At 40.2% G+C, this 67,353-nt stretch overlaps 2 protein-coding genes across 9 annotated transcripts; both read left to right on the top strand.

The window, feature by feature from the left end:
* The first annotated feature begins 1,769 nt into the window (after positions 1-1,769).
* Positions 1,770-29,763, top strand: tbl1xr1b (tbl1x receptor 1b). Of its 8 annotated transcripts, none has more exons than XM_039602305.1 (16): positions 1,770-1,828; positions 3,965-4,031; positions 9,178-9,281; positions 9,455-9,600; positions 10,105-10,321; positions 13,361-13,493; positions 17,415-17,556; positions 17,933-17,996; positions 18,085-18,182; positions 18,937-18,997; positions 20,359-20,480; positions 21,877-21,951; positions 22,117-22,244; positions 23,522-23,687; positions 23,797-23,898; positions 27,318-29,763. In XM_039602305.1, exons 3-16 carry the CDS (start codon positions 9,224-9,226, stop codon positions 27,342-27,344), a joined length of 1,539 nt encoding a protein of 512 aa, XP_039458239.1. In that variant the 5' UTR covers positions 1,770-1,828; positions 3,965-4,031; positions 9,178-9,223; the 3' UTR covers positions 27,345-29,763. The 8 variants fall into 8 exon arrangements, with proteins under 8 accessions (XP_039458239.1, XP_039458241.1, XP_031595888.1 ...); XM_031740028.2 differs by lacking the exon at positions 1,770-1,828 and adding an exon at positions 1,855-2,011; XM_031740027.2 differs by lacking the exon at positions 1,770-1,828 and adding an exon at positions 2,246-2,436.
* Positions 29,764-52,005: 22,242 nt separating this feature from the next.
* b3gnt5b (UDP-GlcNAc:betaGal beta-1,3-N-acetylglucosaminyltransferase 5b) lies at positions 52,006-61,872 on the top strand. The gene is made up of 3 exons (XM_031740043.2): positions 52,006-52,102; positions 56,641-56,779; positions 58,549-61,872. The coding sequence occupies exon 3, from the start codon at positions 58,855-58,857 to the stop codon at positions 60,016-60,018; it is 1,164 nt and encodes a 387-aa protein (XP_031595903.1). The 5' UTR covers positions 52,006-52,102; positions 56,641-56,779; positions 58,549-58,854; the 3' UTR covers positions 60,019-61,872.
* The last annotated feature ends 5,481 nt before the right edge of the window (positions 61,873-67,353 follow it).

A 67,353-nucleotide genomic window follows, 5' to 3' on the forward strand; every position in this document is an offset into this window, starting at 1 on the left:
TGTTTTGTGAGATTTTGAAGTTTTGTGTTGTGGCCTTTTGTTTTTCCTCACGGAGCTCCATCTTGACTGGGGATGCATCAGCTCTGGGCTGATACTGTCCCTCCATCAGTTTTATTCTGCTTAGGTGTGAAGAAAATGGGTTTGAACCTGGAAGCTTATATTGTGAAGTGGCAGTGCTAACCACAACACCAACCACCACCCGGTACCTTGGGTGATGCTGATATTTGCATTTTTATTGCAGGGAAACAATACGTTTTCCTGCTTGTCCTCCCCTCAACACCGATCAGTCACGACAAATGCCTACCCCTTCTGCTGGAGCTTTCTTCCTGTTAATAGGGAGTTTTTCTTTTCCACTGTCACCAAGTGCTAGCTTGTAGATAGTCGTCTGACTCTTGAGGTTTTCTCTCCATTACCTTGCAAGATAAAGAAGCTTGAGGTGATAAACAAAAATGTATTTATTGTTTTTTTTTTTTTTACATTTTTCCTCCACATACCCAGTAACACAACACAATAATAAATAACACAACGATAAATATTGGCAACCAACATATCAATATCAGTCTATTTGGCCAATAGTGGCTCCTTAGCATAGTGGTTTGTATGATTGCTCTGACAAGCAAGCAACCCCTGGTTTGATCATGAGAGGACACACAAACCCCTTAGGGGTTGTGTCAGGAAGGGCACACAGTGTTAAAATCTACCAAATCAAATGTGCATCGCTTTCTGCTCTGGGGACCTCTTGTGAAGAAGAATGTAGGTGAAAATAGCTCCAGTCAATCTGGCCACTATCTGTTGCTATCAGTATTCAGTTGATATATAAGTGCATCTCTAATCTAATATCTTCTGCACTTAAAAGTCTTGTTACATGTTATCAACCCATACATACATGTGAATGCATGGCATAAGATATTAGAAAGGAATTTTCTAATGGACAAGACGAGCTCTGAGATTATTGAGTGGGAGGATCAAACTGCTCAGAGGTTGGGGAGTAAAAAAAAAAAAAAAAGCACTGCACTATCATACTTTATCTGCTACAGGCAAATCCATCTCTCAGCTACACAGCTAATAAGATACAAATGAATGCCCGTTTCACACGGCTTCCTTCTGATTACATGCAAATACTACACTACTGCTGTATTATCAGTGCTGATTTGGTTACAGATGATGCGGCAGCTTTGGCAGAACTCCATTTAGCTGTGACTAATGACCAGTCGCTGGTAATTACCCACACATTACTGTGTTGTGGCGGTCGGGTTATGAATACGTAAAGCGTGTGAGAATGAAAAGTGTTCCACTCAAACACCATTGTTAGTGGTAACCGGGAAATGCAGTGTAACAAAGGCCGTACTAAATACTGTGTAATAGACATCTCACCTGGTGTCGTCACCCCGGTGTGTAAGACTTAAATGGGAGCATTCGTTTGTGACATTCAAACAATTCACTTTGTGATACAGCACACATTAGATTGCATTATGAAGATGGATTTTTTAGCAGTGTTTTTTAAAGTCATTATAAATCTTAAATGATTACAGTACAGGGTGACTGTCATTGTCATCGTACACATGGGCGGAATTAGTATGATTATGGATTATGTGTGCAGCTAAAAAAAAAGCCCTCTGATAAATCTGTGTAAAACACAGATTGCAATGATGATGTAAGCTGTTGTTGACTTTCCCAGTCTGAATGACTGAGCAAAGGATAGGGGGTGGGGTGTCATTAATCCAGGGCTAGTGGTGACTCGCCAGGAGAAAATGGGGTGTAGTGGGGGATGGGCGAGGACACTGTTATGACTGGTGCTTGGCTGCAGGACAAACTCGCTGAGGCCTTGGTATGTTTTTTTTCCCTTCTAATTTCCCCCCATCTTATCCCTCGGTTTCAGTGTGGAAATGCGGCTCCATGTTGGCGTGAACGTATGAAACGGGCGAAGACATTATTTTTAATCACCCCCGAGGACCGTTTCAGCCTTTGCAAAACCCGGCGTGATTTTTGGTGGCTTTTTTGAGAGAAATAGGTTAGTTACCGCTCTGTGGTTGTGTTTCAATTACATGTGGACGGAATTAGAAAATACCCTGTTATTCTAACACGAATGAGCTTTTAGTTTTGTTTATTTAACGGAACACACGTGGGATATTTTTACATAATGGGCTCCCGTCATCACGGGTTAATCTTTATATTGAGCTTTAGTCCGCGGCGCTTTGAAATAACAGTTGTTACAGGAGCTCATTTTTGCATGTGGGGTCACTCCAATGTGTCTAATGTCTGAAGCCGTTACTGGCCTCTCAACGCCTGCCTTTAGCTTTAATATTATAACCTTACCGTAGTTCATATATGTGGGAAAACCACCATTCTTGCAGTCGGTTAAAGAGATGACACGGTCTGACTTGAACACGAGAGCTGTGGAAGATATCGCCAATTGAGAGGTTTTTGTCCAAGTAGGTAGGAGATTGTAGCTAACTTGTTAGCATAGCATGCTAGGTTAGCTAGTTAGCTTGTTGGAAGGCTCAGAGCGGCAGCGGGCTGACGACCTCACAGTATTCGTTTGAAATGCAGTTTCAGAGAAGCTAACTTTACTCTGTCGAAAATTGCGTTTTTTTTGTTTTTTTTTATATAAATAAAAAAAAAAAGTCACGGGTTAATAAAACTTTGAAATATTTGATTGGGAGATCCGGGTAAGTGTTTGTGAGGAGCATTAAATGAAGTGTAGACCGCCTTGCCTGGCTGGCATGTGTACTGACGGGTACGGCCGCCGCCGAGGCAAAACTAATGTTAACTCGCACGTTAGCCACAAGCTACCGTTTATTAGCTTTTATGAGTGCACAGTGCCACTAGACACTACGTTGAAATTACATCTAGACAACTGTGAATTATTTTTGGTGGAGAAGTTAAATGGAATGAAACGCAAGTAATTAGCCTTCATTTGACAATTATATCTGGAATGCTAAGGCCGGTAGCGCCCTTTCACACATTCGCATCTCCCCGTGACCCATGACATGTGGACAATTGTCAGCCTACCCTACCTACAAATACAGCAGAAACTATTTAAGTGTATTTTTTGCTACTCTGTTAACAGATGTGCTGATAGTAGAGAGTTTATTTTAAACAGGGTTGTCTTAAAGGCACTTGGGTGCAGTTTGAGTCATTTATGAGCACACACTGTGCTGGTAGTGACTTGTCACACACACCAAAGTTCAACTCATTCATTCACCGCTAGCTCCCTGCAGACTAACATGATGACAAATGTATTTAACTTGGCTCCAGTCAGACAGACGACCTTTCGCCTAAAATAGTAACCAAATAAAATCTGATTTGCCCAGTTGAAAGTACTAATATGCAAAATACCACATGAAGAAATGAGGTATTGTTGGTTAATATTCTAGGCAGCAGCCGCCTTTATTACAATGAATCAACAGTGAAACCTCTGTATTTCGTTTCCTTTTTACAGTACAAAGGCATGCTTCTCTTTTAGAGAAGTACTGCGGGGATTGGTGCCAGACATGGCACACATATCCATTTGGTGTATTCAGCTTTTTGCATTGCTGACCTAGATTCTCTCATTGTTTTGTGACACGCCCCTTCTTTCAGAGCATTTTACTCAGGTTGCCTTCTCATCCACTTGCTAACAAGCCGTTGCTAAAATGTTCCTTCTCAGTAGGGTAATTTGTCATGGCACTGATAGGGAAACTGTGTCCCGCGTGAATATTTGGCAGGGCCTGCCTGGTTCTCTGAAAGCTGGAGCAGATTATTTACCTCCACTACATGGGGAGAGTTGGGCTGGGGGTAAAATGAGTGCCACTCATGAGTCTGACTTTTCATATTAAACGTAAACTATATGAAAATATGTTTTGTTGACTGTTTTTTCTTTTAAGGAGTGATTTCACACCACGCAGCCTTTGTATGTTTAATGAACTGTAGTGTAGTTACTGATTTTGTAATGGGGTATTTGTCTGTATTTTTCTTCTCCTAGGGGCTGAAAGTTGTTTCCAAGGACTAAAGCGCTATGATGCGCCTCTGAGGATATCTCGATCACATGGGTAACACTATTTATTGTTGTCCCCCCCCCCCCCAAAAGCTATTGCTCGGTGTCTTTCTCTTGGCTGTGTTGAAAATTATATTGCTAATGCCTAGTGTTGGGACTCTTCGAAAGAGGAGCACAGTAGTCTTTTATCTGTGGTCTAACCAGAGGTCTAAAGTACGGAGCAGGATTTGGGCTTATTGCGGTAATTTCAGGTTTAACCCAGGGTTTGTCAGTATTACAAAGGTGGTTCACCTCTTGCAGGGTTACATCACCGATCAACTTATGCTGCAGATATAACCTGTTTACATTTGAGATAAGATATCGGCAGGTACAAAATCACTACATGCTGACCAATCAGTTCTCTGTAAAAACAAACAAAAAAAGTTTCACCGCTCATTGAAAATCCCTCTGAACTTGGTTTGTGGATAATATGTAGGGCTAGAGTTTTTTTTTTTTTTTTTTTTTTTAAATAATAATAATAATAATACATTTTATTTGAGGGTGCCTTTCAGAAACTCAAGGTCACCTTACAAAGAACAAAATTGAAATTAAAATTTTGCTAGTAAGTAAAATCAAATCAAAATGTTTTTCTTCTTCGTTTTTTTTTCTCCTTGTTGTTCGATTTGCCTTAATATGTGAAGCTGACACTTTCTCCAAGCCTACTTTTGAATTCTGTTTTTATAATTATTCTTTACTTGCTCTCAGACTGTTAAACAGCATCAGTGGTGTAGTTGAAAGAAAAAAATTGTCTTACACCTTAAACATGATTTAGTCGTTCTGATCATCCCATGTCCTGAAGGTGTAACACTGAGAAGTCCCTTAACTTTTACAATCAGTATTTTTTCCAGATTTTCTTCCTTACTTTAAATAAGCTGCACTTGAAGAGTTACATTTAGCAACTCTTTAGACCAAAGCACTTAAACTACACACACATTTATACAGTACTTTCAATACAGCAATTTGCCCCTTAAGAGCACTCCTGTAGCTGGGTTGTCTGCAACAGCTATGTTGCTTTCAGCCTGTATTATATATATATATGTTCATATTTAAATAATTTATAAATATTGCTTTGTAAAGTCAGTTGTTCTGCTACCAGTTGATCTGTCTGTGCGGTTGGTCACATGCTGCCAGTGTGGCCCCTTTCATGTGAACGTCCTCGTAGCTAGATTAGGAAACCCTGAGTTAACTTATTAAGATGCTAACCACCGTCATGCGACCTTGTAGCCTGATTTCTGATATTGGGTAAGTGATCCGAGATAAGGAAGAGATGTCCTGGGTATGTTGAACTTAGTACTTATGTAGTACAGGTCCTAGTAATGGGAATGTGAAAGAAAATGTTGATAATCCAGCATTAATAGATATCACCAGGAATGTCCTAGAATGCTTGGATTGCACATAACATTTTTTATGTCTATATCAGCTTTTTTCATTAGCTAAAGTCTTCACTGGGATGTAAATGCTTATATTTCTTCTTTCTTTTTTTTTTATCCATTCTATTCAATGCGTAATTACATCTCATTGAAAGTATAGTGGGATGGTGAAACAGTGGCATTTGGCTTTTTAACTAAAGTTGATGTTTGTTAATAATGTGAAATATTTATTTAGAGAATACTTCAATAAACCCTCCCGCTGCTTTTACAGAACACCATTGATACCATGTGTCATTATAGGTTTACAGTATGGGAGTGTCTTTGCAGGCTTTTTTTATTTGTACAGCTGACTCGTATGTTGTGTTTTTACACCTGTACAACTATTTTAAACATTTGATGGGTGGTCATTGAAACTTCATCAGCTTGGTCTGCTGAATGTCTAGTTTTAAAAGAATAACTGGGGCTGAAAGGAAAACCAAAGAAACTGGAGAGAGACCAACGTGGCATGTAGCATAAAATATATGAATAGTTTGTTAATGCCTTTAAATGTAAACCCGTTCTGCCAAACTATTATAAGAAGTTATTTTATGCTTTTAATCTCTAAATTCCTGCAGTTAATCAGGCTCGGTTTCATGTTAAGTCACATATTTAACTGCACACTTTATCTTTAGGAATATAATGTTTGATGTTAGTGAAGCTAATAAGAGAGTGAATTATCTGAAGATGAAATGCAGACTAAAGGGGACTCAAAGCTTCAAGCAGTGAAGTGGTAACCAGAGACAGTGGAATATCAATGACATCCAGCAATTTACGTGAAGGATCTAAGTCTTCTTGTAAACAAGAGGTGAGATATTGAGGGACCTGCAAGCAGTATCACTGATTGAAATTTCAGAGGGTGGTAAATACATTTGAGGTTTAATATCACAGCTCTATTCTCATTTGTACTGGTGTAGTGGTTAATATGTTTGCCTTCCATACAAAAGATCCCAGGTTCAAGACAAAGAGGGGACACAGTCTTGGCCTCAAGAGTTAAAAGTTAGTGGACTCCTAACTCTGAGTTAAGCTTGGAATCAGCTGTGGAAAGGCCCTTTAAATAAGGGGGCAGCTGGAAGTACCTTCTCTTTGTTGGTTCTTCCTTTTTGACCTCATGCTGTTCGGTCTGTTTTTCTATGTTTAAAATGGCTTTACTGTCTCCTCCACTTCTCATCAGGCCCTTGCATAATTAAGAGTGGAGGAGTGGGTTGTCAGCTTTTTTATTGAGGGACCCCTTCCCCCCAGTGTTATGTGTGACTGAACCTGCAAAGATAAATAAGCACTTTTGCAGGTGTAGTTACTTTGCGCCCTAATTTGAAAATCCACACAGCATCCAAAAATGTCCTTCTTTTTTCTCGCATTTGATAATAGCAATGAACATTAAGTTGTCCTAATGTTTTCTCCATAAGCTCTGCTGTTTTTGCTGCTGTTAGCTGTTGGTGGTGAAACTTTCTTTGATGTGGATCTAATGTTGTTGGACTCAGACAATGTCAATTGATCATTTTGAGTAGTGTTTCCCCAGGGGGATAGTGTGTGTGTGTTGTTTTTTGTTTTGTTTGTTTGTTTGTTTTGTTTTTAATTTAATTGTATTTAATTTATTGATTTACTTTTTAATGTTGAACCTTGAGTCTGACATGAGCTGGTATAATGTTAGCATGTAACCAGCTGTCCTTGTTGTTTTCCAGAGATGGGAAGGTCACATGTCTAATTTGCTTTGAATGTACAATTGTAACATGTTTTCTTGTGTTCGAGCCCTGACTTCAGTTTAGGAAATGAAGCTTGAGGTGAGAAGAAAGAGTATGAGGTGGAAATCAGGCAGGGGAGAGAGAGGAGTGATGGAGGAGATATGATGAAAATAAAAGAAGGTGAATCAACATGGCACCTTCCACAAACTGATGCCAATGTGTATTTTTCCTGTAGTAATTAATTAATTAATTAATTAATTAATTCTAAGTTAATGAGAATGCACCCAGTTTGTTAGAAAATTAATTACACACTCATCAGTGTATATTTATGAGTGCCATAATCTTTTTTTTTTTTTTTTTTTTTTCCATCAGATAATCTCTAATTACTTATTCTACCTTTAATCTTACTGTTGGAGCCCATGTGGCAGACGTACACCGGTCAGTTATTGTGACTTCATGTTGTGTTGGAAGCAATACATAAATGTTAAAAGGTCTAAACTATTAAGATTGCCGTGACAGTCTTTACAGAAGAGTGACCATGATTCATATTCAGACGAGAAGCCAGCATGTTCAGATGCTGTCAGATTAATCAAAAGAAATGTATGTCTGAAAGGGTTTTGGGTAGACAGCTGACTTATAATGCTTAAGCTTTGGGAGTTATGTCTCTGAGCTATTAAGCCGCTAATTAAAATTTCATAACAAGCTTGGAAGTTACCTAAGAGATACTCATTACTCTTTGCTCACCATTTAGACCTGACTTGCATTCAACCTTTATTTATGTTCGCTTTTAAAGACGTGGGTAGCCGCTGGAGTTTTCAAATGAACAATAGGTGTTGCTACTCAGACTGTACGCCACATTAGTTCCAAAATGGGAAGATGGGAAGGATTTAAAAACGGAAGCAAAGAAATTGGTGAAGTTATATTTCCACAAAGTCTCATGTTTTAAACTGTTGACACATCTCCTGTATAATCTGTGAATCACTGAGCTTCTATTGGTGGTAAAAACCGACACGATTGTACACTCAGGTTCTGCACCCAGCTGTGGAGGCACAACCTGGGTTACAATAATCAAAAGGTTGAAGTGACACCAAAACAGCGGCTGTCGCTAGCAGATGTGATGTCAATACATTTATTTGTGCCATAACCATCAAACAGAGATTTTAAGGTGAAGGCAGTGCTGTGACAGTAGTACACTGGTGGCAAGGGGTTCATATTTTATTGAAACGCGTTTTTAGGTGTCATTTTTTGTTTCCATCAGTGGAGCTTATGGGAGATTGGGATTTCTTTCAGGCTTTTTGCTAAGTTCTAGTCATACTGCTTCATTGTGAGAAAATGTATCCAGCAGGACTTTCTGACCACCTTGTTATGGATTGCTGAAGGGCTTGTACCAGATTCCAGCCCTTTTGGTTGAGTTGGTCTTGGATCTGAGCCTCGGGGATGTGGCAGGAGACATGTTGACTTTTTCAGCAGGCTGGCATGGTGGAAACAGTAGACGTTCTGTCCCTCGTCCAGTCCCCTTGTTTATTTCCACAGTCCCATTTAAACAGTGCAGGTTCTGCATGAACAAATATGGAGGACAGACACAAGTACTCGATGGATTATTGCCGAGATTTAAAGCCCATCTATTCCAGACGTTTCAGTCTAAAATACCCCGTCTGCCTCGTGAAGGCGGCTGGTAATTATTTCCTGTTGTAGGTTAATGAATGGAAACTGGTGCCCTGCCTAGAGCTAAGTGGTTACTGCATCCACAAATAAAGAGGAACAAGATGTCGTCATTTATCAAATGACATTTGCGATTGCCTACTTCTGTTTTTGAATATCCAAGATGTAGGTCAAGCAAGTTAATTTTTTTTAATGATTTCATTTAAGGATTCCTTTTCAGTGCCTGTATGACTCTTTTAAAACTGATTTAGTGCGCCAGAATACCAACTAATGTTTTTGCAGTCTATTTATGTTGTTGTTGATTTTAACACGTGAGTGATCGAGATGTCTACCACTAGAACTCGTTTGCATTTCACTTCTGCAGTGTCTAATACCACCGGCTTTTCATGAACTCTGTGCTTTACTTTTACAGGCTCCTATCCTGTGCTGACCCAATGGTTTAATCACCAGGACTAAAAATGAGCATAAGCAGTGATGAGGTTAATTTCCTGGTTTACAGATATCTGCAGGAGTCGGGTATGTCCAACAAATCAATATTTGATCAAACAGCTCTCCTTGCGGTTGTAGTAATCGCACTGTTAGTAGTTTAAATATTTTGTCATGAGTAACTTTTAATCTTGCAGCATTTGAGTCTGTGGAAATTAACTTTGAATTCATCCTACTTTCTGCATGATCCGTTCTTCCCGCAGGCTTCTCTCACTCTGCATTCACCTTTGGCATAGAGAGCCACATCAGTCAGTCTAACATCAATGGAGCCTTGGTGCCCCCTGCTGCCCTCATTTCCATCATTCAGAAAGGCTTGCAGTATGTGGAGGCTGAAGTCAGCATCAATGAGGTCAGGGTCTGTCTTTGCATTGCTTTCAACTGATTAGTTCACACTTGAAACATGCTGGAAAGAATAGGTGTAGTGTTTACTTATGTGTCAATTGCTCTGATAACAGTGTGACCACTTCACTTACAAATTCTTTTTGGAAATCATGAATGCCAGGCCACCTGGCTTGTTATGAACGCACTGTTAAAGAGCCAAAATTCATGTTGTTATGGAAGGGGAGAATCTTCAGCAATAGTGATGCTTTGCTTATTTCAGCAAGGCAATGCCAAACACATGCTGGCTGTGTCACAGCTGCTTGGCTCTGTTAAAAGAGCCTGGGTGCTAAACCGAGCAAGTAGTTCCACAGTCAGACCTGTTCCTCTTTATCACATTCAGTTTTTCAAAACCAAGAAGGCGACTGTCAACATGCTAATCTTCCGGCTTACTTTATAAAAAAAAAAAAATTCCCCCAATTATTCCAACTCTTTTGGTAATGGGGTGAAATAACACTGTACGTTCTCTGTGTAGGACGGCACCTTATTTGACGGGCGGCCAATCGAGTCCTTGTCTTTGATTGATGCCGTAATGCCAGATGTGGTCCAGACCAGGCAGCAGGCCTACAGAGACAAGCTGGCCCAGCAGCAAGCAGCAGCGGGCAGTGGCAGCAGCACGGGGCCACAGGGAAGCACCAAGAACGGAGAGGGCGCCGCCAACGGGGAGGAAAATGGATCCCACGCCTTAGCCAGTAAGTTTAGCTCATGGTTGTAAACAATCTGAATCAGCTTCTGAACTACCAGCTGTGTTTTCTCGTCTCAGGCAGGATGTTATTTTCAGCTAAATGCCTGATACACAGTTATAAAACAAAGTGGTGTTGACACATTTTTAAACATTAGTACACAAAACACTTAAATGATCTGCTTTCAGTGAGACAGCAGTACAACCTGAATTAATGTTACAATCAGGTTATGAGTCAAATTTTTTATTTTTGCTAATTTCACTAGAATGGCTTTATAATATTCTGAAAGACTGCATCTTGTATAAGTTAAAGCTAACCTCTTTTTTTTTTTTTTTTTTGGCATGATTTTGTCTGTTTAATATTTCCTGTGATGGCTGCGTCACAGTTTGAGGGTTTTGTGTAAAGTGTTTGTGGTTTGGTTGGTTTTGTCCTGACTGTGTTGTACAGTTGTGCTGTCTGTTGTTTTATCATAAGAGGAAATTTCCAGTCTGCTTGGTTTCCTCCGTTTTCCCAATGTGTTTTAAATATGATAACACATTGAGTATTTGATTCAGATTTAATAACTGCTCCTTATGGAACGATTCAAGTTCTCGAGGTTCAAAATGAAGTTGTCATTAGCCGACTCCTTGTGAGTCTATAACATGGGGTTGACTTGCTTGTATTTTGCAGATGACTGATTAGCTGCATCCAGAAAGTCCATCTTACAGTGCGTTCACACCGAACGTGATAGATGCGACCAAAAAGCGCCAGACGCCCCTAGCTGGTCGCGTGCACATTCGCAGCTCGACGCGCGTCCAAAGCGAACTGGTTGCGCTTTAAAATATGCAATTTTCACGTGCATGAAGCGCAAATGTGGGAGGAAGTAGTGCCAGACGCAGTAGCGGTTTTTGATACAGGCGACTCGGGCGTTTGCCCGGGGTGGCATCACGGGCATCGGCAAAAAAAACAAACAAAAAACATTTGCTCGTAATCATGCTGCCCCGATGTCATGCCAGCGCATATTGGGAATGGCATAGGCACCGATTGGTTTTCTATCGCCCATTTGCTGGGAGGCGTCCTCCGTTTGCGAGGTGCGCCTGCTGCTTAGTGGCACAGAGAGGAGAGGTGCGGGGCAACGGGGGATTCTCTGGCTGGCTGGAGCAGCATCTAATAACCAACTTGCAAAATAAAAACAAACCTACAAACACGAAAACACCAGACATTATGATACAGACTTATAATTTGCACCAATGTTTTTTTGAAATTCTATAAGTGAAAAGTGAGCACGAGAGCCCTCGGTGCGCCTGCGCGCTGCTGTGCTGAAGTCAAAGTAAACTTTATTGTCATCTCTGCTATATACAGTCCAGTATATAGAGAGACGAGACGACGAGGCTCCAGTTACAGCAATGCAAGTAAACAAACAATAAATATAAGAAGAGTAAGAAAATAAATATACACTTTAGGACTAGGGATAAAGGGATCATTAACAATTTAAAATTTATAATTTACAGTTTCATCATTTAAAGTCTCACACACAACTTCTCTAAAGAAGAGGGGGGCGGCTGCTTCGAGATGGAGCACATTTCATTCATAATGTTGTAAATCCAAGCCCATTATGTATTCTTGATTTGAATCCTGGGTTGTGCGAAATCCCAGAAGTAAACCCTAGATAAAGTGAATCTGTGAACTAAGGTGTAGGTCTGTTAGGTTATGTTGTGGTGTTCCTCGAGTTGGGGGATGGGTGTTAATACTGAAGTGCAAAATTAAAACCAATGGAATATTGACAAGAAAAGGTCAAAGCCATCAGGTCCTCAGTTCAGAAAAAAGAGAAAAGAAGAGGAGGAGAAACGAGCAAAAGATACCGGAAAGCAGATGTGTCATTGGATAATGGCAGGTCATGTATCCTGAAACAATCAGAATCAGAATACTTTATTTATCCCTAAGGAAATTATGGGGGTTACAGTTGGTCCAAGAAGAAATGGTAAAAATAGTAACAGTAACAGACTAAACTCCAAACATTGTTTCTGCCCTGGAGAGCCTGCTGCCTCATCAGAAAACTACTGATTGCTAGAATGAATGGCTTTGGCTGGACCTGCCCCTTTGAACTAGGTCAGAGCATCACGTCACCAGGCTCCTGATTGGTTGTCGCAGTGCGACTTGACGCTGGAGTTGAGATTTTTCCAACTCGAGCGGTAGACGCGATAAGCGCGAATACACAAACTGCAGCGTGTATTTTACTTCGCGCTTCAAACGTGTCAGTCGCGCTACTTGGTTGCACGAATCAGGCAGAAAAGCGTTTTCGCGACGCAAATCTGCTTCTGAAGTTTCGCGCGACCCCGAGTCGCGCTTCATCGCGCTCCTCCATTGACTTTACATGTAAACCTGAAGCTCTGGTTGCGTCTATCTCGTTCAGTGTGAACACACCGTTACATTTATTTTATAGTGTTTTACACCCGCAATAGTTCATGTGTGCTGGAGCTTTAGGACTTCCAGAACACAGATGACTTACAATTCATTATATTGCTTAAACACCTCCACACTGAGGATCCGGTTCCTTTTGTGTGAAAACAGTGGTGTTAACCATCTAACCTCAGTACCTCGTGCCTGCGGTCAAGCCACTTTTTATGAAATAAGTTGAACCGATGATGTACATGTGTGCTGCTGTGGGACTGGTGTGGTTTGTAGCTTAGCTAGTGTCAGATTGTCATCATGAACTATTTTGTACAACATGATGCAGTTTGCTAATCTGCTTGTTGAACGATGATGTTTAGTGAAAACTGGTTAATCCTTTTTAAATAATTCACCTTTGTAGCGGAAGAACAGGACTATACTTCTTTGCATTGAATGATAGGAAACTAGCATGTGCTTATATAAACATACCTTTTCGTTATCTTTTCTCATCATACATGTATTTGCATCTCTTCATCCCAGAAGTCAAATAGAGAAGTTCACTGTGTTATGTTGTTTTGCGCCCAACTTTTCCAGCTGCACTGCATTCGCTTTGCTTTCTGAAAAATAGCACAGTACTTAATGAATGCTAATGTTCTTGTTTCACGCTCCTTCCTGTAGATCACCACTCGGAGATGATGGAGGTAGACAGGGATGTGGAGATCCCCCAGAGTAAAGCCATGGTCTTGAGGGGCCACGAATCGGAGGTTTTTATCTGTGCCTGGAACCCAGTCAACGACCTCCTCGCCTCTGGGTCAGTATTACTGATGGAAACGTGGGATTGTTATGGGCGAGAGTTGGCCCAGCTAAGCGCTAGTTTCTTTGAAACATTCACACTATCACCTTTTCACCTTGTAATTCAAATAACCAAAATGATTTTTTACCCATCTTGTCTTTTTTTATATCAGTGGTAACTTAAGTATTTTTACCCAGAGTTCACTCTTGATGATTTATTATAAAGAGTCTAGATCTGTGAACCATAGTTGATAATTTTTAAATGTGATTATTAATTACATTTTCTTGGTTTATAAAAAGAATAACTTGTTTGGAATAGTCAGTGTGCTTTCATCACAGCTAAATGAATGTTACTCAGAGTAGTGTTTTCCTGGACATTTGCTGGTCCACTTCAGTGTAATCACCAGAGATAGGCAAAGTACGGGATTACTATTGCAAAAAAGTAATTAGATTACTGTTACTTTCCTGTTAGCACGCTGTGTTTTTGCATGACTAAACCGTGATCTAGTTTGTGAGAGTGTCTCATGACAATGACGTATGAGCGTGCGACGTCCGTGGCAGTAAGAGATGTGTGTAGATAAGGGGTCCACAACTCCAGGCCTCGAGGGCCGGTGTCCTGCAGGTTTTAGATCTCACCCTGGGTCTACACACCTGAATCGAATCATTAGGTCATTACCAGGCTTCTGGAGAAGTGCAAGACATGTTGAGGAGGTAATTTAGCCATTTGAATCAGCTATGTTGGATCATGGACACATCTAAAAACTGAAGGATACCGGCCCGCGAGGCCTGGAGTTGGGGACCCCTGGTGTAGCTCAATAAGGGATAATATGGAGTGCAGGAGAGGGTACGACCATGCAGCGTTTAAAGCTTGGAAGTACTGACATTACTCTGAGTTTGATTCCTTAAAAAGTGACAAAAACATTAGTCTGAGCAAGCACCTAGCACGCTGCCACGAGAATGTGAAATTCACATAGACACCCCCGCAGGGCTTGCAAAATCGCTAGCCCGACGTCCTGGGACTAGCGATTTTTCCAGTCGGGCTACCAAAATCTATCTCAGCCCTGCCCGTCAGGCTATCATAGGAAAGAAAAATATATGTCAATGCTTTTCCATTCTTTCGCAAATGTAGCTGGGTAATTATGTCATTGGCATCGATGAGCCACTGCCAATATGTGAAATCGAGTTTAAATTTGCGCTTCCTTTTTTTGGCTTTCACTTTCACTTTGCCATTGCGCAAACTGTGTATAGAGAGCGGCAGTATTGATGGTCGCAGATTAATTGCGCACCAATTCCTCTGACATCGTCTTATCACTCATTAGCTTACTATTCAAACGTGACAAGTGAAATTTCCCACAGCAAACTTAAACATGTGAGAGGTTGATTGCGCAGAGAATCGCTGACCGTTATGTGAGTGCGTGTGTAAAAGCAGATGGATTTACGCTGGAATTTTAGTTCTGCAGAGCCAAATAAGACAGGTCAGGGTGAAGAAGGGGCAGCCAAAGAAAAGCCGACCACAAAACGGAAAAGTTATGACAAATCAGACTATGAGGCAAAAAGAAAGCTCAGCTTTTTTGGTTTCATGGACAAAAGAATTTCTGTGGCTGGAATATGACAACATAAATACCATAATGTTCTGCCGGGTGTGTCGTGAGTTTCCCTCGATATCTGAGTCGACAAGCGCCTTTGTTACTGGGACCAGTAATTTTAAGAAAGACCCCATCAGATTCCATGAGAAATGCAAGAAATGCATTATTGCTCAGTCTGCAGTATCTTTCCCAGAACAAACACCAATTGCAAAAACATACTAAAAATAAACTAAGCACAAGAAGAAGTCCTGAAAAAGCTGTTTAGAACAGTGTACTATGTTCCAAAAGGTATACCATTGGCAAAATGTAGCCGTCTTTGCAAACTTCAAAAAGCAAATGTCCTAGATCTTGGTTCCACTTATCTCTTACCCGGGACTTAAGCGGAAATTTCAGATTCAGGATCTGACACAGACTGATTCATGTTCTACACAGTTCTTACAAGTTCATAGAAATTTCTGTTCAATTAGAACCAAGTATTTGAGTTGATGATTGTAATTTTTATACAATTGTTGTGATTGATGTTTTGTTTTCTTTACAATATTATACCTTAATGTATATTACTGTAAAGGAAACAAAACATCCATCAAAAAATTGTTGTCATGTTTTTTTTCGGGCTACTTAAATTTATTTTGGGCTACCAAAAACTGAAGAGTGCCTGCCCGAAGGGCTACCAGGGATTTTGAAATTTTGCGAGCCCTGCCCCGGATCCCCCCACTGACATGACCGTTGCGACACTGGGCAAACCTCCTCTCCTGCTAAACAGGTGAAAATAGACTTAAGAGTGACAGGACTTAGTGCTGCTGAATCTTTGACTTTATTTATTTTTTGCTGTGTTTTACTTGCTTCTATTTGAAAGAGTGAGTGTAAACACAAAAAATTATGTATTTTATATGCTGGAATATGAAAAAAATAGCTTTAAACAAATTTCTTCAAGTGAGAGAATGTTGCATATAATTTAATTTTTGCTCGATGCAATGTGCATAAAGTTAAAAGATTAAAACTCATAAAACAAGTTTTCAAAAGAGTTTTTCATTTGATTCAATTTTATATAATTGATTATGCAGAAGAAATAGAATTGGGCTGAAAGGTCTGTTGCTTTAGGTTGTTTTTAAAAAGTAACTAAGTAATTAATTACTTTTGAAAATAAGTAATCAGTAATTAGTAACTAATTACTATTTTCAGGTAACTTGACCAACACTGGTAATCACATAGAGGAATCTCTTTGATGATGGGTGGAGTATGTATTCAAGAACAAAACATGTTGCAAACGTGACACATTTTACAGAAACAAATGAAACGGACACAGCAGATTTCCTGACAGGTATTAAACCCTCACTGACAGATACAATGACAAGAATCATTTTTGGTGTGAAACACAAAGTTAGATTCTTCTCTCTTTGCTTCAAGTGTCAAACTCTGTGCACTTTATTGCCGTTTTACAGTCAGTCTATCTGTAGCAGGTGGCTTTTTTATGGCTTTAAAACCAGGCAGATAACCTCAAGAGTAAGCTTTGTTTCCATGCACCTGTTAGGTGAATTGGCCGTACATTAAACGCTGTATTTGCTTTACTCTTATTTAATTACTCAGACCAAAGTTTGTTAATCTCTTAGTCAGACAAACCCACTCATAAATCAGCTTTCTCCTGCGGTTACATCAGACATAAACTTCTCCACTCCTACGCTCCACTGTTTGTCAACATGGCTCAAGGGAAATGCCTGAATTTTTCAGCAGTTGAACAAGATGATAAAGAAGAATAATGCATGCAATCCACCAGGATGCACAACCGTTATGTGGACTAAAACAGGCTAAAAATAACGATCATCTGAAAGAAAGCTCTGTTCAGCAGGAATTAAAAGCTGTAACATGGCCAAATAAAGCAAATAACATTTTAAACCTTTTTTCCAAATTAAACCGTCGAGTCTTAATTTATAATAGTAGCCAGCCAGAGGTAAGTATTCAGCAGGCTGTTTGCTGTGTATTCAACAGTCTTGCTCCACAGTATGTGCATGCGTCTTAAAATAAAATGGAGGAAAAACAGCGATTACATCTGGAACAATCCTGTAATATAGGAGGGTCTGCGTAAAGGGCCAAGTATCCACATAAACCAACGTGAATGAGTTTTGTGCTTGTAAAATCTCTTTCTCCTTTTTCTTCAACAGATGATGTGAAAAGTTTTGATAGGGATTTTAAAAGATTTTGGATTTGATGATTTGGGTTCAGGTTCGATAAAATGCCTTTAAACCCCAACCCTACTCAGGAGCAGTGATGGTCAGTTTTATAACCTTATCAGTACCGATTTTAGAAGTCCAAGTCACGTGGGTGTGCCTAATGCAAGGTTGTTTTGACTCCTTCAGGTCCGGGGACTCGACAGCACGGATCTGGAACCTGAGCGAGAACAGCACAGGCGGATCCACCCAGCTGGTTCTGAGGCACTGCATTCGGGAAGGGGGCCAGGACGTACCCAGCAACAAAGACGTCACCTCACTAGACTGGAATGTGAGTGAAAGTGGGATTGTGTGAAGTTAAACTGTGGAACAAATACTAACATGATCATACTGAGTGCTCTGTGTTGGTCATCTAATCTTCGGGTGTGGGTTTATGCGCCTGTGTGCATGATAATAAACACAACTTTGTCAGGAGGCATTCCTTCTAACTATAGCCATGTATAAGGAGGCACTTGAGTGAGGGAAAAGGCCTTTTCCATAACCAAGCTGCAAACATTTTGTGCTCTTTTGTTCCTATTTGTTTTCGTGTTACCCTTTTTTGTAGTCAAAGTCGATGCACAACATTTAAAATGAGCCTCATTCATTTACTCATAAATTAGTCATAATAATTTGGCTGCACCTGATGACAACGCGCTTCTTTACTTCAGAGCGAGGGGACATTACTAGCAACCGGCTCATATGATGGCTTTGCTAGGATATGGACAAAAGACGGTAAGGCTCTTGGCATCTTTTGCATCATAGCATTTCAGGCGTTTGTCCCTGGTCTCTTTCCAAGTGGCATTTGGTTATTTTTTTTCAGGTAACTTGGCCAGTACTTTGGGTCAGCATAAAGGCCCTATATTTGCACTCAAGTGGAATAAGAAAGGAAACTTTATCCTTAGTGCTGGTGTGGATAAGGTAAGACACATTGCTTTTGTTTGTAATTTTTATTATTATTTATGAATATTCTGGGGGGTGGAAATTTTCGGTTCTTGTGGTTTGGATTCCTGATTTGACCAAAACAAACAATTTGAACATATGTCTTGGGTTCGATCGGTCATTACTCAAAATATTGTCCATTTTATAGAATAAAATTTAAAAGCAGATGATTTGTAATGATATTCTGCTATAAAGTGAATGTTAGAAATAAATTTCTCATAAATGATAATTTAATGACAATTATTTTCTATAATTTCCCCCTTTTTTGGAAAAGAAAGCAGTAGCATATTGATTCCATGCACGTCTGTGCAGATATTTTGGATTTGCCTCAGTATGTAACATAATGAGGTTGTTGCATGTCATAAATGTGAAGGGCAGCGTTTCATCTGAAAACAGAAAGCTATTTGTTCGTCCAGTCAGAATTATCAACACATGGTTCAACATTGCCACCTAGTGTACAGAAGTATATTGAAACCGTGTCTCCTTGGCATGCTTATGATTGACCAAGGGCTGGGATATTGTGATATAAAAATGGCGTTATGTTTGTGATGTAGTGGTGTAGTTTTGTATTATCTCTGCTTGTGCACATTATTCAGCCACAAAATGTGATCTCAAACATTTTGAAAAGATGGCAAGATATTAAAAAGACAGTGCTTTATTCTATGTAATGTTTTTGATTGCTTTTTATAAATGACACTAGTTCATCATAAATAACATCTCTATCTTCACACAGACAACAATTATTTGGGATGCACACACGGGAGAGGCGAAGCAACAGTTTCCTTTCCACTCAGGTGAGTGACAGGAGTCAGCTGGATTGTTCATGTGACGTTTCCTGGAGTGTTTCTGTTTTTAGGCATACGTTACCTTTAGTTGAACTGCAGTGTGAGAGCACAGTGAGACCTTAACTTATTTCTGTCTAGTTTTTCTGGACATCGTGATTGATCTTTGATCCTGTGATATTCAAGCTAGTTTATCTTAACACACAAGGTGTCATTTCAGTATGACTGACTGCTGCTTTGAATGAATAGACAAAGCATTTTTATTTGTTGATCTAATGATTAGGGATGGGTATCGAAAACCGGTTCTTGTTGAGAACCGGTTCCCACTGTTTCAATTCCTTGGAATTGTTTGCCATTTTTGCAAACGATTCCCTTATCGATTCCAGTCGCCCCGAATGACGTCACCACGTTGCGGAGAGTGCCTAGGTGGCTCAAACGCTAAAAAGTTTGGTTATACTTTACGAGAACGGATGGCAACGGGGCAACTTGCAATACTTGCAAAGTAGATATTTCATTTAAAGGAGGAAACACTACGAATATGCAAAAGCATTTGCTCACAAAATACGCGATAACCTTAAATGAGTGTCGTGTTTTTAATTCCGCTCCGGACTCGTGAATCTCAACCCAGCAGCAGCGGTAACGTTTGCACGTCCTCTCCCGTTAATACGGCAGGTAAATAATCAATTAACATCGCGATCTGCCTTATTGCAAAACCTGCCATTACTGTGCGCTGCATTTAGGTGACCATGATGAGAGAGACAGAGTTTGGCTGGCAGTACTCGCTGCAGTCTACCGGTAGCGTCTCCTTTCAAACCAGGATAGACGAATGTCACCGAGCAGTGACTAAGTTTGTGGTAAAAAACTTGCACCCATTTGCCACAGCAGATGCCTCCGATTTTCGGTAAGTGAATGTGTTTAATTGTAGGCAGGGACATTACTGGATATTCTTGTGTAATTGCTACAGAATAATTCATGTTATACTTTGTTATTGCTACAGAAGAATATTTATTTTATTATTTTACATTTACAATTTTTTTTCCTGGGGACCCTGTGACACCACTTTGAAGAGCCGTAGGCTGTGGATCTCTTAAGATCTCACTGTTGGGTTTGTAAGGCCATGTTACTCCTAAATTTCTATCTTGTTCAAAGAGAAGATATAAAACAAAGTTCTAAGCTAATCGACCTTAGTGTTCTCCTTTTTTAAAAAGAATCGATAAAGAATCGGAATCGTGAAAATCTTATCAATACCCATCCCTACTAATGATCGGGTCTAATGTGGAAGGAAGAAATCTGTACTGTGATTTGTTCTTTGTGATCTTCTCCGTCAACTTAGTGCTGCATCAGCCTTAAGCGGCATCTTTACCTCTCCACAGCGCCCGCTCTGGATGTCGACTGGCAAAGCAATAACACGTTTGCCTCGTGTAGCACAGACATGTGCATCCATGTGTGTAAGCTGGGCCAGGACAGACCTGTGAAGACCTTCCAGGGACACACGGTGAGAATAGAACACTCCCGTGTTAGCACTCCATCTCACAAGTAGGAAAATAGCTCTGCTGCTCAGATGCGCTGTGTTTGATCAGTGACGTGCGGTGACTTTTTTACAGAAAGACAAAGAGGGAAGGTTGTTGCCCAGAAACACAAACAAAACCATGTTCCTTCATTATTTAACAAGATAAACTGGATCAGATTAAAACATTTATGCTGTCTACACTCGTTCCTGGCTGATGACTTGTAAAATATTATTTGTATTTTCAAATTAATATCTGCTATACCAAAAGTATTTCCTATTAGCTGAAAATGACAAATGTTGGATGAAGTTTTCAAACCATTTCTTTAGGTAGAGAAGCAATAAAACACTGTATAATCTGCATAATTGCAAAAATGTGCATAGAGTATCAAAAATGAGTTCTGCAGAAAAATTTAGATAGGAAAATTGGAAAAAAAATTGGATTGGAAATTTATTTATTTTTTTAAAAAGAAGTGTACAAAAATGTTTTAATAGCAAAAAAATCAACAAAAAAAGTGTTGACCAGTACAATTACCTTTCAATATCTAAAATGTTAATGACAAATAAAGGTGGATTATTGGTTAAACTTATATTCAGTCAGACGTCATTGTCAACTTTTCTTGCTAATGTACTACAGCAGCTATTATCAACTTTTTCACTCTCCATCTTCTCTACATCACACATGATGGCCACAGTGATTAGCAAGAGGCAAGAGCCAGGTCCACACACTGGTCTGAATCGGTTGACAATAGCTGACTGCGACCACAAGATGGCAGTAAAGTAAAGAATGAATGCAAACTGGCCAGGAGCTTTGTGACAGCTGTCTGAGATGAGAGAGATCACTTTACCTTGGTTCAGTTTAATTTATGTCTATTTTTAGGTTTGACTATATTTAGGTGGAACATTACTGTGTTAGATGATATCAGGGTGGCACTCCCTCCTTTTGGTTTCTGATAAAAGTTATAGTGCTCATAAAGTGCATTCAGTCAATGGTAAAAATTTTTTACAATTATCATACCATTATGTGTCACTGCCATTATCATTTGTCTCTGTCATAAGCTGAGGAGCCTGATAGGCTGCTCATTAATTAATTAATTTCATAGAAAAATGGACTATGCAGCTCAGCATGACTGTTCTGCAAATTGTTATGGCAAATTTGTTTTAACCCTTGTCATTTTTTCCAGTTTGTAATTAAAAACGTAAGCTGGAGTAAATGAAACCCTAACTTTGGAAAAGATTTGTTAAAAGTCTTGATTTGAAAGAGATTTTTGTTTGGTGAAAAGCAAGAACCTCTGCGTGTTATCCTTGTGTAGTGTATTGTATTATCTGTGGTCGTGTGCACCAGTCAGACTTTTTGTTTACACTCACGTCTTTCTCACCCTAGAATGAAGTGAACGCCATAAAGTGGGATCCTACTGGCAGCTTGCTGGCCTCCTGCTCCGATGACATGACCCTAAAGGTCAGTTCACTCAACAAGATTAGGCCTAATGTAAAAGAACAAGCCGGGCCTTCATAGGAACACTGTATATTTTTTGAAGTGTCCCGAGTGTACATTACCAGTCAAATTAAATGTTTAATTTTTTTTCAAGGCTTTTAAGTGTTGCCTTGATTTTCTCTCACATAGATCTGGAGTATGAAGCAGGATTCATGTGTCCATGACCTCCAGGCCCACAGTAAAGAAATCTACACCATCAAGTGGAGCCCCACAGGCCCCGGGACCAACAATCCCAATGCCAGCCTCATGCTGGCCAGGTAAGAATAGAATGAAACATGTTCCTAACTTTTCATCTTTCTTCTCTCTATGTCATGTGTCAAAGGGTATTCCTATTTATAAGGGAATGTTAATGGTATGTAAGATACCCTTGATTTTAATTCTGAAGAATAACTGAGTAAGTAAAGAAATTACTTCTAGTTTTTTCTAGTTATAGTTTTACACAACTCGTAAACTTTTGTTCTGATCAGTGGCCCACATCTATCAGTGACTTCAGGATGTTCTGTTTTTAATATGTTTTACATGTGGCCTGTGCTCGACACAGATGTCTACATTTCTGGGGGAAATTGGGTCAAAAATTAATTAATTTTATTTCACCTTAACAAGCCCATTGTTGTATCCGTACAAAGAACTGTCAGTAGGTCAAGAAAATATTGGAACAAGGTCATGATTAATTTTTAATTTTATTTAAACTTTTAACATTGGTTTGTATTCATTTTTGTTACAAAGCTCTTCTTCTTTCTCTTGTTAAAAAGCAGCCATTTCTTTTACAGCAGGGGGGTTTTTGCCTCTCAGAGTCTCTGCTTAGTTCATCTTGAGCCAAGATGACAAAATAAAGACTTTGGTCAACAAAGGCATGTAAAATGCCCCTTCTTATGTCGTGATCATATTTAAACAACACATTTTAGCATATGAACCAGGAAGAAGATTTCTGTTGGTGGAACACCTTTAGAAAACAGTCACAGATATAAACAGATTGTTTATATTAAATGGTCTTTTTAATACTAACTTTTTGGGAGTTTTTCAGTTAAACTAACTATGACATGAGAATTAAATGCTTGTTTGTATGTTTTAAAGAAAATGCCTTGGAGCTTTTGAGATTTCCTGTATCTCTTCGAAAGAACACTCCAGATAAAAATGTTTGCTTTCAGTTGGATGTGACTCTTTAATCAGGATCTGGACATGGTTCACTACACAATGCAAATAAGAGTTGACTGTTGGCTTGCCAGGATTATTACTTCCTTGTATTTTCTCTGAAAAGTTATTGGTTTGTTATTGGTAACAGTGAGCAGCCTAAAAAAAAAAATTAAAAAAAAATCCTAATTTCCTCGTCTCAGATAACGCAGCTCTGCCATGTTTGCTTCCCATCAATTACGTCCCCTCTGACTGGATTTTTAGATTATTATTTTTTTAGGGCTGGGTTTCAGTTTCAGTTTTAAGTAGCAGTTGTGGCCATGACACAGTGTATTTTATATCTGGGACATGGCTCTTGACACATGACCCTTTGCATCCCTCTCTCTTTCCCCTCTCTCTGCAGTGCGTCGTTTGACTCAACAGTGCGTCTGTGGGACGTGGAGCGGGGCGTGTGCATCCACACACTGACCCGCCACCAGGAGCCCGTCTACAGCGTGGCCTTCAGCCCAGATGGCAGGCACCTGGCCAGCGGCTCCTTTGACAAGTGTGTCCATATCTGGAACACACAGGTCTGTGATGGTAGCTTCAAATTAAAAGCTGACCTGGTAATAAATGCTGAACCAAGATATTCTAAAGATGTTGCCTGATATTGATAAATCTGTGTGTGTGTCTCTCCAGACGGGTGCTTTAGTCCACAGCTACCGAGGGACAGGAGGGATCTTTGAAGTGTGCTGGAACGCCACAGGGGACAAAGTAGGAGCCAGCGCATCTGATGGATCGGTGAGTTTTTCTGCCTGAGAGCTTCGTCACTCCCAGTAGCATCCACCCATATGCGCTCTGGCCTGTGTCTGCAACTTTCACACCACCTTTCTGACCACAGAAATGTGTCAGCCCCATTTAATAAAAGTCTTACCAAGTTGACCTGATAAAATGGGCTGGGGTTCTACTACAAGTACGTCTGCTGCTAGTATTATAGTAGCAGAAGCATTTGATCATTTCTCTTGCTTAGAAACTTTCCTAAGCAAAGTTGACTGTTTGACTGTAGCCATGACCTGAGCTGATTATTCTTTGAGCTGTCAGCTAATAGCCTCTCGTAAATGGTGAATTCAGAACGTTCTTCATATTTGTTGGATTTATCAGCACTTTTGGCAGCCATGAATGGAGCACTTCAATCTAAAGGCTTTATTTTAAGTGCTCTATCAGGGAAAGATATATGGTCATTGTGGCATCAAATAGCCGTCTGTCTACAATTTACAGATGCTTCTTAACCAGACTCTAAAAAGTTTTTATCTGCATTTGAATGAAACTGGAGAAGTCCCACGAGCAGTTACAAGGAAGCGCACAGTTGCAAATACATTTTCTTCTGAGTCAATTGAAAAGGCGGAGTACATCTACTGTTGAATTTTCTAATTTCATTATAGGCTGATATTGATAGCATCCCTTCCATGACATAATCAGGATTCTTAATTGGCCTTAGAGTGCTGGCTTTTATATGAGCTAAAAGCTGTGTTATGTGCTAATGTTGTGTAGCTGTTGTGTATGAAGCAGAGCTCTGTTAGTAGTGTACCTGTTACCCAGGCACACTTTACTGTTTAAACAAGCCTTCTGTTGACCAATGCTTTTTACATTTTTACATTTTTAATTTACATTTAACCTCTATATTGTGTTTATTGTGCATTTTGCTATTTATCGTACTGTTTATTTTAATCTTTGTGTACAGCGCTTTGTGACTACCTGTCTATGAAAAGCGCTTAATAAATAAACCTTACTTACTTACTTACTTACCCAGGCACACTTTGCATTTCACCGCAAATGTTGTTCTCGTTGGTCTCGTTCTTTTCAAACATTATGTCTCTGCATTATGAAGTATTTGTCTGTTGCAAACTGACACAGCAGTGGGAATGGAAACGTTCAACTAGTAAGCACCTGCGTACCAACCAGTAGAAGGGAATGAGGAACAGTGCAGATATGTTTCCTGTTTTTTGGGGCACAAAAAAAAGGAAAGGAAATTTGAACTGTTTGGATTTTTGTATGATTTCAAAGTACCCCCCAAGTTGAAAGGCTCAACTTATGCATTCTATTGCTCATAACGGCACAAAGTTATACTGCTCTAGCAAGGTACTGTATAGCATCTTTATAACATGACATCCCAGACTGGACCTTTCAATACAGAGTATGTGTCCTTCATATGTGCCCATCTTGGCCTAGCCCACTCCTGAGAAACACACAAAAAATGTTCCTTTTCTATTTTGTAGTTAAATTAACAAAATCAAAATATATATATACATATCTAAATTCAGTTTATGTTTGCGTGAGCTTGAGCCAACAACACCAACAACAGGTGTTGTCCTCATGACATTTAACATTAGGTCTGTAACATGTTGTTGTTACCATTGCGGTGATGCTAAAGTTAGCTTCCTATATTTGTGTAATTGTGTCGGTTGCATCCTGTTTTCAGACTTGATCAACCTGTTCAAATGTAAGTTGTAAAAAGCTACTAAATGATCTCATTCAAGGCAATAGTAAACCAGCTCCAGTCCAAAAACGCAGATCTGACAGCGGTTTTTAAAACTGATTTTAAACTCCCGCCCTCATCTCCAGTAGCACAGATATTTGTCTCAGTTTTCAGCCAAAAATAGTAGAACGATGACACAAACTGCTGAGCGGCTCTTCCTGTGACTTTTAAACATTATTTTTAGGCTGAAACAAGATGTCATATTTGACTGCATGCTGAGGTGGCAACCCCTAACCCTACTCAAGTACATAAAAAAAAAAAAAAAAAAAAATGTGTAAAGTTTTTTCTTTTTAAAAGGGTGCTTCTAAAACTACTTTTATTGAATCATATTCATTTATGAGCTGCTGTAACATGAATCAAATCGTTGAATTGCCACCTGCAGTCAAGTTCTATAGAGTCTTGCTATAGACTCTAATTTTATTCAGGGGTGTTGCAGCAGTGACACATGGAAAAGTTTCAGGACACTGGCCCTCAAGGGCTGGAGTTCAACACCTGTGAATTAGACAGTTTTTAACTCTCAGTGATACCACAGTGTTTTGGACCTGAAGGAGACGGAGTTTTGGACCCAGATTACTGTGCGAAGCTCCTGACTATGATAGCCGTAAGCTCCGACAATCCATCAAGCGGTGCAGCTTTGTAGCTTACCTAAGTTGTGCAAAAACAATTTTTTTTTTACAGATTTTTGAGCGCCGTGTACCACATAAAACCGGTTCGAGGTCAGTAAGCACAACCAGAATTCATACATAAGGCGCACTGCCGATTTTTGAGAAAACTAAAGGATTTTAAGTGCACCTTATCGTGCGGAAATTTGTGTTCATCTGTCACCACAAACTGATTTAAAGTCTGACAAACAAAAGCAGTGAGGTCAAGCGAAGCAATACATGCCTCTTGAGTGTGAGGGATGTTTTTTTTTGTTTTGTTGAAACAAGCTGCAGCGCTGCTGATTTTTATCACTTTGGTTGGTTGTGCGCTCATGTGTGGACTTTTTTGCAAAGAGCATCAGACTTCAACTGCATTTTTGCTGTAGAGTTGTTTGAGCTGTGTGTGAAGAAGACTGCTATAAAGTGGTATGGAGGTTTCCAGACTGAGGAACTTGTTTGTTTGGGATGTTGATTCCATCTGTTTTAGAAAATGTCCTGGAAATGTATATTTGGGGAAATGATCCTGTAGATTTCAGATATAAGCCATCTCAGCTTTTCCCTGACCTACTTTTTCAGACTTATTAATTAAGGATATGACTGACTGAGTAGTGTCACGTGGAATGAGTTACTGCCATTGGTTTGTTTGCGTACATACACTGATTATAATAAAGACAAAGGAGAAAGAGGAGGTGCAGGTTAAAATAACCTTACCGTACATAGGAGAAAGAGTCGAATAGAAAGGGTCTTAAATTGGACTGTTGGTAACTTAAACTATGTTTATTATGCTGAAATGCCCACGAGTCTTCACACACTGCAGTGCGTTCAGTTTCCACAGTATCACATTTTATTGTTTTACTGGCTTGCTGAACACAGTTGTCTAAGCATGCCACAGGTAAGTATGGCCCTCTGGTCTTTTTGGGTTTTGATCGGAAAATATTCGTACCCCCTGAAGCATACGCACGGCTCCTGCTATGGCAGAAACTGAAACTCCTGGCACACGGGGTGACATTTTGTCTAACCACATATGCCTTCCTGTTTGACAGGTATGCGTACTAGACCTCAGAAAATGACACTCATCGGGGGAGCCATGGACCGACTACGAATGTGTACATAGCCAAAATGACTGTCCCTGCCTGTCCGCCACACTGCTGTAGTCCCACAGATGCCATGGCCTGCCGTTACAGCCAACTGGAGCACGCCCTCCATCAGACGTAGACCCAAGGACCACATCATGGCAACAAACAGTTTATATGCAAATGCATCAGATATACCAGGTCTGTATGGACATTAGTCTTTGAGATGCGGGATTTAAACATTTCTTTGTTATCACACAGTATAAACGTGTCACCACAAGCAAACCAAAACACCAGGATTCCTCTTGATTTCCTCTTTTTGTCCTTTGTATCCGACTTGTAAAGAATTTTGTTCTCTGGTGTGTGCATATTGCATATGTCAGCATTTAGTGTCCTGTGGACATCGTTGTGTTGAGTTTGGACTTTATTGATCTCTGTAAATTACATGTGAGATGGGAGAGAAGAGAGACGAGATGGGAGATGTTTTTTGTTTGTTTTTTTAAGAAAAAAAGATGTTTGTCTTTTAAAAAGTGGATGTTCAGAGACGTTCATTGGGAGATAAATTCATTTACTGCAGTCTTTGAGGTTCAAAAATGCAGATGTATAGTTTTGTCAACTCTATTTTTATCCAGTAGGTTCGTTCCATTTTTGTCATTAAAAAAACAAAACAAAAAAACAAAACGTAATATAAAGCAGTTAATCAAAGGTTGAACTGTCCTTTGCTTGCAACCTTTATCCTCAGAAATGGTTTTCAGGTTATCACAGTTCATCAGGTTATGTTGGTGCCCTGTAGAATTCAAAATCTCCTGGCTGAAAGATGATCTGTGTAGCTTTTAACACGGATGACATCAATGCTGTTAAAGAGTGGTCAGCTTCAGGTTTGCGTCTTTGAAACTCACCTCGTCCTTGATCTGTCGGCACAGCAATCACTTGGTGAGAGAGACGGGAAAACCAGCCCATTACTTCATCGGATTTGTAGAATTAATAGTCCTAATTGTGCTTGTTCTCAGTTAATATCTATTGTTTTTCATAATGCGGCTTTGTTGGTCTAATTGCTTCTTGTTGCCGGAAACAATTAGACCAAGATCATCTGGAGCATTGTTTCCTGCTGTTGTCAGGTAGTAGGTTCCCATCATTAACACACACACACACACACACACACACACACACACACACACACACACACACACACACACACACACACACACACACTCTCTCTTTGGAGACAGGCTGTGTTCAGGCCTATGCACGGTTAGACGGCGCTTTTGTGTGCAGTGTTCAGAGTTGGCATTTTGAGGCAAGTCTGTTGCTGAAAAGCAGACTCTCAGCATAGGACTTGTTGTAACATGGTATCTGCATATAATATATATAAATACATTTATGAATATATATCTATGCTACTACAGGGGATTTTTGTTGTGTGTGTATGCCACTCCTACGTTATGGGTGGATTTTAAAGTAACCTTTTCAAAACTCTTGAAATACAGTACGTGATGTTCTTGTGCATCACTGATAGTTGTGACCATGAGGAATGGTTTTTATTTATAAAATACCATTAAACAGTTATAGCTAAATTTAAAAGAAAAGGAAAAAACGGTAGACTTTTTGATTATTATTAGTTTTTTTAACCCTGCACTTTAGGTTCAAATGGAGAAACAGTCTCCGGCACATCTGATTTAAAAAGTCCCTGAGGATGGCCCAAATGATGTAGAACATGTTCAGTAGGAAAAATAAGGTTAGCAGTGTCTTGTCTGACTCGTAGGGCACTTCAACTTTGAAACAAACTAACTTCATGGCATTCCCGCTCTCATCTCGTAGCCATAACAGCACCTTCGGCTTGATATGTGCACACATGTCGCTGGATAATTCAGAGGTTTTGCTCAGCATGTTACGTGTCTTTTGTTTTTTCAAATACTGAAGCTGAAAACTGCTGAAGTTTGCTTTAATACAGTCAGCAGTACTTGGACTGAGTCACAAGGACACTATTTCAAATGATGTCTATGACGGTGGAATGGTATTTTATAAACGTTTGTTTTTAGACAATAAGCTTTTTACACTGCATTCAAGTGTGTTTGCAATTTTTTTTTTTTGTTCCTTCCAAAAGTACTAATTCTATCTTTGCTATGTTGGAGAGCCCTTGAAGGTTTTGTACTGATCAAAACTTTTGTAATTTTGATTTATTTGTAGCTATATACTCAAAAGAAACGACAACAAAAATAATCTGGATTTAATTGTTGATGTATTATAACACAACATGTAAATACTGATTTTAAGATTTGTTTTTTTTTTTCGTCTTTTCCCTTGTACTCTCTTTCTCTCTCACTCACATGGCTGCAGTCTGCAGCCTCCTGATCAGACTGTTGTAATATCACTCAGATCTCAAGGTCTAGAATAAAATCTATTTTGATAATATCAACGTCTTTGCTCTTTTGCTTGTTGATTTCCAGTGTCTGAGTCATTTTTCTTGTACTAATGGAATGAATGGGGGGTGTTTGTACACACGTAGAAGCATCATTATTTCATTTACAGTCAGTTTTTCTAAAGAACACTTGAATGGCTTGCTGTTTCCTGTAGCAAACAAAAATATTGTTTTCTAGACCAGCGTTGTGGCTCATGGAAATCAGATATCCAGTACCTTAAAATATTGTTTTCTTTTTTTTTTTTTTTTTTTTTTTTTTTTTTTGTCACTGAATGATTGATTTATTTTGAACATGACTAAAATAACAACAAAATACACTTTAAACAATAACGAGACAAAGAAAGAGTTGGTACAAACAGACTTAAAAGTAAACTCATTTGAGCCTACCTCAATATATAATATACATGTATAATTACATACAGTTATATAAGTCTACAAACAGATTTCACACATAAAAATCCTAATAATGATGAAGCTAAATATTGGGTTTAATTGTGCCTGTCTGTAGAACAAATGAAATGTTTTGAATAAAAAGGGGTCAACTCATATCTCAAATTAGGGGGGAGGGGGGAGGAAAAAACAAACAAAACCAACACCCCCCACAAAAAAAAAAGAACAATACACCTGCCCAGACCAATGTATATGAACTTGGAGCATATATGGGAGGAGGCCAAAACAAAATATTGTTTTCTAAGACCAATCAAAACCAATTTACAACATAGAAATGTCAAACATAACAAAACATGTTAATTTATGCTCTCAGTACTTGGCTGGAGCTCATGGGCATTGGCTGACCAGTGGGATGATAAGAACATGGTAAACCATATAGCCATTTTTGGCACTGTGGGCCAGTGCAAAGTCCGCTGGAAAAGGAAATCTCCATAAAAATTTATTAGTGTATTTCCTACAAGTGCTCTGAAATGGTGTTGACTTTGGACTTGATAAGATACAGAAGAAGAGTCGTGACCAGCACCAGCTGATCACACAGCACCCAAAATCACCTAAGACTGGAGAGACTTCCCACTGGACTTAATCTCCGCTATGACTCCAGACTTTAAGATCTGGATTTCCTTTTGACCACTGAGCAACAGTCCAGTTCTTTTAGTTTTTCTTACTTCAGGTAAGAAACTTCTGATACCTCTGTTTCAGGTGTGTGCGATGGTGACAGTTGTAACAACGTCTGTGCATGGTGGTTCTCTATGCACCAACACTGGCCTGAGTCTGCTCCTTGTTAAGCGCTCTCAAGTTACTGAGATTCCTCTCAGGGCAGTGGTTTTCCCTTCCAGTAAACATCGTGTTAATATGCTTCAGCACAGCTCTCTGAGAACAGTACAACAGAGAATTAGGGCCACATTTAGAAAGAAAAATATTGTTGATCATTTTGAGAACAAAGTCAAACTGTGCAGATTACAAATGTTGTTTTAAGATAAACCGCCATGTTTGTCATACCATCTACAAAATGGCTTGTTTAGGTGAGTAGGTGAAACAAATTGATCAGCCGTCTTGTGATACAACAACTCTGTATTGTACGAGGGTGCAACCATCGATATCCTTATATCTTTCATTTTACATAAATACACTCTCCCAAGTTTGTTTTTTTTCCCCCGTCTGATCAAACGCAGCTTTCTACACCATTTTTACTCAGTCCTTATACTTACCACAGAAATCATTCCTTCCTTTTAACTAAAAGTGATTCTGAAGTATGATTTCACTAACTCAGAGTATAGCAGCTGTTACCTCCACATTTCCACTTTATTCTCTAAATAATGAATTCTATTTGTTTTCTTAATGTGGGCCTAATACTCCTTTGTAGAACAGTCATAAGCAACTCTCACTTCACTTTGTTTCAGCATTTATGGGGTGGATTGAAAGTCAGCTCTTGTGAAGGTGAAGCAATATTCCGTTTTAGGCTACAGTAAAGGAAACAATGTGTATACAGAAAATCTTCAATAATCAGCTCTAAAAGAAAAAAAAAGAAAAAAGAAGAAAAAAAAAAGGAAACTGTGTATGTCTGCGGTGTAGACGAACGCAGTGACGTTTGTGGTGAGTTTATTTATTGCTATCATGGGTGTGGATGTCATGGTGAATTTTAATGATTTCTTCGAACTGTTCTTTTTTTCAGGCTGTACATTCTTGAAAAACAACAACTGGTCACACAAGTTTGAATTTTTTTGTTTTTCTTTAATTCACACGGGTTCATCAGCGCACACTGAAGCTAATATATATCATGTGTTTTAAATTAACAAGGCCTGTTAACCACTTGATAGTAATCAGTGATCGTTATTGACTAGAACAGGCATATTATTTTGGAAAGTATACTTTTACACATAAAGACGACCCCCGTACCCTTAATGATGAGTTTCGACGCCTCAGTATATATCTATAAAGATGTGGTTTCTGCCTACGCAGCTACCCTCAGGCTGCCACCCTCACCAACTTCGTTGGAAACTCAGTTATCTTGTTCTATGACAGGGGTAGGCAACCTTTCTGATGAAGAGTGCCATCTAAAATTTCCCAAGAAGTCAATGTGCCATATGATTGCATTAGCAATAAAGCTCTATATTAACAGTTACACACTATATAGAACAACTTTAGAGTTATATTTGTTCGCAGATGTTGGCAGCTATCAACAAATAGTTATCAGCTATTCTGAAACAAAGACACTTTTTATCCATAACAAGAACAGCAAATGAACTGAACAACAGAAAATGCAAATGCTATTTATGGTCTCCTCACAACAATGATAAGAAAAATAAACTGGGCCAATATGGCATGTTTGTTAATACAGGGATACACATGTTAATGTGATCTCTGGTCTCTCAGTCAGAGACACAGGTCTCCGAGCGTCCAGCGTTCAGACGTGTGAGAAAATCTGCTCACACAAATATGTAGAGCCAAATACTGTTAATAATGTCTCTGCAATGTTCTGAAGACAGTTAACCTTGTCAGGTAGTGATGTCCAGCAGGTGAAAATGCAAGCTCCATGAACACGCACAGCTACACTGTAAAATGTAATTCTAGATGTTTGTTATTATGTGTGCCTATGGAAAGAGGCACACATATTACTATTCGTCGGATTTATTATTATATTATTATTATTATTATTATTATTATTATTATTATTCTCCAGTTTCCGCCTGAAATTTTGCAGCGAATCTCGCCTCGCAGTTTTGAGACAAGCTTCATATATGTTACCTCATTTTGTGCGGCCGGATCTGGAATGGTGTGCTATGACTTTTGGTGTTTATGAATTTTATAGTTTTTTAAATATTAATATTTTAGTGAAAATTTTCCCGCGCCTCTGCCAAACAGTTTTGACATTAGGGTTACATATGTTAGATCATTTTGTGCGGCTGGAGCTGGACTATTATGTTATGACTTTTGGTGTTTATAACTTTTATAGTTTTTAAATATTAATATTTTAGTGCAAATTTAGGCCAATTCATCTTTTGGCGCCAAATAAACAGACTTCATTTGTGGTGTGTTGGCTCTCTCTAGTGGTATGCCGGGAGTGGTACAGCCTGTGTACCCTTATTTGGATTACCGTAATGATGACAATTTCAACGGTGCGCACAGCGTCGCTGCTTTCAGGAGCCCTTGGAATTTTTTAAGGTTGCGCAAATCATTCAAAAGTTACGGTAATGCTTGGTGGAAAACTCAATATCCCACAATTCATAGCACGCCTCTACAGAGTGAACAATGGCGGCCACCACTTCGTTTTATATGTCTTTTATTCGTGTTTCTAGGTCACAAAATAAGCTTTTAAGATATTTTCAGGCGAGAATGTAGGTGTGTAAACTTCAAATATCTGCTTGTTTTATCAAGACATCCCATATTTAGCGACAGTGCTCTGACTACGTCGGTCCTGCCTGACAGCTAGCCGGCTACCTAGCTGGCTACCTAGCTGGCTACCTAGCTGGCTACCTAGCTGGCTACCTAGCTAGCTGCCGCACTTGGCTGCAAATGGATAGCGAGGGGACTCTCTCTGTCGTTTCACCTCCCTGGTCTCTCGCAAATGCTCGCATAGAATCGGAGTTACAGCTGGATGTGGAAAAAATAACTGAGTTGTTTGGTGGTGGAGCTACAACAGAGGGCAGCTACCCACCGGTGTGTGACAGAAAGGACATGCCGCCAACGAGACATATGAGGCCGGGCAGGCGATTGCTAACGCGGTGGTCAATCATGGATCAGGAAAGCGAAGGCAGGAGCGTGAGGTGAACTGAATTTCAGGTAAGAAGTTATGAACTGCACTCTATTTGGGTCAGATATAAACCGAGTTTAGGTGTAGTTTATTTAGCAGCAGTTCTCTTATGTGTTGCTGATAGTCGGCTAGCTAGCTAGCGCCGCTAGCATAGTTAGCTCGCGCCGCTAGCAACCCTTCGTGAAAAAGCACCCAGGCTTGGCTTATATTGAGGCGGGTGAAACTCGTGTCAGCACCGGTCGCTCTCTATTTGGGTCAGATATAAACCGAGTTTAGGTGTAATTTATTTTCGTTGACCTTTACAATCGTAATGCCACGGGAGTTTATATACAGCTGTGTGCGTACTAAGTTACTGACGTTGGACTTTATTTTATTCATTAGGGTTAGTTCATAGAGTTGCCGTGCCGCATAAACGGAATCGTCCCACATTCAGAGAAAACATTATGATTTATTCTGTCGTTACGAAGCCTCCCCTGTCATTCTCTCGCGTGTTGAAACGTCAATCATGAAACTGATCAATGATCGGCTGTTCGCTCTTATTTATCGCGCTAAACAACAGCAGCACGTTTAAGCTTGATCAGCTGTTGTTAGAATTCTTTTGATTTTAATTTCTAGTATCAGCTGATGTTTGCTGGAGCATGAAGATGAAATCAGGAGATGTCCTTACTGAATCATCAGAGCTGAACTGGTGATGGAGAAACAGGTTTACACTTTAGGTGACATGAATGAGTTGAAGGGAAGTTATGAGTTGTTTCTGAGAGACAAAGACCAAGCTCCTTTTTGTGTAGCTGACAGCTGGTAACTGTGCAGGGGCAGCTAGGGCATTAACAGAGAAAGGTGGACACAAAGATATACTTTTCTTTCTTACTCTCATATAAAATATTTAGCTTTTATTAAATAGTTATCTGAATCTCACAACCAAAGTTTGTATAATAATACACAAGATTGGCTGTAGACCATTGTTCATAATTCAGAACACTGTCTAAAAATAACAAAAACAAAAGTGAATGCATGTGTGAAAAGTGGGCCATAATGTAATGCTTCAAAGCGTGTTCATGCAAACATTGTCGGGTCTGCCGTGGTACAATGGGACTTCTGCTCATGAACCTGTGTGCACAGCGCCTGCAAATCGGCGCTGTAATGAAGTAACTTCATCTTTACACAAAACTGTAAGCTGTCATCTGTGAAGCGTGAGCGGTGTTTGTTTTACCATAGTTCATGGTGGAGAATGGCTGCTCTTCTGAGTTTTGCTCTCTGTAGCCGTATGAATGGCAAACTACAGTGATTAGCAGCGGCATAGGCACACATAAAATTTCTTCTGAAATTTTCGCTTTCTAGTTATTATTATTATTCTCCAGTTTCCGCCTGAAATTTTGCAGCGAATCTCGCCTCGCAGTTTTGAGACAAGCTTCATATATGTTACCTCATTTTGTGCGGCCGGATCTGGAATGGTGTGCTATGACTTTTGGTGTTTATGAATTTTATAGTTTTTAAATATTAATATTTTAGTGAAAATTTTCCCGCTCCTCTGCCAAACAGTTTTGACATTAGGGTTACATATGTTAGATCATTTTGTGCGGCTGGAGCTGGACTATTATGTTATGACTTTTGGTGTTTATAACTTTTATAGTTTTTTAAATATTAATATTTTAGTGCAAATTTAGGCCAATTCATCTTTTGGCGCCAAATAAACAGACTTCATTTGTGGTGTCTTGGCTCTCTCTAGTGGTATGCCGGGAGTGGTACAGCCTGTGTACCCTTATTTGGATTACCGTAATGATGACAATTTCAACGGTGCGCACAGCGCGTCGCTGCTTTCAGGAGCCCTTGGAATTTTTAAGGTTGCGCAAATCATTCAAAAGTTACGGTAATGCTTGGTGGAAAACTCAATATCCCACAATTCATAGCACGCCTCTACAGAGTGAACAATGGCGGCCACCACTTCGTTTTATATGTCTTTTATTCGTGTTTCTAGGTCACAAAATAAGCTTTTAAGATATTTTCAGGCGAGAATGTAGGTGTGTAAACTTCAAATATCTGCTTGTTTTATCAAGACATCCCATATTTAGCGACAGTGCTCTGACTACGTTGGTCCTGCCTGACAGCTAGCCGGCTACCTAGCTGGCTACCTAGCTAGCTGCCGCACTTGGCTGCAAATGGATAGCGAGGGGACTCTCTCTGTCGTTTCACCTCCCTGGTCTCTCGCAAATGCTCGCACAGAATCGGAGTTACAGCTGGATGTGGAAAAAATAACTGAGTTGTTTGGTGGTGCTATAACGCGGAGCTACAACAGTGGGCAGCTATCCACCGGTCTATGACAGAAAGGACATGCCGCGACCGCCGATCGACCGGTGTTTGCTAACGCGGAGGTCAATCGTGGATCAGGGAAAGCGAAGGCAGGAGCGTGAGGTGAACTGAATTTCAGGTAAGAAGTTATGACCTGCACTCTATTTGGGTCAGATATAAACCGAGTTTAGGTGTAGTTTATTTAGCAGCAGTTCTCTTATGTGTTGCTGATAGCCGGCTAGCTAGCTAGTGCCGCTAGCATAGTTAGCTAGCACCGCTAGCGACCCTTCGTGAAAAAGCACCCAGGCTTGGCTTATATTGAGGCGGGTGAAACTCGTGTCAGCACCCGGTCGCTCGCCGACAGTATGTGTTTTAGCTGGACTTATTTTTCGCTTTATATGGACCGATGATTTATTTATTTATTCATTTTAGTAACGGTATAAACAGTGAAAGGTGGTGGATTGGCCAGATGTAAACTTCAAATATCTGCTCGTGTTACCAAGACATCCCATATTAGCTCTGATGTTTTCGGTGCCTGCAAAGAGCTAGACAGGTAGCTAGCTAACCCGAGCTGGCTGTCTTTTTGACTCAGGGTCATAGCTGGACTTATTTTTCGTTTTATGAGCCGATGAGGGTTTTTTTTTTTAGTAACGGTACAAACAGTGAAAGGCGGTGGATTGTCCAGATGCTGGTCGATGTGGAAAAAATAACTGAGTTGTTTGGTAGTCGCTGACGCGGAGCTACAACCGAGGGCAGCTATCCACCGGTGTGTGTCAGAAAGAACATGCGGGAACGAGGCGGCGAGGCGACCGCCGATCGACCGTGGTAGATCGTGGATCAGGGAAACCGAAGGCAGGAGAAGCAGGCGGCTGCCGGTCGGAGCGTGAGGTGAACTGAATTTCAGGTAAGAAGTTATGACCTGCACTCTATTTGGGTCAGATATAAACCGAGTTTAGGTGTAGTTTATTTTCGTTGTGCTGACTTTTTACAATCAGTTATAATAACTCGTACTGCGTGGTAGCTAGCACGATGGAGTTTCTATACAGCTGTGTGCGCGCTAAGTTATTGATGTTGAACTTTATGACAGCCTCCCTGTCATTCTCTCGCCTGTTCAAACTTCAGTCATGAAACTGATCAATGATCGGCTTTTCTCTCTTGTTTGTTTATCGCGCTAAACAACAGCAGCACGTTTAAGCTTGATCAGCTGTTGTTAGAATTCATTTGATTTTAATTTCTAGTATCAGCTGATGTTTGCTGGAGCCACAGCTGTAGAAGCGGCTGGTCGAAACCAGGAGATGACCTTACTGAATCATCAGAGCTGAACTGGTGATGGAGAAACAGGTTTACCTTTTTTTAGGTGACATGAATGAGTTGAAGGAAGTTATGAACTGTTTCTGAGAGAAATAAACACCAAGCTCCTTTTTTTATTTAGCTGACAGCTGGTAACTGTGCAGGGGCGGATCTAGCAAAGCTTTTGCCAGGGGCCAGGTAGGGCATTAACAGAGAAAGGTGGACACAAAGATATACTTTTCTTTCTTACTCTCATACAGGGAGTGCAGAATTATTAGGCAAGTTGTATTTTTGAGGAATAATTTTATTATTGAACAACAACCATGTTCTCAATGAACCCAAAAACACATTAATATCAAAGCTGAATGTTTTCGGAGTAGTTTTTAGTTTGTGTTTAGTTTTAGCTATTTTAGGGGATATCTGTGTGTGCAGGTGACTATTACTGTGCATAATTATTAGGCAACTTAACAAAAAAAAATATATACCCATTTCAATGATTTATTTTTACCAGTGAAACCAATATAACATCTCCACATTCACAAATATACATTTCTGACATTCAAAAACAAAACAAAACAAATCAGCGACCAATATAGCCACCTTTCTTTGCAAGGACGCCAAAAGCCTGCCATCCATGGATTCTGTCAGTGTTTTGATCTGTTCACCATCAACATTGCGTGCAGCAGCAACCACAGCCTCCCAGACACTGTTCAGAGAGGTGTACTGTTTTCCCTCCTTGTAAATCTCACATTTGATGATGGACCACAGGTTCTCAATGGGGTTCAGATCAGGTGAACAAGGAGGCCATGTCATTAGTTTTTCTTCTTTTAAACCCTTTCTTGCCAGCCACGCTGTGGAGTACTTGGACGCTGTGTGTGGAGCATTGTCCTGCATGAAAATCATGTTTTTCTTGAAGGATGCAGACTTCTTCCTGTACCACTGCTTGAAGAAGGTGTCTTCCAGAAACTGGCAGTAGGACTGGGAGTTGAGCTTGACTCCATCCTCAACCCGAAAAGGCCCCACAAGCTCATCTTTGATGATACCAGCCCAAACCAGTACTCCACCTCCACCTTGCTGGCGTCTGAGTCGGACTGGAGCTCTCTGCCCTTTACCAATCCAGCCACGGGCCCATCCATCTGGCCCATCAAGACTCACTCTCATTTCATCAGTCCATAAAACCTTAGAAAAATCAGTCTTGAGATATTTCTTGGCCCAGTCTTGACGTTTCAGCTTGTGTGTCTTGTTCAGTGGTGGTCGTCTTTCAGCCTTTCTTACCTTGGCCATGTCTCTGAGTATTGCACACCTTGTGCTTTTGGGCACTCCAGTGATGTTGCAGCTCTGAAATATGGCCAAACTGGTGGCAAGTGGCATCTTGGCAGCTGCACGCTTGACTTTTCTCAGTTCATGGGCAGTTATTTTGCGCCTTGGTTTTTCCACACGCTTCTTGCGACCCTGTTGACTATTTTGAATGAAACGCTTGATTGTTCGATGATCACGCTTCAGAAGCTTTGCGATTTTAAGACTGCTGCATGCCTCTGCAAGATATCTCACTATTTTTGACTTTTCTGAGCCTGTCAAGTCCTTCTTTTGACCCATTTTGCCAAAGGAAAGGAAGTTGCCTAATAATTATGCACACCTGATATAGGGTGTTGATGTCATTAGACCATACCCTTCTCATTACAGAGATGCACATCACCTAATATGCTTAATTGGTAGTAGGCTTTCGAGCCTATACAGCTTGGAGTAAGACAACATGCATGAAGGGGATGATGTGGACAAAATACTCATTTGCCTAATAATTCTGCACTCCTGTATAAAATATTTAGCTTTTATTAAATAGTTATCTGAATCTTACAACCAAAGTTTGTATAATAATACACAAGATTGGCTGTAGACCATTGTTCATCATTCAGAACACTGTGTAAAAATAACAAAAACAAAAAGTGAATGCAAAAGTGCATAAATATTTATTTTACGTGTTTGATATGTGTGGCGGGCGTGGTCTGCAGTGCCGCTGCAGGGGAGGTGGACCCACCTGAGGGGCATCTGCAATCACACCTCTCGGGCGTAGTCTGTGCTCTCTCGGCTGTTTTTGGGTGTGTGTCGGGCTGTGAGTTGAAAAGCTACAGCTGGCTGGGAGGGTACACCAACCATGTGTGAAAAGTGGTCCATAACGTACTGGTTCAAAGTGTGTTCGTGCAAACATTGTCGGGTCTGCCGTGGTACAGAGGGACTTCTGCTTATGAACCTGTGTGCACAGCGCCTGCAAATCGGGCTGTACAAAGTGACCTCATCTTTACCCAAAACTGTAAGCTGTCATCTGTGAGGCGCGAGCGGTGTTTGTTTTTACCATAATTCATGGTGGAAAATGGCTGCTCTTCTGAGTTTTGCTGTCTGTAGCCGTATGAATGGAAAACTACACAGATTAGCAGCGGCATAGGCACACATAAAATTTCTTCTGAAATTTTCGCTTTCTAGTTTCAACATATTATTCTATATCAGTTTGACGATAGATGACTGAAGTTGTTGTTATAACATAGAATTACAAGTTAAAAACGTCCCAATTACACCAAAAAAAGCTAACTTGAAAACTCATGTCCAGCTAAATCAGCAACTTATGTGAAGTTGACAATGTGGGTAAGTTGAGCACAGCAGGATTCAAAACTGCCTCACGTGACTGCTACCGAGGTGCATCATGGGGAATTGGCGGTTAACGACATGCTCACTTTACTTGGACGTTTTCTAATCGTCTTCTTTGGAATATGCTTTCAAGATGAGTAACATTGGTTATAACTATAAGGAAAGAGAGCTACAAAAGTTGGAACATGTTTTGAATTTATGGCATGATGTGTGTTTTTCTCTTTTACCGAAATGTTTGCTTTAGCTAATGTAACTTTAGCCGACAAGGTCCAGCTTGTGTGTCATGACCAAACTTGACCTAATAAACTGACACATGGCCTTTTTATGGGTTTAATTTGGCACTGACCAAATCACAAGTATTGTGCCGCTAGCTTTAAGGTTGTGCACTCACCCTGTTGCGATATTAGCAAGCTAACTCAGCTAATTAATAAAGCTTATTTCATATTGTCTCTGTACTTGTAAATTTCTTTCAAGTTCACAGGCTGTTGTATTTTGGTGGAAGTTCATTTTGGCAATATTTCAAATAACTGACTGGGTTCAAAAAGAACTTTTTGGCAGGACTCCGATGCTTGTTGTCATCTGTTTACCCCTATGTAATCACTTAAGTTGTTATTAACTGCTGCATGCTAAGCTGCAAGAGTGCACTGAGGACTGAGACAAAATATGGTCTACAAACCAGCATTATATTAGTTTTTATCAGATAGTCCTCCAGTGTGTTTATTTTTTTTGCTTTAATTCTATTGTGCAGTTATTTGTTACCCTGAAATGCTTTATGCTTAACAACAGCTCACTATTTTAACTTATTTTTGAACTCTTGTGACTAGTATGACTAGATTGTGTGAGTTTCCATACTAAAAGAGCTGTAGTGATAAAATAATTGGCATCAGAGACACTGATTTTTGGCATGGTATACTGCAGAAGTTTTTTTTTTTGCATAATTTACCTTTTAATTAAACTGCATTCTCTGTATTGTAACAAAACTAACATTGTTTATATGTCAGAAAATTAGCAAACATGAATAAATGGCGAAAACAATATAATTATAACATATATTTTTATTTGACTTATTTTAGGTCTGTGAAGCCAATAGGGCTGCCACAAACGATTATTTTGATAGTCGACTAGTCACCGATTATTTTTGCGATTAGTCGACTAATCAGATCATGCATCGATTGGACGTAAAACGTACAGCTTGAAAATATGTTAAACGTTTATTTTGTGACCCAGAAAGAATAATAAGAGTAATATTAAAACTAACTAGCTGCCGCCATTGTTGACAACTGCGCTGGGCCGCACTATGAATTCTGGGACACAGCTTCTTCTTCTTCGGGGTTTAACGGCAGCTGGCATCCTTTACATGCACTGCTGCCATCTTCTGTTTCAGTCCGTTATTACACTTTTAAATCCTACTACTTATTCCTGCGTCTTTTGTGATCTTACAAAGCTTCAAACGACGCGTCGACTATTAAATCAGTCGTCGACGATTTTGATAGTCGACGTAATCGTGACTAGTCGACTAATCGTGGCAGCTCTAGAAGCCAAACTTGATGCTGGGGATTTATTTTTGTCAGTGGAGTCAAATGGTAAGTTACAATTTGTGCATTTTGTCATACTGGAAACACCACAGATTATATTGTAACTTAATAGCTCTGTAGAACAAATGATATAAAGATTGTAGTGTCAGGGTACTTCTTAAGAAGTAATATGGCACTATTGATGATCACATGCAGGTGGCATAAACTAAATATTCAGACGTGCTACCAACAAATGATTCATTAACAAAAGCAATGGAGCAGACTGTTTACGTTCTTGTGGTTGTAATAACATCCATAACTGCAAGTTTGTCATTAATTTATTTTCACAGGTCTAGATGATCACATTTGACTTTGTCATTTAAATGAGGTGGACTTGCAAACTTTGCACTCTTTTGGGTAAATTGCTGTCCACTACATATACACAGAATGTGCACAGTATTTCAGATCTAAAAAGGGAGTATGTAATGGACTTGCTGGCTTTAATGTAAAAAGCCTGTTGTGTAACTTTAATGAGGCAGTTGGACTAAAACGGTATTGCTCATCAAGGTAAACATCTGAGGAATAAGGAAACTGTTACTTGTCCTTTTACTCAGTGTTCTTTTAATCACACGTTTACTAAAGTTTTACATCACATAAGTCATTTTCACAATTCTACTTTAAAAGATTTCGAGACAGAGCTTATTGTTCTCTGAACTTCCTTGTTCGCTGAACGGCAGGTAAAGTGCATCTTTTGTTTGTTTGCTTTTGTGTGTTTGTGTTTTCTCTAATGGGCCTCAGATGACTGTTTGCTTAAATTTGGGTCTCAAAGAATCTTTTTTTTTCTGCCTGTACTCTCCACCCCTCTTCTTCTATTGCTCAGGTTGAAGCAGAATTTGCCTGTCTTACATCTGTTGACCTGAAAGGGTTCCTTTTGCTGTGCTTGACCATTATGGAGAGGTTCGTGGAGCTGTACAAAATCAAGAGCGGCATAGGAGGGCTAACTAGGCTCATAAAATGCTTCGGTGATGATGTAAGTGTTCAACTGCGAAATGTTCTCCTTTGTTTAAGTTTTAGGTTATCCAGTTCAACTGATGAACTCATTGAAAGAAAGCTGATAAGTAAAGTCAGTCATCATATTTCACAACTGGACATTCAGTGTGGTAACTTTTACAGAATCTATGTATATTGGTGGTAGGTTGGATATCATATTCTACTTGAATGTCCTGATAAGCCTGATTCAAAATCTCCAATGGTAATCATATATTGATGGAATTATGCATCAAAAAGCTGTGAATTTGGAGCTGTCTACATGCTTTATAAACACTGTTTAAAAAGTGTTTTTGTTTTGTTTTTGACTTCTTTGACCAGAGCCCTACACAAAGGAAGAGGACAGAGGACCTCATTTTCTAAAGGAAGAGCCCTCACACACTTTCAAGACTGTGAAGGTTAGCATTGTTTCTTTTAGTAAATTTAATAATGACAGCACCACGTGGATTTTAAATTAAACATGTGGCATCTATGAAACAATAGATGCCACATGATAACATGTGTACTTTTTCCTCACCAAATGTATTATTACAAGATCTTTGACACTGGAGTTGGTCTGGGTTTCAGAGAAACTAACTGGCAAGCTAGCATTGATATTATTAGTGTCTTGTGTTTATTCATGTCTTCACCAGGGTCTTTGACATTTCGCTGCTGTACTGTTCACTTCAGCTTTACGTTTGATTTCTCACATTGTATATTGTAATGGCAGAGATATTAGGATATTTAAGGGGCTGCAGTGGCTGCTACAGCTGTGGGGGCAATACTTTGGTGAAATGTCCTGGACCCTGGAAAAGAGACTGTGTAGACTGGGTAAGCAATTAAAGGTTACTGGCCGAGAGTCATTGGGCAGCTGGGTAAAGGTGGATGTTGATATTCAGTGCCAATTATGCAACCTGTTCAGCCATGTCTATATGCTCTTTTTTCATGCTGTTAATATAGGGGGAAAAATAAACTTTAATCAATAAACTGATTAAAGAAGCATTGTCTATGGAGCCACAATCTGATCCTGTAGTGTAGCTGCAGTTTGCACATTTCATGTATTCTCAGCCAGATTTGGTTTAGAGCACAGCCAATATTTAGCATAAGTAGATTTAAATTCACACACTGGTGATGGCAAGCTACATTGTAGCCACAGCCGCCCTGGGGCGCACTGACAGAGGCGAGGCTGCCGGACACTGGCACCACCGGGCCCTCTGACCACCACCAGTAGGCAACAGGTGAAGTGTCTTGCCCAAGGACACAACGACTGAAGCTGTCGGAGCCGGGCTCGAACCGCAACCTTCCAATTATAAGACGAACTGTCAACTCTGAGTCACGATTCAGTCATCCACCCATGTGTGTGAATGACTGAATGTGTAAGCGCTTTGGAGTCCTTAGGGGACTAGTAAAGCGCTATACAAATACAGAGCCATTTACCATTTAAATTGAAAATTTTGTTTGAATTCTGCAATTGAAGACATGCTCAGTTATTTATGAACATGGTCTTTGTTTAAAGCAAGAAATGGATTTGTAACATGGGGTGCATATCTCATTCTGAAAAAAACTTTAACAACTAATAAGTGTTACCCAAAGCCAATCACCATCATCCAAAGCATCAGTATGGCTCTTCTTTGGAAAGACATGAATTGTTAAGCACAAGGGATATTGTGTAATTGTAATTGTGTAATTTTTTTTTTTTTTTTTTTTTGTCTTTGAACCCTTTTATAGCCGACAGGTATTGAAGACACGTTTTCTAAGAGGATGAAAGTTGGCATTGCGATGGTGAAAGAAGAAGACATCATCGATGTGTTGGTTGTCCTTGAGGCGGCAGTAATCCTGTCTAATCTGAGGAATGTCTCAAGTGCCATTTCCATGCTGATGGGCCTTCTTTTTGCCCTCAACATAGACTATCCAAAGGAACTTAAGGACATCTTTGAAGTCATTCAGAACATCCTAATGAACATTGGTGGAAGGCAGTGCATCTCACTAGTGCATGGTCTAAGAAACAGACTCTTGCAGAAAGCCATGCAGAACTGTAATTGTATGCTCACAGCATACAATTGCCTTAGTGTTAAGGACAGTTTTATTTTACTGTTTGTTTTTTTATTCTTGCAAGTTCTCATTCTCACTTTTGTATGTCACTAAATGACTACACTTTACATTCCAGATTAGACAATTACTCATTTGTTCATGGTTTAAGAAACTTATGTGAACAACAATATAATGGTGGAGTCTGCAGATGCTTATCTCATGCAAGTCAGTAGTTTTTCCTTTGTTTTGCAATTGAGCAGACTCAAACTGATGTTTCTGAAATATTCATATTATCAAATGTTTCAGAAGCATGCACTCATTTTCAGAGATATTGGTTCTGTGGAATTTGTTGCAATTGTAAACGAAGACAAATACAAGAGTTTGATGTCTTAGTTGTTATAAACTGATCTTTACTATCACTTATCAAAGGTGTTGTACTATTTTAATATTTCACATTTTATGCTAACAGGTGTGACTGAGCACAATGAAGTTTAAAAATTTTGCAAATGTAAAGAATAACTTTTCTAAAATAGCAAGTGTCCCGTTGATACATTACATTAATGCAGACTTTATGTTGTTACTTCACAAGAATCACTACTGCTCCTAGAGTATTGGTCAGAATTTAATCTTCACCCAAACTGGGCTCAAGACCAAGTTCAAATTTATTGTTTCACAGGGAGCAGCCTTTGAGTTTTGATGGATTGTGAGCCTGATGAGCTACGTCACTGATTTTTCTGTTTCTCAGATGACTAAGATGGCACAATAAATGGTGAATGTTGGGTGCTCATGAGTAATTGTCTTGTCATGTTCTTAAAACAAACTTTCTGTATGAAATGATCAGATAGACTTTAATGGAATCTGTGGGGTTTTATTTTTTTCTGTAAACAACAGAAAATTAATTTAAAGGAATGTAGATATTTAAACCTGAGATCTAAGATAAACCTAACAGGTAGTTTTGCTGAAATGGATTTTAGAAAGCTAAAAAAACAAAACAAAACTTAAGATGTTTAATATACATTTTTCTTTACATCCAGTCAATCAACTCTGATAATTAAAATGAAACTGATTTACAAGTTCACTCAGCTACCTTAAGGAGCTCAGTTAATTAATAAACTTAAATCAACTTAGCTAACAGATTATGTTAGGAATCTATTTTAGCTTAACTAAGTTAAAAGAACTACTAAAGTATTTGAATTAACTAAAAAACCCAAGTCAACTGAACTAGGACAAGAGTTTAAACAATAGATTATTTTAATTTAGCTGAAAGGGTTTTCCCAAGTAAAAATGACAATTAAAGGAGTTTACCTGACTAACAAATCTCAGTCAACTAAACTAAGACGAAAGTTTAGACAACATGTGATTTTTCATTAAGATAACAATTGGTTGTGTTATAAGAACAAACTCTATTTCTTGACTTAACTTAAAATTTTAAGGCAGCCCTGTACCTGATATTTTTAAGTTGAAACAACAAGTTATATTTTACAGTGTATGGATTCCAGCTGCGTTCGTAGTTTTGCAAACTTTGACCCCCACAGAGTCGAGGTTTTCAGTTCAATCAGCTGTATTTCCATGTTGCATTAACTGGCATTAACTCAGCCAGTTAATGCGAGACAAATCCAGCTGCTCATTAAAGGTTCTGGTTTGATCAGAAAAGAAAACATTGGTCCATACACCTGAAAGTCCCGAAAACGCATTGTGAATTCTGTCTCGAGTCTACGGATGTATCCATGTATTTCCGCGGTGCTGATGCAGCGCTGAGCAGGCAGCTCCTGAAGCATTTGAAGTGTCGGAATGTGGAAATTTCAACATCGCTTGAAAAAACTGCCAGCTAGCAACGTCCCTCTCACCGGTAGGCTAAGTTATTTTTAGCCAATTACAAGTTGAATCTGGTAGTTGGGGTTGTTAGCTAAAGATACCGTCATTAAGAAGCGGCACAACTAATGTGTGTACCCGAGCTAATTTGCGATGTGCACCGCTGGCCCGGCCATTTATTTTTTAATGCACCTTCTCAGATTAATTCACTGCGTGTCGTACCCAGGGCTGGACTGGGACAAAAAATCGGCCCCGGCATTTTGACTAGAGACCAGCCCACCAGGTATTATAGGGAAAGCCATAAAGCCTTTGAATGAAAACAGACGCTGTTGTGACAGTGATGTACATTGTCTTGTTGGTATATGTATGATTTCTATACATTTTACGTCAGATAAAAACTTTGGTTGTAAGATTCAGATAATTATTTAATAAAAGCGAGACATTTTAAATGAGAATAAGAATGAAAAGTATTTCTTTGTCCCCCCCTTTCCCTGTTAATGCCCTACCTGCCCCCTGGCAAAACTTTGGTAGACCCGCCCCTGCACAGTTACCAGCTGTCAGCTGCTTAGAAAAGGATCCTGGTGTTATTTGTCTCTCAGAAACAGTTCATACCTTCCCTTCGATTCATTCATGTCACCTAAAAGGTAAACCTGTTTCTCCATCACCTGTTCAGCTCTGATGATTCAGTAAGGACATCTCCTGGTTTCATCTTCATGTTTCCCTCTCACCACATATCCAAACTGATATCATGACCAGCAGCTTTTACAGCTGTGGCTCCAGCAAACATCAGCTGATACTAGAAATTAAAAATAAAAAAATTCTAACAACAGCTGATCAAGCTTAAACGTGCTGCTGTTGTTTAGCGCGACATCCGCTGGTTTCCTCTTTCTGGGCAAAGTGGCCGATAAACAAGCAAGAGAGAAAAGCCGATCAGCTGATCATTGATCAGTTTCATGATTGAAGTAGCAACAGGAGAAGGAGGGGGAGAGAGGCAGAGGAGAAGAGGCAGCTGACAGCTAAAGACACAGAATAAATCCAGCTTTGTGTCTTTTTTCATTCTAACTGAAGTCCGGGACAAACTACGTTCCTTTTCAGCTCAATACAAAACGTGTAATATTTTCTCTAAATACGGGAGGATTCCGTTTTTTACGGGACGGTTGGCAACTTTACTAACTAACCTTACGAATAAAATAAAGTTCAACATCAGTAACATAGCACCCACCCAGCTGTATAGAAACTCCGTCATGCTAGCTAGCACGCAGTACGAGTTATTGTAACTGACGGTAAAAAGTCAGCACAACGAAAATAAACTCCACCTAAACTTGGTTTATATCTGACCCAGATAGACTGCAGGTCATAACTTCTTAGCTGAAGTTCAGTTCACCTGAGACTCGGACCAGCGGCCGCCTCGGGTCTCTCCTCCTCCTCCTCCTCCTCCTCCTGCCTCCCCTTTCCCTCATCCACCTGCTGGCCTCTGTGCAAGCTCCGCCATAGCCACCACCAAACAACTGAGTTATTTTTACACATCGGCGAGCATCTGGCCAATCCACTATGGGCTCAAAATGTGGTCATAAATATTTTGTACTTGTAAATCAGGATTTGTACACTCAAAAAAATAAGTCATTGGATGAACGTAATTTTATCTTGCCACTTATATTCCATCTAAACAAATCATGTTATATTAATCCATCTTGGTTGTGTTGTGTCAACACGATATATGTGTGTAGGTTTAACATAATATTAACAGTAACATTCAATTAATTTGACTTTTGTTCAACCAACATGTTTGTACCACGTTAGTCTAATTAGATTTATTTAAATTCATCTTATATTGTTTAAACACTTTGGCACATCAAAAGTCAGTCTTGTTACATGAACTAGTAAAATATTTGTTTGTTACACCAATGATAATCTTGTTGAATGGATGAAATGTAACTTATGTCTGTAGTACATGTTGTATTCATATTACATAATGTTCAACAAAAATAAGATTCAACGGATTTACAGCAACTTCCAATCCACCCATCTTCTTATCTTTATCTGGGCTGCAGAAGTGATAGGGTAACAGGGGCAAGGTACAGACTGGACAGGTCACTATCATACAGAGACAAACAACCATTTGCACTTCAACACCTTTGGGTAATTTAGAATAACCAGCTACCCTTACAACTGCATGACTTTTAACTGTGGAGGAAACCAGAGTACGCAGAGAGAACCCACTGCAAACTTCGCCTCATTGTGGATTTGAACCCAGGATCTTCTTGCTCTGAGGCAACAGCACGAACCACCATGGCATTAATCTGTCAATACAGACTTAACAAAAGTAGGAAAGCTATGCTTGATGATGCTTTATGTTGTTGTCCTTGACAAGTTAAACCATACGAAAAAGTAACAGCATACACGTGGTGTGGTTGTCTGCCTCTTGTAACCCCACTGACTTTCCTGTGGTTTGACATCTAATGTGATCTTGTGGATTTCGTGAGCTGACTCAAAAAAGTGAAATTGGGTGGTTGTTACATGCACAAGATCCAAACTTGTAATTTGAACTAAATAATTCCATGTTTCTATGGTGAATGTAACTTAATTTGTTCTTGTTGAGATGACATCATACAATCTAGTAAGAGTGGCTGGATCCAGGCAACTAACCACTCTTACTAGATTGTATGATGTCATCTCAACAAGAACAAATTACGTTGCTGAATTTCATGTAGATGCTACATGATTCAATTACATTCACCATAGAAAGATGGAATTATTTAGTTCATATTACAAGTTTGGATCTTGTGCATGTAACAACCACCCAATTTCATTTTTTTGAGTGTATGTGTAAAAAGAATTTGTGTGTGTATGTGTAAAAAAAGATTTGTATGTGTAAAAAAAATTTGTGTGTGTAAAAAAGATTTGTGTGTGTGTAAAAAAGATTTGTGTGTGGACTTAGCCAAAAAAACCCTTCAAGGACCTGCAGTTCAAAAAAGTGCCCCTCCGACAGCCAAACCCATCTGTTCTCTGATTGGGTTGTTACATTTGTGATTGACATGACATTGACCAATCAGATGAAAGGAAGAAAAATAGGGTCAAAATTCGTACTTGTAACTTGCAGGGTTTTTTTTGGCTAAGTCCACACACAAATTTTTTTTACACATACAAATCCTGATTTACAAGTACAAAATATTTATGACCACATTTTGAGCCCATAAATCCACCACCTTTCATTTTTTATACCGTACAATAAAAAAAAAAAAAAAAAAAAAAAAAAAAAAAAATCATGCTGCCATCAGTTAACCCTTCGCGTGCCAGCTGTGGCACACGTGCCCAGGGTTGTCGACCCCTGGAATGATTCTGTGAGGATGTCTGAAACATGACACAACCGTTCAGTAGGATTACTTCTTTTTCTTCAACTTTCAAGAGTTAAAGAGTTGAAAGATTTGTCTGACAGCACTCAGACCAATAGAAAAGTCCAAGAAACACAGTGATCCATTTTTGAACAACGTCAAGATCATCAGTTCAAACACTTGTATGTAAGTACAAGTTGTTCAGAGGTGTCAAGGTCTGGAAGAAGACCCAAACTGTCACTCTTGGATATTCAGGAGCAATCCAGGAACCACCAAGGCTCAAGCCTGCCTGGACTTTGGGTTAAATCATGTGTGCGATATTAGAAGCCATGCCAAATCTGATAACACAGAAACCAGCACAACCAGAAGTATAACCATATAACTCATGGAGGTAGGCACTACTTTTACCAACACAAACGTTTATGTTCAGTTGTACATTTTACTTTAAGGCAGCGGTCCCCAACCCCCGGGCCTCGGACCGGTACCGGTCCGTGAGTCGTTTGGTACCGGGCCGCGAGAGTTGAGGCTCAGGTGTGAAATGTATGGTTTTCAGGGTTTTTATCGGTTTTCAGCGTTATTTTGTTATCGTTTTTATCGTTAACTCGGTTTTCCTGGGTCTTTTCACGTGTGTTATGAATAAATCTTCTTTTTTTCGGTACCGGCACTAGTTTTATTTTGTTGTATTTATCCGCGACACCTTAAAGGCCGGTCCGTGAAAATATTGTCGGGCATAAACCGGTCCGTGGCGCAAAAAAGGTTGGGGACCGCTGCTTTAAGGTATCTTCTGAGTTTGTTATACAATTAAAAAACAAACAAAAAAAACCCAGCTACAGTTGAGACTGAAAATATATTTGCCACATGTGATAATTAAGAAAGAAGTTCATAGGTTTGTTTGTTGTTGCATGGATTTAGAATTAACAGATGTTATTGGAAGAGTCATTGTTTTTACTTAGGCAGCTAAAAAGTCCCCTCAGACAGGACTTTAAAAGCACTGTCAGGTGATATACAGGGCACATTACAATGCACTGTTCAGGTGGGAAACCTTCAGCCCTGGGATTCACACTAATGTCACATCTAGCACCAAATAGACATTGCTCAATCAGCCAGAATATAAAAATACATGTCTGAAGGAAAATACTTTCATAGCTTTCCAAATATAAACGTAACAGGTTTTTCATAGGAACTGTAAACTCACGTTAACTTCATTCTGTTCCAGCAGATGAATGATTGTAACCTGGACCTTTTCTAGATAGAGAGTCAACGAGACATGAAAGCTGGCATGCTTTAAGCCCCATATATACACGAAGACTGAAAATAAAGGAAAGACTCTTAGAAATAGCTGTAAGCGACGAACAAAACTTCAGTTCCTGTTAAACGTTTTGCGAAGCTTGGATCTCATTTACTGGTGAGTCTAGTCAGATTGCTATCAAACTAGATTAAATGGTTAGTGTACTAGTTTACAATGGGGGCATGAATGTCACTTAAAACTGGTTCATCTTGTCATGCCATAAAGACAGCACTGTTAACTATGCTTGTCGCTGTCATTAGAATTTGCATGTATTCAGTTGAGCGTTTATACTGATAAAATCAGAGTTGATAGATCATGGATAATAGTCTGTGCCTGACGTTCAAACTTTGTAGTGTTCAGTGTGGAAAAAAGTGGTGTGGACTTGCTATTATTATTTATAAAAGTTGTGTTTTGAGGCCTCTCATACATCCTTTGTTAGTTTTCTACAGCCGTCACATGGCAGAAACACGAGGCCTGGCAACCCTGATGGATCTGACGCTAACTAAACTAAAGCAGCTGTCGCTATGGAATCAATATTATTATTGTTATTACTGCCAGGTGATTTTTTTTATGCCTGGTCGCTACAGGTGTCACTACTTTTCTTGAGGGGTGATGTGCCTCCTTTGGTTTATAAGATTGGATATCTATGGCATTGTTAAACTCCGTTTCGGAATGAATGCTTTAATAAGAGACGTTTCAAAAAGGCATAGACAAGAAACACCAACAAGAAACAACAAGAAAGACTTTTAACAGACGGGTTCTTAACAGACGGTGTGCTTCTATTCAAATTAGGCTCCCCCCCCCTCCGCGAGGGCGTTTGGTTCCTTCCAGCTACCGTGCGATCAATTAAACATTGAGGTTCGTGGAGTGGTCGGCAGCGGATGGGGCAACTCTGTGGTGTTGACCGTGGTGTGAGGTATGAACAACCACTTACATTAGGCTGTGGAAATATCACGAATTTAATGCTTTAATCCAAATTCAAGATCTTGAGAATTTCTTTGGTTAAATTAATTTTAGTGGTTAACTGTTATTCCACAAGTAATCGCCAAAAAGCTAGCTTATCGTCTTCTGTTGATACTTGAAGATAAGTAGTTTTATTTTTCAGAGCGAGCGAGCGAGAAAAGATAAAACTTTGGTTCTGTGTCAGCTATCTTTTCACAATAAAGAGATAGCGAAAGTGTTTCCCAGCGATTCTTAAAAACACTTAGAGACAAACAGGAAAGACAAAGTCAAGTTTTCAGATGCTTTGAACCATTTAGACTGTCAGTTTGTAGCCGGTTTAAATGGGTGTTAATTATGGGTGTGAGTGTGACTCAGTCAAGCCGTGAAACAAGTTTCTTGCTTGCATCGTTAGTGGGAATTGTTTTCTTTATATGTTTTACAAGAACACTCTGCTTTCTTGGAGAGTGTTGAAGTGTGTTCCTTTTTACGAATGGTCTCTGGTTGGGCTTGTATCATCACTGTTTGGGCAAGGGAACAGAAATGCATGGCATTGCTTTGTTCAATGCACAATGTCACAGTGGCTGCATTTTAAGCCTCAGCATTGATAGTTGTTGCTTTTTCTTGGTTCTAGGTTGTATTGATGCTTTGTAATACTGTAATGTTTTCTATTTTAATATGGGGTCTATGGGGACTGACTCATTTTTATGCTAGCTTCAAGTGGGACATAGAGGAACTGCAGAAACTTGCATAGATTTCTGTTCAGAAATAAGTGCAGTGTCTGTCTTGTCTCTGATAGAACAGGGAGGGGTTCACAGACTGGAGAGACTTCCCACTGGACTTAATCTCCACTATGACTCCAGACTTTAAGATCTGGATTTCCTTTTGACCAGCTCTCTGAGAACAGTGTGACAGAGTATTAGGGCCACATTTAGAAAGAAAAATATTGTTGATTGTTTTGAGAATAAAGTCAAATTGTGTGCTAAACTTGACCATATTTGACTCATTATGAAGCCATTTCTGTGATACAAAAAGCCCCGATTAACTGAGAGGTTGGAATCGTACATTGAACAAGAATGGAGAAATGTTTTACTGTCAGAGCTGCGGCAGCCGTCCTTCAACTCTCAAAAGTTGGAAGTTGCAACCACGTCAAACACACGTCCAGACATTCTTTTTCGAAACATGCTGATAACATCCAATTTTGAAATGAGATCGTTTCATAAAACAAAACGAGACAAGAAACATTTTATTCATCCCATATTTAGCAAATCCATTTGTCTGCCTTTTGTGGTGTTTTCAGTTAAATAAGAGTTGTGCGATTTGCAAATAATTAGCTTTCTGTCGCATTTTCCATTGTTCAAAAACTGTTTTAAATGATTCTGTCTATAGTCCACTACAAATACAGCTCTTCCTAACATAACTGAAGTAATTATTAGTATTTCTAAATTAGTAATCTTTGTAATCGACTGAGTCTCTTTAAAAGTTCGTCATTATGTCTTAAAATGGGGAAAGCACAAAGAGGGAGTTCAATACTTAAACCTTATAACTGTAAATATCCTTTTCTGTTAAATAATAGTGGTAACTTAACAGGCTGATAATACGGCAGGTAAAAAGCACTTTTAGTTGGTCCCTTATTTCTACAAGGCTTACAACAGCTGTTGTATCTACATATTTGATTTGGCAAACATCTGCCGGATGGCCTTCCTGAAGCGAGCTTCCCAGTAAATGTAGGCGTGGAACTGGAGTGCAAACTATGGCTGAAAACAAGCTTTCAACAATCATTTAAAACTGGTAATGGGACCAACTGACCTGATAAACTCGAGCACAATTTATCGTCCCACAAATGCATCCATCCACGTAAACTTTTCAGTCAGAGGGCAGAACGGGGTTTTCACCCAGCTGAGATGCCCTCCTGTGCAGTTCTGCAAGATCGTGACTGCAAATTGCTGGAAGTAGATGATGTAAGCGACTTCCGAATGTTGATTGGTTAACAAGTGTTTCAAGGCAGTTGAAGAATGATGTGATAATGTTGACAAAGGGAATGTCTTTATTTTTGCAATAGCTCTTGAGCTAAACGTGCAGCTGACGCAGGCGACTGACTTTTATGTCACCAAAACAGTGGGCGGGCCCAGAGATGATGCATTGCTTTCCGGTGTCCAGCAGACTGTATACGAGGTGCACAAAGTTAGGTCTCTGACGATGGTTTAAACCAGTAGTACTGACACGAACAACTGTTGCTGTGGCTTTGTGATGGGTTTCCAACAGCTGCGGAGCGGTAAGAGTAATATCCTTCACACAGGCACTGCAATAGCAGCGTGCACGGCCGCTTGTTGGAGCATAGGTGCCAAAAACGAGCACCGTGTGTAAATGCGGGCTTTCAGTGGCTGACATTAACATCTGAGCCTTCCAGGTTAACGTTTGATACATGTTCAGTACTGCAGTGTTGTTGAAATGGGAGATTTCTTTGTTCAGTGTTTGTTGTGTTGTGTGTTGTGTTTGTTCAGTGCTGCTGAGGGAAGGGGCTTAATGCCTGCCTGTCTGCAGCTATGCAGTTTCAACTTGTCAGCTGAAGACATCACAGAGGGCGCTGTTTGTGTCAATAGTGTTCCAATTGAAGATCTAATCCAATTTGGGAATTTACTGCTTTAAGTATCAGTCAGTTTGTCAGTGCAAGATGGCTCATTACCAAGGTGTTACACAAGAAACATTCGTGATGGGTAAAACTAATGAGCTTTCTCAACACTTTATTGTTGCGAAACACACTGATATAATTGGTTACACAAGAATTTTTAAACCACTGAAGATTTCAGTGAGCGCTGTTGGGGCCATAATTCGGCAGTGGAAAGAACATCATTTCACCATAAACCGGTCATGAGCAGGTGCTCTCTGCAAAGTTCTAGACAGAGACGTGCATTACTTAAAAGGAAGCACCTGATCGTGGCCAGTTTATGCTCACGATTCAAGGCAAAATGATGCTAACCAGGAAGAAGTCGTATGCAAAGAAGCAATGAGAGGATGGGGCCACAAATCATCATGCAAATACAATGAATGGAGTGAAAAACTAGATTATTGGTCTTGGTGCCAAACAACGTAGTGTTAAATGTTTTTAACAGGGCTGCACATAAGTGGTCCGCAGGTGCGCATTCGCTGTCAAAATAAAAGACGCGCACCAGATAAGAAGTTGCAATGCACGTTTGCGTACATATAAAAGGCACTGTTTTTGTCCGCTAGAGTGGGATTTTCACAGCATATTCTGCACCACATCTCTGTGCGTTCATCATTTGTTTGAAGCCAGCTCACCTCCTGCAACCACTTTTCCGAGAATACGCGCTTCTTTTGCGGTTCGGACTCCTTCTGACATTTCTTTGGAGGTGGAGGAACACCAGAGTAATTGCTTAAAGGAGTTTGCTTCTTCGACATCTTTAAGAGTTCTAAACAAATGTCTGTCCTCCTCCAGAAAATCTTATGTACGCAAACCCGCGTTGCAACTTCTTATCTGGTGCGAGTCTTTTATTTTGACAGCGAATGCGCACCTGCGGACCACTTATGTGCACCCCTGGTTATTAAAGTAAATTAATGACACCTGTAACTGGTTTTAGGGATTTCCCAAAAGTAAAAACCGTCCCAGTGATCTGAGATCCTTTTGTGGCTGTTGATCAAATAAGCATGTGGGCATTACTGTGAGTGTGCGAGTGGGAAGCCAAGCCTGAGCACAACCCTTTCTTCACACTTTCCCAGTACAGTTAGTCATATGCTGTGCAGAACCTGATGCATCATAGTGTAGTCTTTCACTTCTGTAATCTCCTGACAAACATTTCTGTCTAATCAGGTCATTTTGTATATTTTTAGACATCCAACGCACCAGCTCTCAGGTGAAATTCAGGGCACGCCGCTTTAGGATTTCATATTGCCTGTTTTGATGGAGTGGAGGCTGCTACATTTCATTATAAAGCTAAATATATAAAAAGGGTTGTGATACTGAGGCTTTTGTGTGAACACTGAATGGATAAAGTGTGGCCGTTTCATAGTTGGACATGTCAGTACGTTGATTAGGTTGCCTGTCACTGATTGCCTGCACACTTTGCATTAACTCTCTTTTGAAGGTAGTCCTTTCCTGGTGTTAGACAAAGGGGCCACTGATATCTCCATTGGCTAGTATACAGGATGCAGTGTGTCTATAGTGCATTTATCTTCAGGTACTGATTGGTTCCTACAGGTTCAGAAAATCCAAAGGTGTGTGTGCGCGACGTGTGCAGGGAGTTTGCTTATGAACTTGAAAGTAATGTTTGTCGGAGCAACTTTAACCTCTCATGCCTTCCTCTTATTGTCCTTCCTGCACTTTACCACCACCTACCTAGCATTGACTGCAGTGGAAAGAAAGGGAGGGCGCAAGAGCAGAGATGGTTCATTCAGAAACAACCGTCAGTCTGTGCACACAGACCAAGAGAGGGAACAGAAAAACAGGGAAAAAAAAAATCCCTTCACACATTCTCACTCGGACTGTTCCTCCCACAGGTGGTTTGACTACTTCACAGAAGACTGATGCCAGCCTCTGTTGAGTCTTTTCCTCTTGTCATCTGAAGGAGAGGTCAACGTCTTCAGTATAGGAGAGGAGGCTGTCGCTAGATTCACACAGTGAAACTATCTTTTGCCGGTAAGTGCTAGAATATTCATTCAGGTCACAGTTTGGGCCCCCCTCCCCATCTCCTTCTCATTTTGCTTCTGTGCTACAAGAATATTCATACAAAGGGAATAGATTAGGTAGAGAAACTGGCTCAAGGCTGCTGTCTGTTTACTGTATCCTGAATCCTGTAGCAGAATCATCCGTGTAGAGAAAAGTGGAAATGTTAGTCCTTCAGTCAACAATCTGAACAGTAGAAGCTATGAATGTACTGCAGGCTTGGCTAAATTATGAACATAGAATAGTAATCTAAGATAAACTGCTAAGATGTATGGGGGGGTGTAAGAAATTTCAATTTTAATTGTGCACAGTTTCAACTAACACAGGAGTCCTGAAGATTATCTATCACATATAAATGTGTAACAGATTAACATTTCATCATTTTTTAAAATGCCACATGTTCTTTCCTCTGGGCATGTGAAGGATATATTATACTTCTGCAAAAGTTGCATATAGTTCCTCATTTCCACATGCATCTAAAAAGAGCTACAAGCTCTGACCTCAGCACTAACTGGAAATGATTTTTGTTTCACAGCTTGTGTTACACCTTTGTCTTTGTTAGCTGTGCATTGTTACACGTCATGCCCTTTCTAGGAAGGCGCAACTCGCTTCGTAAACAGATATCTTAAACCTTTAGAATAAATACCCGACAATGTCTATCCCAGTTATTAAGGCTGAAGCATGTTTTTAATTCTATTATGATTCGGGTAAACAAACCCTGTAAATTCATGCTAACATATCACGCACCGTTAAGCACCCTCCCTTCGGCAGGCTTGTAATGAAGACATAAATCCATTCCCTCTTATAAAATATCTGCGAAATAATAATAATAAAAGGAGCGCATCACGCAGGCAGCAAAGTAATAAAGTAGATGAAGTATTAAGCGTTTGTGTGTGAGAGTGAGAGGAGGTGAAGCGTTTTTCATTATCGGGCAGAGAGAAACGAAAGCCATTCGGAGCCACTGACCCCATTAGGCACACCCAGTGATGTTTAAAAAACTCTCTGGGCGCACTGGGAGTTGCATGCCCTGTGTTCATTACGACCCAACATCAGCCCCACCCAGCACCCCCCTGGTTTTAGCCTAGGCCTTGACGGAAGCGAGTTATTCTCATCCTGTATTGTGCTGCTGAGCTATTCTGACACCGTCCATTGTATCAGAGTGTTTTTCATGACTCTCAGCGATTTCACTGGGTCTGCACAGTAAACCCCTCCATTATGGACAAGCTTGTATTTCAACATTTGCTGCGTTGGCTTTTGCATTCTTTTCGCTCACCCCATGACCCCCCACCCCCACCACCACCACCACCATCTCCCATCGACCACAAACGGTCTGCTCTTCAGCTAATGGTACGATTCTCGGACTTGTACATGTGGGGTTCACGGGGTGATGGCGGGCAAAAAGCATGTTTGCGAAATTTGAATTTGACACGAGAGATGCATCTGCCACACTTTGGCACCAAGAAGGATGGTATGTTTCTGTTTCCTCCTTTTTGAAATGCACGGAAGCACCCTTGTTACAGTTTCGCATTTTCCGATTAGTTTTTATTTCATTTAAAATTTTTGTTTTGAATTCAGTTTATTTTCAGTTAGTTTCCAGAGTGGACTTTTATTTTAGTTAACTAAAATGATTTTTCACATCTAGTTGTTGTTTTTTAATGTGGTTCTAGTTGCCTATAATCACCTTGCACAGAGGAATTTTTTTTCTAAATTCCAAACTATAAATGCGCTCTTTCTCTTTGCAGAACCAAAGATTAAGTGGGCGAGTAATGAGTCTTCTGCTGCTGAGTGACTGAGTGGCTTTCTCCCCCCCCCACCCCGCCCCGATGGATCACACTTCCCAGCAGCCCCCACTGACTCAGACCACTGCCTCTGCCTCCTGCTGAATGTTGGAGAGCCTAGCATGGAATACCAATCAAGTGATGCTCTGAGCCAATCAAACAACGCTGTTGACCTCCATTACCTCACCCCCCCCCGAACGCACCAAAAGCTGCTCCACTGCCGCCTCCTCTCAGACAGGGACCGCAGCCACTAGTTGATCATATTCCAGGATGTTTCTGAATTTCCGCCGGGTTCGAAAATGGCAGTTGGTGCAGGTGATGACCACTTGCCTGGTGCTCTCTGTGGTGATGGTCTGCTGGCAGCAGCTGGACAACGGCGTCGTCAGCCACGTCAAATCCTATTCCTATCGCTACCTGATCAACAGCTTCACCTCCATCAACGAGAGCCTCACCATCCCCCGAAAGCAAGCCAGAATGTTTAGCAACTTCCACTACCTTATGGACCACCCCAACAAATGCGTCGGGGAAGATGTTCTCCTCCTCCTCTTTGTCAAAACGTCGCCAGAAAATATAGAAAGGCGAATGGCCATCAGGTCCACCTGGGGGAACGAGACCTACATCCAAAATACCCTGGGGGTGACAGTCAAGGTGGTGTTCGTTCTGGGAGCAGTTCAGACCAAGGAGACGGAGCCTTTGTGGAGCAAGAGTAGTGGCGTTGGTTTTCAGTATCAGCTCATCCAAGAGAATCGTCTCCATGGCGACTTGATCCAGCAAGACTTTCTAGACTCTTTCCACAACCTGACCCTGAAGCTGATCATGCAGTTCCACTGGATGCACAGCCGCTGCCCACATGCCCGCTTCCTCATGACCGCCGATGACGACATCTTCGTCCACATGCCCAACCTGGTGAGCTACCTGCAGGACGTGAGCAGCAGAGATGTTAAAGACTTCTGGGTCGGTCGAGTGCACAGAGGCGCGCCGCCCATCCGCGACAAGGAGAGCAAGTACTACGTTTCCTATGAGATGTACCCCTGGGTGACCTACCCGGACTACACAGCTGGGGCTGCGTATGTTGTCTCCGGTGACGTCGCGGAGAAAATCTACCACGCCACGCTGACCCTGAACGCATCCATTTACATAGACGATGTGTTCATGGGCATCTGCGCCAGCACCGTGGGTGTGTCACCACAGGAGCACAATTATTTCTCAGGAGAGGGCAAGGCGCCGTATCACCCATGTATCTACGCAAAGATGATGACATCACACGGGCACATAGAAGACATTCACGACGTTTGGAAGGCAGCAACGCACCCTCAGGTGAAACAGCAGGTCTCTGGATTCTTAGGGGATCTGTACTGCACCGCTGTGAAAATGGCTCTGCTTTGTAAACCCTACTATTTCAACACCTACCCCTGCATAGCAGCCTTTTCCTAGTATTACTCAACGCTTTGTGCGTGTCATCAGACTGTGAGTGCAAATGTGTCATACTGTAGATCATGAGCACATGACGGTACTGCTGCGAATATTACCTCAGTCCTTTCAGTCAGACATTCACGTCGAAGCGTTGTGTTCGAGACCTGGCGATTTGCGTCACTGTGGGTGTGAGATCAGTGCATTTAATAATGTCCTAACAATAGATTTTCATTCACAGCACAGTGTTTCAAAAGGTCTCAACGTTTACACATCGCCGCAATTCAAACTTCGGTGTGGTGCAAATGGCATCTTCACCCCAGCGGGGCTGAGCAGGACAACACATCCTCATTGCCTTACCGTGAAACGTGAAGCTTAAAAAAATAGCCATGTTATTAAAACTGACTGACTCATCTGTGAAAACGAAGTGAATAATTTCGGTGATGACAGTGATGTCTGAAATATCTAATCGAACAGACCTGTGACAGTCATACTTCTCTACTTTTGCTCTTGTGCTGGGGAAAAAAATGACATTTGACTCTGTTTTTTGTTTCGTTTTTTTAATCGGAATAAAGTCTGCACTCTGTTGCTGGTGAAGAACTTGAGAGTTTGTGTAAAAGGGAAAAAAGATCTGAGGAAACCTCAGCCCAGGCCTTTGAAATGCTGAAAGGTTTCTTTCCCCTGCTTAGCATTTCTCCAAAGTGCTTGCGTGGGTTTTTCGCGCCATACTAAAGATATTCAAGTCAGGTGGTTAGTAAACCCCTTGTGTGCCCCCTGTTCAATACATATCTGTGGGACTGTGGGAGACATAGCGGCATGTAGTAATTCATGTATCTCACTTCAACAGATACAGCAGTGTCATACCATCACAAAGATTGCCAATCAAGCCAAAACTTGTGCAAGTTTTAAAGAATTGTAGCAGTGACTGAGTTGTCTGATACAATTTGACATATAGGGGGAAAAAAACAACTTATTTGCTCTCTTTTTTTTCTTTTTTGTTGTTGTTGTTGTTGTTGTTGTTGAAATTTGTAAAAATGTGGCAGCATGTAAGAAACGAGTTACCTAAAAACATTAAACTAACTCTTCAGAGGTAATAGAAACTCTCACCAGCAGCAGACTTTTGCACTTTGACCACATATGACTAAAAAGGTAATATGAATCTGTCTAAAGATCACCTTTGCTCATAAACATCTCCAGAGCATATTTTACTATTACTCTCCTGTCAGGTTTCTGCTTGTGTGAAACACAAAGTGAAACTTCAATTAATTGTTAAACTCTCACTCTCTTTATGTAAAAAGTATATGTGATTTTAATTTTTTGTTATTATTATTATTATTATTTAAACATTTTTTTAAAACATTTTATTTTTAGTTGAAGCGGTTTATTCGCATCGAAACCTACAGCTGCCTATAGAGGCCATCAGTTGTAGTGGGAAACAGTCAACCACAATGCAGAACATGTTGCATTCAGACTGAACCATGCAGCAAGTGTGATGTCGAAACTTGTGTTTTTCCTGTGTTAAAGCAAAAAAGCTCTCCAAACACAGAGTCAGATCAACGGGACTGAGGCTCAAATATTTTTAACCTTTCATTTAATGAAAGCAGGGCTTATGTTTTAACCAATAAGAAATGCATACGCCACCGTTAGTATACGCTTTGCCTCAACTATTTGCAGTCGTGTGTGTGTGTGTGTGTGTGTGTGTGTGTGTGTGTGTGTGGGGCCAAACCTTAAGGTTTTTAGCTACAAACAAACCAAAGGAGCTACTACACACATCGGACTGGAAGGCTGTTGCTCCCCTCTTGTTTAAAATTGCTAAATTGTTTCCATTTCTTCTTTCCTGCAGCTGATTTTGAATAAAAAATTATTTTAAAAACCTCCCTTGGATATTGAAGTTTTATTTTGTTTAAACTTAGAAAGCAAAATGCTAGGCTCTCTCTTGCGTGAGTTTCTGGATCTGACTTGATATTACGCAGTCAGCACAGGTGATGAAAATGTCACCCTCTGCTTCCTTTGCTTGGCCTCACTGCAAACTGTTTGCATACATATTTATGGCACCTCGTTCCTGAAATGCGACATGGCCTGGATTAACCGTTCTGGAAACAGATGTTCCGTTTCCGAGGCAACTTGTAAAGGGAGAGCAGGATTTAGGATGGGTCCAGAAAACCGTCCCAGCTGTCTGCATCTGTTTGGCAGTAATTGAGTTTAGGAAAAAAAAAGACTTCTGTGTCCAGTTCAAGCTGTAAATATGCAGTTGCTGCTCAAATTCAATTTAGTAAAGTGGGAAATGTCACATAAAGTGTGGAGCTGTTTACTTTGACTGTAAGCAGAAGTCGGTTGTTTGTTCAATTCAATTTTATTTATATAGCGCCAAATCACAACAGAAGTCGCCTCAAGGCGCTTTATATTGTACAGTAGATCGCACAATAATACATACAGAGAAAAACCCAACAATCATATGACCCCCTATGAGCAAGCACTTTGGTGACAGTGGGAAGGAAAAACTCCCTTTTAACAGGAAGAAACCTCCGGCAGAACCAGGCTCAGGGAGGGGCGGGGCCATCTGCTGCGACCGGTTGGGGTGAGAGGAAAGGAAAACAGGATAAAGACATGCTGTGGAAGAGAGACAGAGATTAATAACAGATATGATTCGATGCAGAGAGGTCTGTTAACACATAGTGAGTGAGAAAGGTGACTGGAAAGGAAAAACTCAGTGCATCATGGGAATCCCCGGCAGCCTACGTCTATTGCAGCATAACTAAGGGAGGATTCAGGGTCACCTGGTCCAGCCCTAACTATATGCTTTAGCAAAAAGGAAAGTTTGAAGCCTAATCTTAAAAGTCCAGATAGTGTCTGTCTCCCGAATCCAAACTGGAAGCTGGTTCCACAGAAGAGGGGCCTGAAAACTGAAGGCTCTCCCTCCCATTCTACTTTTTTGGGCGATCGTGGCTCAAGAGTTGGGAGTTCGCCTTGTAATCGGAAGGTTGCCTGTTCGAGCCCCGGCTTGGACAGTCTCGGTCATTGTGTCCTTGGGCAAGACACTTCATCCGTTGCCTACTGGTGGTGGTCAGAGGGCCCGGTGGCGCCAGTGTCCGGCAGCCTCGCCTCTGTCAGTGCGCCCCAGGGTGGCTGTGGCTACAATGTAGCTTGCCATCACCAGTGTGTGAATGTGTGTGTGAATGGGTGGATGACTGGATGTGTAAAGCGCTTTGGGGTCCTCAGGGACTAGAAAAGCGCTATATAAATACAGGCCATTTACCAGTTTAAATACTCTAGGAACAACAAGTAGCCCTGCAGTGTGAGAGCGAAGTGCTCTAATAGGGTGATATGGTACCACAAGGTCATTAAGATAAGATGGGGCCTGATTATTTAAGACCTTGTATGTGAGGAGCAGGATTTTGAATTCAATTCTGGATTTAACAGGAAGCCAATGAAGGGAAGCCAAAACAGGAGAAATATGTTCTCTCTTTCTAGTCCCTGTCAGGACTCTTGCTGCAGCATTTTGGATCAGCTGAAGACTTTTCAGCGAGTTTTTAGGACATCTTGATAATAAAGAATTACAGTAGTCCAGCCTGGAAGTAATGAATGCATGAACTAGTTTTTCAGCGTCACTCTGAGACAGGATATTTCTAATTTTAGAGATGTTAAAAATGGAAGAAAGCAGTCTTACATATTTGTTTAATATGTGCATTGAAGGACATGTCCTGGTCAAAAATGACTCAAGGTTCCTCACAGCATTACTGGAGGCCAAGGTAATGCCATCCAGAGTAAGAATCTGCTTAGATACCATATTTCTAAGATTTTCAGGGCCGAGTACAATAACCTCAGTTTTATCTGAATTAAGAAGCAGAAAGTTAGTGGCCATCCAGGTCTTTATGTCTTTAAGACATTCCTGCAGTTTAACTAATTGGTGTGTGTTACCTGGCTTCATGGATAGATAGAGCTGCGTGTCATCTGCATAGCAGTGAAAATTTATGCTGTCTTCTAATGATGCTGCCTAAGGGAAGCATGTATAATGTAAATAGAATTGGTCCTAGCACTGAACCCTGTGGAACTCCATAATTGACCTTAGTGTGTGAAGAGGACTCTCCATTTACATGTACAAATTGGAGTCTATTAGATAGATATGATACAAACCACTGCAGCACAGTACCTGTAATACCTACAGCATGTTCTAATCGCTCTAATAGGATATTATGGTCAACAGTATCGAACGCTGCACTGAGGTCTAACAGGACAAGCACAGAGATGAGTCCACTGTCAGAGGCCATAAGAAGATCATTTGTAACCTTCACTAAAGCTGTTTCTGTGCTGTGATGAGCTCTGAAACCTGACTGAAACTCTTCAAATAAGCCATTCCTCTGCAGATGATCTCTTAGCTGTTTGACAACTACTCTTTCAAGGATTTTTGATATAAAAGGAAGGTTGGAGATCGGCCTATAATTAGCTAAGACAGCTGGGTCTAGAGATGGCTTTTTAAGTAAAGGTTTAACTACAGCCACCTTGAAGGCCTGTGGTACATAGCCGATTATTAGAGATAGGTTGATCATATTTAAGATTGAAGAATTAATTAATGGCAGGACTTCTTTGAGCAGTTTTGTAGGAATGGGGTCTAAAAGACACGTTGATGGTTTGGAGGAAGTAATTATTGAAGTTAACTCAGAAAGATCAATTGGAGAAAAAGAGTCTAACTTAACATCGATGGTACTAAAAGTAGCTGTAGATAATATTACATCTGTGGGATGATTATTGGTAATTTTTCTCTAATGATAAGAATTTTATTTGTGAAGAAGTTCATGAAGTCATTACTAGTTAACGTTAAAGGGATTGTTGGCTCAACAGTGCTCTGACTTTTTTGTCAGCCTGGCTACAGTGCTGAAGAGAAACCTGGGGTTGTTCTTATTTTCTTCAATCAGTGACGAATAGTAAGATGTTCTGGCTTTGCGGAGGGCTTTCTTATAAAGCAGCAAACTATTTCTCCAGGCTAAATGATGATCCTCTAAATTTGTGACATGCCATTTCCTCTCCAGCTTACGAGTCATCTGCTTTAGGCTACGTGTTTGAGAATTATACCACGGAGTCAGGTACTTGGATTTGAGGCCTTAGTTTTCACAGGAGCTACAGTATCCAGAGTCGCACGTAGTGAGGAGGTAAAATTATTAACAAGATAATCGACCTCTGTTGGAGTAGCGTTCAGATAGCTGCTCTGCTCTGTGTTGGTACAGGGCATTGAAGATGATAACAGTGGGTGGATTATATTCTTAAACTTAGTTACAGCACTTTCAGAAAGACATCTACTTTGATAAAGTCTACTCTCCATTGCTGTGTAATCAATTATTGTAAATGTAAATGTTATCAGGAAATGATCAGACAGCAGAGGGTTTTCAGGAAACACTGTTAAATGTTCAGTTTCTATGCCATATGTTAAAACAAGATCTAGAGTGTGATTAAAGTAGTGGGTGGGTTCTTTTATATTTTGAGAGAAGCCAATTGAGTCTAATAACAGATAAATGCGATGTTGAGGCTGTCATTTTTAGCATCTACATGGATGTTAAAATCACCCACAATAATTATTTTATCTGAGCTGAGCACTAAATCAGATAAAAGTCTGAGAAATCAGAGAGAAACTCTGTGTAAGGCCCAGGTGGACGATAGATGATAACAAGTAAGACTGGTTTCTGAGTTTTACAGCTGGGGTGGACGAGGCTAAGCATCAGGCTTTCAAATGAATTAAAAGTCTGTCTTGGTCTTTGGTTGATTAATAGGCTGGTGTGAAAAATTGCTGCCACACGCCCCTCGGCCTGTGCTTCGAGGTTTCTGGTAGTTAGAATGACTCGGGGTGTTGATTCATTTAAACTAACATACTCATTCTGCTGCAACCAGGTTTCTGTAAGGCAGAGTAAATCGATTTGTTGATCAATTATTAAGTCATGTACTAACAGAGACTTGGAGGAGAGAGACCTAATATTTAATAATCCACATTTCACTGTTTTACTCTTGGGTTCAGATGTGGATACTGTATTGTTCTTTCTTTGTGATTTTTTATGTTTAAGTTGTTTATTGCTGGTTTTTAGTTTGTTTTTTGTCTGTTTGGGAGCTGACACGATCTCAATGGAGATGGGTTTTTGGGGGGGTAGCAGGAGGAGAGAAGCTGCAGAGAGGCGTGTAAGACTGCAACTCTGCTTCCTGGTCCCAACTCTGGATAGTCATATTTTGGGGGGTTTAATAAATTGGTCCATATTTCTAGAAATGAGAGCTGCTCCATCCAAAGTGGGATGGATGCCGTCTCTCCTAACAAGACCAGGTTTCCTCCAGAAGGTTTGCCAATTATCTATGAAGCCCACATCGTTTCTGGGACACCACTCAGACAGGCTCTCGGCTTAACTCAAGTCATCATTTCTGAGAATTGTCCCGCGAGGAGTTAACTGTTGACTTTAGTCATCAGAAGCTATTGTCAGGTCCCAAGAGGCGACTTTTGGAAAATAATTGTGTTGACAGAGGACAGTTCCTAAAAATAGGCACTGACTGTGCTGATTAGCACACCTGAGCAACCCTGGGAGACAATAGTAGGTTAAATACAGCTAATTAAAAAAATACTATAAATATGTGCAGCCTAGAATAAGACCTGGCTCCTCTGTTCAGAAACTGCTCACACAAAGCAGGTCATGAAAACACAATCAGGAAGCCGACAAAAGGCTAATGACTTCAAGGTTCAAGAGCTGTGGAGGGGATTCTGCGTAGTTCCCTTGTGTCTAGATCTTTGATTGTTCACTCCGTCGGGTTACCCGACTTGTCTGGGGTGAAACGGTGTTTTCTAAACTGAAAACTAAAAACAAGGGATTTGCTTCCTTCTGCTTCACTCTTTAAACTCTCACCAAACCACCGGCTGGCATGACGTGGGCATTGATCCGTGATTTGATCAGAAACGCTGTTTTATTTTTCTGCCTTTTATTATGGTTTACTTGGAAATAAAGAGTTAATGCACGGGTCGATATGTAGTGCTTTTTTCACCTGACGACCTAACTTTTGAACATTTAAGCATCCAGCAACGGCACAGAAGCATTTATCATTATCTGAACTTACCAGCAAGGCAGCGTCACACAAGCTGCTAAGAAACATTAAAGTTTCCATATGTAAGGCGAATGGACTGGCTGTTACACAGCAGTTTTCTACTCGAGCTCTCAAAGCACTTTTATACACATACCTCATCTGCACAAGCGCTTTTGTTCCATCCTTTTTCTACTTAAGTGCTTTTTATTTAACATTCACTCTCCGGTGGAGACATCAAAGAGTAAGTAGGGGTTCTTTGGCATGCAGACTGGAGCAGCCAGGAATCAAACCACAGATCTTCCCATTAGTAGA

This window comes from Oreochromis aureus, linkage group 18, assembly GCF_013358895.1.
Source record: "Oreochromis aureus strain Israel breed Guangdong linkage group 18, ZZ_aureus, whole genome shotgun sequence".
Classification (NCBI taxonomy): domain Eukaryota; kingdom Metazoa; phylum Chordata; class Actinopteri; order Cichliformes; family Cichlidae; genus Oreochromis; species Oreochromis aureus.

Coding starts and splice junctions, on each gene's coding strand:
- tbl1xr1b (XM_039602305.1), top strand. CDS start 9,224: ATGAGCATAAGCAGTGATGAGGTTAATTTCCTGGTTTACAGATATCTG. Junction 9,282..9,454: donor CAGATATCTGCAGGAGTCGG/GTATGTCCAACA, acceptor TTCTTCCCGCAG/GCTTCTCTCACTCTGCATTC. Junction 22,245..23,521: donor GCCAGCCTCATGCTGGCCAG/GTAAGAATAGAA, acceptor CTCTCTCTGCAG/TGCGTCGTTTGACTCAACAG.
- b3gnt5b (XM_031740043.2), top strand. CDS start 58,855: ATGTTTCTGAATTTCCGCCGGGTTCGAAAATGGCAGTTGGTGCAGGTG.